General features: G+C 51.8%; 1 protein-coding gene and 1 pseudogene across 1 annotated transcript; one reads left to right on the top strand and one right to left on the bottom strand.

The window, feature by feature from the left end:
- The first annotated feature begins 3,695 nt into the window (after window positions 1–3,695).
- On the top strand, window positions 3,696–3,787 carry LOC116271767 (annotated as a pseudogene).
- A 15,168-nt stretch (window positions 3,788–18,955) lies between these two features.
- NOTCH3 (notch receptor 3) lies at window positions 18,956–60,910 on the bottom strand. The gene is given in 37 exon segments (XM_031659050.1): window positions 18,956–21,633; window positions 22,386–22,483; window positions 25,599–25,746; window positions 26,017–26,321; window positions 27,467–27,629; window positions 30,653–30,737; window positions 30,899–31,121; window positions 31,240–31,394; window positions 33,547–33,640; window positions 33,643–33,826; window positions 33,828–33,861; window positions 37,311–37,876; window positions 38,619–38,737; window positions 38,821–39,078; window positions 39,159–39,291; window positions 39,869–40,053; window positions 40,480–40,627; window positions 40,777–40,978; window positions 41,411–41,487; window positions 41,490–41,562; window positions 41,564–41,636; window positions 44,713–44,868; window positions 45,321–45,434; window positions 45,665–45,816; window positions 45,895–46,087; window positions 47,244–47,354; window positions 47,471–47,704; window positions 48,223–48,336; window positions 48,575–48,688; window positions 49,335–49,520; window positions 49,619–49,774; window positions 50,919–51,152; window positions 51,240–51,362; window positions 51,455–51,793; window positions 51,872–52,014; window positions 57,325–57,403; window positions 60,778–60,910. Coding segments are annotated over 37 exon segments (6,942 nt in total). The 5' UTR covers window positions 60,896–60,910; the 3' UTR covers window positions 18,956–20,580.
- Window positions 60,911–70,898: the final 9,988 nt, after the last annotated feature.

Here is a 70,898-nt window from a genome sequence, read left to right as displayed (position 1 = left end):
GCGCAGCTGAGCTTCAGCACCGGGGCAATGTCGCAGAAGAAGTGCTCCACGCGGTCTCCGCGGCAAAAGGGGGATGAGAAGATCATGCTGGTCTCGATCAAGGCCACCAAGAACCCAGAGCAGAAAACCAGGGTTCCCAGGCAGAGGCAAACGGTGGGTCTCATGATCATAGAGTAGCACAGTGGGTGGCAGATGGCCACATAGCGATCATAACCCATCAGGGTAAGGAGGAAGCATTGACTGCATCCCAGACCCAGGAAGAAAAACATCTGAGCCGACAGCCAGGGATGGAGATGGCCTGGCTCTCCATCAGCAGATGAGCCAGCATGTTGGGGATGGTGACCAGCGTGTAGCAGGTCTCTGAGAGGGACAGCACCGCCAGGAAGCGGTACATGGGAGTGTGGAGCAACCTGTCCGTATGGATGATGGTGACAATGGTGACGTTGCCACCGAGGGTGACCAGGTAGGTGAGGAAGAACAGGGTGAAGAGTGTGGTCTTCAGGTGTGGGAGGCTGGAGAATCCCACCAGCAGGAATTCTGTCACCAGCCGGGTCCCATTTTCCTGCTGCTTGTAAAGAGACAGAGAGGAGACAACAGAATGGGTAAAACAGAGTGATTCATAAGGGTCTGCGATGCATCAGGTAGCAGTGGGGAAAGAAAATCATTCCTGGCCAGGCACAGTGGCTCACGCCTGCAATCCCAGCACTTTGGGAGGTCCAGGTGGGTGGATCACCCAAGGTCAGGAGTTCAAGACCAGCCTGGCCAACACGGTGGAATCCCATCTCTACTACAAATACAAAAAACTTAGCTGGGTGTGGTGGTGGGCACCTGTAATCCCAGCTACTTGGGAGGTTGAAGCAGGAGAATCGCTTGAACCCAGGAGGCGGAGGTTGCAGTGAGCTGAGATCATGCCACTGCACTCCAGCCTGGGTGACTGAGTAAAACTCCATCTCAGAAAAATAATAATAGTAGTAATTCCTGTTTTGCAAAAACTGAAAGGGACACTCAGAAACAATAAGTCCTTTGTTTTCCTAAGAGTCACACAACTAGCAAGTGACTCTTCCACAGATAAGAAAATCAGAGGAATGTATGAGAAAATGATATTTGGTATGTGGAAGGAAAATGGTAAGTTTGAATTTCCCAAGAAACAGATGCTTGATAAGGATTCAAGAGAAAACATTTTATGTAGAAGATGATTTCAAATGACATGCGTAGGGAAGTGGGAAGCGAAACAAGCAAGGTAAACAGCCAATTCAATGCACATCACCAAGGAAGGTACTGCCGTGGGCCACTGGAATTTAATCTTATGTGCAGAACTCTGGGACGTGTCCAGGAATATACACTTCTGTGTTTTTCTACCTGAGGTATGAGGGAGCTTGGGAATATATCCACTCAGTCCCATTAGCCACTGGTTGAAGGTTTCTCTCAGGAGGCATTAAAGTGCCAGCACATGCCGCTTGCCAGGTCTACAGAAAATTCAAAGTCTGGCTGCTGAGCAAGAAAACTAAGAGCCATGGGGATGTAGGTGAGAATTTTACAGGGTCTGCTATAGTTCCATGTGAAAAAGAATATCTGTCCAGGCACAGTGGCTCATGCCTGTAATCCTAACACTTTGGGAAGCCAAGGCAGTTGGATCACTTGAGGCCAGGAGTTCAAGACCAGCCAGACAAACATGGTAAAACCCCATCTCTACTAAAAATACAAAAATTAGTCAGGTGTAGTTGTGTGTGCCTGTAATCCCAGCTACTCAGGAGGCTGAGGCAAGAGAATTGCTTGAACCCAGGAGGTGGAGGTTGCAGTGAGCTAGGATCATGCTACTATACTGCAGCTTGGACAACAAAGCAAGACTCTGTCTCAAAAAAATGAAAAACCTTAGGAAGGCAAATCTGAAATGAACCAAATAACACTTCCAGGAGAGTGAGGTCGGCAAGATTGTGGAATAGAAGTTTTCTGTCTTTACTTACTTCACCTACCAGAAATCCGCTGGCAACTCTTCAAAGTCAAGAATTCTATCATTAATATCAAGACCTTGGGAGTGAGGCTGAGATGCCCCCTCATACTGAAGAGCCAAAAAAAAAAAAAAAACAGTCATGGTGAAACAGTAAGAGGAATGGTTCTCTCTGACTACACTGCCCCTCCCTGGGGCCAGCAGGACACCATATGCTGAGAGTTCTCCTGGACCCATGGTTTTTGCAGTAGAAGGGATGAGTTGGAAGTGAGCATTCAGCTTCTCCACCATTCTGGGATGCTTCACAGGTAGCTTGCTCCTATCTCGTCCCACTTGAGATGTTGGGAATGCCGGCATGGCTGGACACCAGGGGTCAGTTGGGTCAAAGAACAGTGGAGAAGGGGCTCACAGGAACCAGTTCATGGGTTTTGGTGCTTGCTCTGCATCCCCACCAACAGAGGTGCCGATATGGTTAGGATATTTGTCCCCACCCAAATCTCACGTTGAATTATAATCCCTAATGTTGGAGGTGGGGCTTACTGAGAGGTGTTTGGGTCATGGAGGCAGATCCCTCATGGCTTGCTGCTGTCCTCACAATAGTGAGTGAGTTCTTGCAAGATCTGGTCATTTAAAAGTGTGGAGCAATCCCACCCCACTCTCTCTCTTGCTTCTGCTTTTGTGATGTGAATTGCCTGCTTTCATTCTGCCTTTCACCATGAGTAATGCTTCCTGAGGCCTCCCCAGAAGCAAAGCAGATGACGCCATGAAGCATGCTGGCACCATGCTTCCTGTACAGCCTGCAGCACTCTCAGCCAATTTAACCTCTTTTCCTCATGAATTACTCAGTCTCAGGTATTTCTTGATAGCAATGCCAAGAATGGCTTACTACACTTGACACACCATAGAAACTAGCAAACAGCATCATGTGCAAGAAACATGGTGCATGTTGTTGTTCCTAATAACATTACCACCCAGCCAGGGAAAACAACATCCAACCATGCCTGATCAGAGACAACTGAAGAGCCCAGCCAGCAGCCACACGTGATGGCAGAGTCCAGCCAGTGCCCTTACAAGACTGTGGAGCACATTCAGAAAAAATCACTCAACCTCAGAGAACAGGAAGCAACTCAGCCCAGTTAGAGAACCCCACAGCAAAGTCTGCCTGTCCAGAGTTTCAACCAGCCAGCCCATCCAAAATTCCTAAACTAAATAATAAAGGTCTACCACAACCAAATTACACCTGCAAAGGCTGGAAAGGATGGCTATCTCCTCAAATATAAAAGCGACTACATAGGACACAGGTTTATGTTTTTTAAAAAAATGACACTACTAGAAAAAAATAATAAAGCTTCAGTAACAGACCCAGAAGAAAAGGAAATCTATAAAATGCCTGAAAATGAATTCACAATGATTCTCTAAAAGTTCAGGAGTCTAAAAGAAAATACAGATAGAAAATTAAATGAAATTTGAAAAAACTCTATAAACAAAATTAGAAGTTTGGCAAAGAAGTACAAACAATTAGAACCACAAATAGAAATCCTAGAAAGAAAAAACCATAATAACCTAAATGAAAAGTTTGATACAAAGTAGGAGTAAGAGTGTAGAGATATTTTATTTCTGTGATCAAAGTTAAGTGGTTATCATCTTAAAATAATCTTTTAACACTATAAGATGTATTTTGCAAGCCTCATGGCAAGCAAAGGCCTATAACATACACAACAAATAAAAAGGAAGAAGTCAGAAATCAGTGTTCGCTTTGGCAGCACATAAACTAGAACCGGAATGATACAGGGATGATCGTGGCCCCTGCACAAAGATGACATGCACATTCTTTTTTTTGCCGGGCGTGGGGGGCGGGGGGCGGAGTCTCGCTCTGTTGCCCAGGCTAGAGTGCAGTGGTGCGATCTCGGCTCACTGCAAGCTCTGCCTCCTGGGTTCACGCCATTCTCCTGTCTCAGCCTCCCGAATAGCTGGGACTACAGGCACCCACCACCACGCCTGGCTAATTTTTTTGTATTTTTAATAGAGACGGGGTTTCACCGTGTTAGCCAGGATGGTCTCGATCTCCTGACCTCGTGATCCACCTGCCTCGGCCTCCCAAAGTGCTGGGATTACAGGCATGAGCCACCGCGCCCAGCTGACATGCACATTCTTGAAGCATCCCAACATAAAGCTTGTTTTAAAAGGAAGAAATCAAAACATACTACTAGAAGAAATCATTTAAGCACTAAGAAAAACAGTAAAAGAGGGAGAAACAAAAAGAATACATAAAATAACTGGAAAATAATCAGGAAAATGGCAATAGTAAGTCCTCACCTGTCAACAATTACCTTGAATGGACATGAATGACATTCTCCAATCAAAAAACATGGGGTGAAGGAATAGATAGAAAGGAGCACCCAATCATGTGCTGCCTACAAGAGACCTAATTCACCTGTAAGAAACTCAGAATGAAAGAGATGGGATGGAAAAAGATATTTTAGGGCTGAGCATGGTGGCTCACACCTGTAATCCAATGCTTTGGGAGGCCAAGGTGAGCAGATCACTTGAGGTAGGCATTCGAGACCAGCCTGGCCAGCATGGTGGAACCCCATCTCTACTAACAGTACAAAAATTAGCCGGGCATGGTGGCATGTGCCTGTAATTTCAGCTACCAGGGAGGCTGAGGCAGGAGAATCACTTGAACCCAGAGGCAGAGGTTGCAGTGAGTTGAGATCACACCACTGCACTTCAGCCTGAGCGACAAAGCAAGACTCCGTCTCAAAAAAAAAGAAAAGAAAGAAAAATATATTCTACCCAAAGGGAAGCCAAAAAACAGCAGGGATTATAATCCTTATGTCAGGGGGGGGAAAAAAAAAACTTTAAATAAAAAACTATAAAGAAACAAAGAAAAACATTATATAATGATAAAGGGATCAATTCAGCAACAGGATACAACAATCATAAATATATATGCACCCAACAATGGAAAACATAAATGTATAAAACACACTCCCTGAGGGATTCGTGTCATGAAAAAGTACGAAGGTTTACTTCAAATCTTCAGAAACTGAAGTAAAATGAAACCCCAAGCCAAGAAACTCAGACTCCACTTAAGAAATCCAGATCTAGGCCCAGCGTAATGGCTCATGCCTGTAACCCCAGTACTTTGGGAGGCCAAGGCGGGCAGATCACAAGGTCAGGAGTTTGAGGCCATTAATATGGTGAACTCATCTCACTAAAAAATAGTCAGTGGTACATGCCTGTAGTCCCAGCTATCGAGGAGGCTGAGACAGAAGCAACGTTTGAACCCGGAGCGGTTTGGTGAGCTGAGATCAAGCCACTGCACTCCAGCCTGGGCAACATAGCAAGACTCTGTCTCAAAAAAAAAAGAATCCAGATCTAATAAAAGCATACTGGCAGACATCCCCTAAATATGTCTGAAACAGGCCTTTTCATGGTGAAGTAAACAACACCAAAGAGAAGAACAGAACCCTTTATAGAGACTGTGATAGAAAGTCAATCACATGGAAGACTGCACAGTGAAAAATAATGAGATATGACTATTTAAGAAGTATAATTACTTAACATGACAAAACATTGTTAAATTGAAACAAATTTATAGGCAAATCACAAACTAGAACAAAGTTGGATAGCCGTTTAACTCTAGCAATTAACAAAAACATGAGCCAGGCTCAGTGGCTTATGCCTACAATGCTAACACTTTTGAGAAGCCAAGACAGGCAGATTGCTTGAGCCCAACAGTTTGAGATCAGCCTGAGCAACATGCAGGAAACCCAGTCTTGGGCAAAAAAAAAAAAAAATATATATATATATATATAGAATATATATATATATTTTATATATATATATAGAATATACATATATATAATTTATATATATATATATAAATTCACAAGTCATGATGGCATCGCTTGTAGTCCCAGCTACTCTGCAGGCTGAGGTGGGAGGATCACTTGAGCCCAGGAGATCAAACTCAGGTAGCCATGGATTGCATCCACTGCATCCAGCCTAGGCAGACAGAGAGAGACCTGGGAGAGAGAAAAGAAGAAAGAAAAAGAGAAAGAGGAGTAGTGCATGGAAGAAGGAAGGAAGGAAGGAAGGAAGGAAGGAAGGAAGGAAGGAAGAAAGGAAGGAAGAGCTGGGCTGCTGGTGGCTCACGCCCATGTAAACCCAGAACACTTCGGGAGGCTGAGGGCATGATCACAAGGTCAAGAGATCAAGACTGTCGCAACATGAAACCCTGGGTTCTCTACTAAAACACAAAATTAGCCAGGCATGGTGGCGGGTTTGTAATCTCAGTTGCTCAGGAGGCCAGTGCAGGAGAATCGCTGGAACCTTGAGGGAGGCCGAGTCAACATGGCTTTACCTGGGTAATCTAACCTGGCAAACAAAATTGACCAAAAATAAATAAAATAAATAACAAATATAAATAAATAAATAAGAAAGAAAGAAAGGGAGAGAGGGAGGAAGGAAGGAAGGAAGGAAGGAAAGGAAGGAAGGAAGGAAGGAAGGAAGGGAAGGAAGGAAGGAAGGAAGGAAGGAAGGAAGGAAACGAAAGGAAGAAAGAGAAAGAAAGGAAGGAAGGGAAAGAAAATGTATGGGACTCAACATTCATGGAAACAAATAAAGACCTATGGAAATATGGACTGGAATATTTAAAGCTAATAAACAGTTAAGTAAAATATGCTCTAACTCATCACAATGACAGACAACCTTCATAATGACATGAACAAACAGACTTCAGTTTAGGATTTCTGCACTCTTTAGAGTTCCACTCCAGAATGTGATGCTGTGGAGAGCACTGTGTGCTCATTTCTAGCCCATGTCCTATCCCCTTCTCTTCCCACCCCAGGTGTCACTTAGCACTGCAAGGGGCCTTGTGTGTATGTGTACAGCTATCCCAACCATGTATGTTCAAGATGCAGTTACACCCTCCATCAGCAACCACTGCTTAACCACACCTAAGGAAATACACGCCAGCAGTGTGGTTCACATTAGAAGAAAGAAGTCCCACCTTTTGGCCCTGCTAGTGGCTTGGAGCCACCCGGGCAGGGACTTCTAGGGTCTTGTAGAGCATCCTCTATAATGGAGTGAAAGCTCAAGGTAAACACATACTCTTGACTTTGTAAACTCTTCACCCTTTGGGATGGGGTAGGACAGAACAGGGTCAGAGTAGTCCTCAGATGCAGCAGTGCCAGGGTAGGGTCCCTCTTGTCCAAGGCTAACAGTGGTCCTCTAATACCCCAGTATAAAATCAGCAGATGACCCTGATTTCATTATGAAATAATATATACATGGATGGAAACATCAAACTCTACTCCATAAATACATAGAATTATTATGTGTCTGTCTAGATAATTTCACCTCTAGATTTTTCTCATTGAAAAATAACCACACTTAGATGTATAGGAATGTTCATAATTGCATTATTTAAATTTTTAAAGAGGACATGACCTAAGTGTTCTACAGGCGAATGCCCTTAACAAACAAGGGTAAAACAAAATACCGACACTCTCATTGAAAAATATATAAAGCATAAAAATAATAAGACATTATTAAAGTCATATATTTGAGAATAGATAATAATATGGAAAGAATTCTCATCTATGGGTTGTGTGAGAATGGGATAAGAAACAGTACCGGGCGCGGTGGCTCATGCCTGTAATCCCAGCACTTTGGGAGGCCGAGGCGGGTGGATCACGAGGTCAGGAGATCGAGACCATCCTGGCTAACATGGTGAAACCCCGTCTCTACTAAAAATACAAAAAAATTAGCCAGGCCTGGTGGCGGGCGCCTGTAGTCCCAGCTACTCGGGAGGCTGAGGCAGGAGAATGGCGTGAACCCGGGAGGCAGAGCTTGCAGTGAGCCGAGATCGTGCCACTGTACTCCAGCCTGAGCAACAGAGCGAGACTCCGTCTCAAAAAAAAAAAAAAAGAAAAGAAACAGTAAAAATTCTGTGATGACATTCACATACATTCTTTATACTTTTTTGAATTTCCCAAATTTCCTACATCAATTGCTAGTTTGTGTCAATAGAAGAAATAACATTTCTTAGAGGAATTTTTTTCTCTTGATAAACTCTTCCTGGTTAATCAATCTAGTTTGACAGAGGAAAACAAAGGTTGAGGTACAGAATGCAAAAAATGCTAAAACCATTTGTAACTAAAGTGTTTTGTTTTGTTTTGTTTTGTTTGAAATCGAGTCTCACTCTGTCACCCAGGCTGGACTGGAGTGCAGTGGCACAATCTCAACTCACTGCAACCTCTGCCTCCTGGATTCAAACGATTCTCCTGCCTCAGCCTCCCGAGTAACTAGGATTACAGGCATCTACCTGCCATCAAGCCTGGCTATAATTTGTAATTAGAGTTTTAAGAAATAATCTGAAGAGGAAGTGCCTGTGGAAGAAACCCTTTAAGGTATTATCACAGGCTCCCTTCAGGTATAAGCCAGCCCCTTCTTGAGCATCATATGGAAGGGAATTGGAAAGGAAACCCCCCTCGATATTTGCTCAGTGTAGGAGTGTCCTCTACCACAATTAACCTGCCTCCACTTGCTTGCCTCCAGTGATGAGAAGATCACTACCTATTAAAAAAAATGCCCATTACCTAGAGCAGAAATCTCATGCTCAAGGACAGCCCCTCAGTGGCCAGCAGAAATACCAAGTAGAGCTCGGTAATTTTGCAAGCCTGGATTTGAATGCTGGTGCCTTACCAGGAACAGGGTGACCTTGGTCAGCTAATTTTGCTCCTCTGAGCTTCATCTATGAAAGTGGAGATTGATCTTGTGAAGTCACGGGTAATAGGAAGATGCCCTGACAGTGTTAGGAATCTTTTGGTCTCTAACTTTTTTTTTTTTTTTGAAACCGAGTCTCGCTCTGTCTCCCAGGCTGGAGTGCAGTAGTGCAATCTCGGCTCACTGCAACCTCTGCCTCTGGGTTCAAGCAATTCTCCTGCCTCAGCCTCCCAAGCAACTGGGATTACAGGTGCCCACCACCACGCCCGGCTAATTTTTGGTATTTTTAGTACAGTCGGGGTTTCACCATGTTGGCCATGGTTGGCCAGGCAGGTCTCGAACTCCTGACCTCAGGTGATCTGCCTGCCTTGGCCTCCAAAAGTGCTAGGATTACAGGCGTGAGCCACCACACCTGGCCAGTCTCTAACTTCTTGTGAGGACACCTGGGATTCTTATTCTGTGCTCTGCACTGCTTGAGAGGCAGAGTGTAGCAGGATTAATTTGCTCACATTCTCAGTCCTGGCGTCAGGATTGGAACCCAGGAGCCTGTCTCTGGAGGCTGTGCTTTTGGGACTGTGAGTTTCAGCGGCTCACCTTTCATTCCACACATCTTCATGAACAGCTCCTCTGTGCCAGGTGCTGCCGAGGGCATGAGAACACAGCAGGGAACTAAATGGGCACAGATCCCTGCCCTGGAGGAACAGAAGGTATTAGGGGAGGCAGCTGGGCAATAAGCCACAAGCAGGATAACTCAACAAGTGAGTTACATCAGAGCTAAGTGCTAGAAACAGAAAAGAGGACCTAAAGGGAGAATTGGGAAATCAGGAGAGAGTAGCCATTTTTAATGGGATGGTCAGGAAAGGCCTTGTTGATGTTTAATCACAGTCAGCTCAGAATTTTTCCTTCCTTGACTACCCCAATTTTCTGATCTCAGCTCTAGGCTAGAGATGGATCAGGGTGGCTTCTCCAGCCAGGCAAAGACCCCGAATTCACAATTGAAAAAGAGTGAGGGAATGAGTCAAGAGGGAGGAGAGCATTCCAGGTAGAGGCAACAGCATGTGCAAATGCCCTGTGGCTGCACCATGCCTGGTACAGGAGCAGCAAGGAGGAATGGTGAGGGAGAGAAAATGAGGGAGAGGGAGCAGGTGAGGACAGGGAGGTGACAGGGAGGTGTTGTCTAGGCCTTGTAGGTCAAGGGGAGGATTAATCACTTACTCCTAGTGAGGTGGGAGCCGTGGAGGGCTCTAAGCAGAGGCAGGACATCCCCAGGCTCAGGTGTTCCCAGGCGCCCTCTGGTGGCTGTGGGAAAACAGTGGGCGTGAGACATTGGACACCAGGTTAAGAGGTGACTAAGCTGGTCCAGAACGATGATAATGGGACCAGTGTGGACCATGTGGGCCCATGGAGGTGGGCTGGCCATGGTGGGCACATGGAGGTGGTGAGGAGTTGCCCATCTGGATGGGTTCTGAAGGTGAAGCCCAATGGATTTCTTTCTTTCTTTCTTTTTTTTTTTTTTGAGACGGAGTCTAGCTCTGTCGCCCACGCTGGAGTGCAGTGGCGTGATCTCGGTTCACTGCCAGCCCCACCTGCTGGGTTCACGCCATTCTCCTGCCTCAGCCTCCTGAGTAGCTGGGACTACAGGCACCCGCCACCATGCCCAGCTAATTTTGTTTTTGTATTTTTAGTAGAGACGGGGTTTTATCATGTTAGCCAGGATGGTCTCGATCTCCTGACCTCGTGATCCGCCCTCCTCGGCCTCCCAAAGTGCTGAGATTACAGGCATGAGCCACCGTGCCCGGCCGACCAGTGAATTTCTTGATGGGTTAGTGAACTTAGAGACAGGCTGTGGATGGTGGCTCATGCCTGTAATCCCAGCATTTTAGGAGGTCAAGGTGCACAGATCACTTGAGATCAGGAGTTCAAGCCCAGCCTGGCCAACATGGTGAAACCCTGTCTGTACAAAAAATGCAAAAATTAGCTGGGTGTGGTGGCACATGCCTGTAATCCCAGCTACTTGGGAGGCTGAGGCAGGAGAATGGCTTCAACCCAGGGGGCAGAGGTTGCAGTGAGCTAAGATTGTGGCACTGCAGTCCAATCTGGGCAAGAAAGTGAGACTCCATCTCAAAAAAAATTTAAATAAATAAATAAATAAGTCAGGCACAGTGGTGTGCTCCTGTGGTCCCAGTTACTTTGGAGGCTGAGGTGGAAGAATTGCTTGAGCCTAGGAGGTTGAGGCTGCAGTGAGCTGTGATCATGCCACTGCACTCAGCCTGGGCAACCAAGCAAGATCCTCTCGAAAACAAAAACAAACAAACAAACAAAGCACATTTCCATTCATTCATGTATTCATTGAACAAATATTTAAATATTTTTTATTAAAAAAATTTTTTGGCTGGGCACAGTGGCTCATGCCTGTAATCCTAGCACTTTGGGAAGCCGAGGTGGGTGGGTCACCTGAGGTCAGGAGTTCAAGACCAGCCTGGCCAACATAGTGAAACCCCGTCTCTACCAAAAATACAAAAATTAGCCAGGTGTGGTGGCACACGCCTGTAATCCCAGCTACTCAGGAGGTTGAGGCGGGAGAATCACTTGAACCCAGGAGGCGGAGGTTGTAGTGAGCTGAGATCGCACCATTGCACTCCAGCCTGGGCAACAAGAGTGAGACTCTGTCTCAAAAAATATTTTTATTTTTTTGAAAACAGAAGTAGGCTGGGCGCAGTGGCTCATGGCTGTAATCCCAGCACTTTGGGAGGCCGAGATGGGCGGATCATGAGGTCAGGAGATCGAGACCATCTTGGCTAACACAGTGAAACCCCATCTCTACTAAAAATACAAAAAGTTAGCCAGGCGTGGTGGCGGGCGCCTGTAGTCCCAGCTACTCGGGAGGCTGAGGCAGGAGAATGGTGTGAACCCGGGAGGCGGAGCTTGCAGTGAGCCAAGATCACGCCACTGCACTCCAGCCTGGGCGACAGAGCGAGACTCTGTCTCAAAAAAAAAACAAAAAACAAAAAACAAAAAAAAAAACAGGAGTAGGTTCAAAGAAAGGTGGTGGAGGAGCTGGCAGCGTCACACTGGGGGATAGGAGCAGGACCAGCCCACCTGGAGTTCAGCGAGGACCCTGTCCATCTCAGTATTGCTGGGGGTGGGGATGCGCAGCGCCTAGAGCTCTCAAACCAAAAACCTGGCCCCTCTCCGCTCTCATCTTGGAGGTGGCATCTGCCCCAACCCCCTGCACCCACCCCGGACAGAAGGAAAAAGAAAGGAGGAAACCCCAAATGTGGCTGAACATTAACCCTGAAACAGCTGAGGAGCTGTGACTGAGTTTGCCGCAATATGTCCAGATTGCAGGCCTGATCCAAAAGGAGGTCAATTTACAGGAGTAGAATATTCCTTATTTGCCCACCTGGAGCCCATGAAAATTGCACCCATTGAGAGCGCCCAGGCTGGTTTCTAGCTTAGTGAGTTACAGGGAACCAGTAGGTGCTGAGCTCAGGGACCAAGCCAATGCCACCTCCACAGTGCAGGGGAGAGGGGACCACGTAACACTCCTGAGAGCTGTCTGGAGCCGAAGGCGAGCAATGCAAGGGATTGGGGTCTGGAGTCTTTCCCTTTCCTCTTTCTTCTCATCAGGGAGACCCCCAAAGGCCCTTCTCCTCCCCTTTCAGCCCCACCCTAAATGACTCTGTGTGTGTGTGTGCGCATGCTCATGTACTCATGAGACTCTAGGGCACATGCGTGTCCACACCCTACATCTTCCCTGTCTGCTTGCACACCTGTTCACACCATAACGCTGTGTCTGCGTGTGTGTGACTTTTCAGGGGTCTCCCTTTGGTTCCCCCAGATGCGCCTCCTTTCCTTTCTGGGAAAATCTCATATTTTCCTCCAGCCCATGCTTTGCAGTCGGCAAAAAATGGATCAAACGCCTTTCTGGGAAACTCCATCCAAGAGTGCCACTGCTCAGCCTTTGCTGGGTTAGCTCAGTCCCTCTACAGTTTCTCCCTCTCCCCATTTGTTTGTAGATCTGAACCTTAAGGCCAGGGATGGGCCGGGGTGGCTCCTTCAGCCAGGAAAAGCCTCTGAATTCACACTCACCATTGCCAAGGGAGGCTCCTGCAGTGCCTGCTGGCATCACTCTGTTCACCACCTAAAAAGGGAGGGGCTGAGGATACAGCCCCTATTATGCTGAGGGTCCCCAGAGCTGCCATCCCAGGGGCTCCCTGAACACTAACAAGTCCCACGGAGATCAGGCAGGTGCACCCTGAGGGGCTTTTCCCTCCAGGAAACTCAAGACCCCTGGGTCAGCTTCCTCAGCCCGCAGGTCCTGAATGCACAGAGCGGGAAAAGAACTAATTACCATTTCTCTTTGTGGATGACAGTCAGAAATACTCTCCTCACTGCATTCATGAATGCTCCTACTACCCACCCACGCTAGGCAAGGCTGCTTTCTTAGGAAATGCACCCCCAGGCCCTGCCCTCGAAAGAGGGAGGAAGCAGTGGATCATTTGATGTTGTTCTACCAATGTTGCCCGGGCTTAACGTATCTGGGTGATCTCAGCCTTCTCCATCCCTCTTTCCCTAGACCATTAATTACCAAATCAGCATTCTTCCTCTCCAAATTCTCTCTGTCCCTTCACCTCCACCCCAACTCAGGACTGCATTATTCTTACCTGTTGCAAAAACCTGCAGTGTCAACTTCCTCCAGTTTGACCTCTGCACTGACCACCAGGACAGAAAACTCAGGCTGTGCTCCTCCTCTACTCATGCATCTTACATGGCTCCCCATTGTCCTCAAAGTTTAAAATTCCTCCATCTTCACACCCAAGACCCTTGTGATATGACCCCTGCCACCTTTTCTACCTCTAAATCCAATCATTGCTCCACTTATAACAACATTCACACATTTATTAAATTACAACAAGGAAGGAAATTCCTCCTCTGGAACTCCTACTTTAGGCAAACTCCTACTTTCCCTAAAAACTCACCTCCAGCATCACCTTCTCCAGGAAGCCTTCCATAAGAACCCCCAAGCTAGTCATATGCAGTATCTGGGCTACCAGAGGTCCTGGGTTTTCTCTTCATATTGTCTGTGTTCCCCTGTGTCTCCTGTTAGCTTGTGAGGTGTCTTGGACCTGGCCTCATCTTATTCCTTTCTCCAGGAGCATTAAACTTAGATGATAAATCCCCTCCTTGCAATGCTCCTTTCTCTTTCTTTTCATGGTATATGTTTCTTCTCTGGCCACTCTTCCTTAGCCTCCTCCTCTTCTGACCCCTAATATGATAATTCCCCAGGGCTCAGTCCTAGACCTCTTTTCTCTCCCTAGCTGGTAAGTACAGACTCATGATTCTGTGTACCCACTCTATGCCAAAAAGCCTGCATAGTTTGGGTTTCCCCCAGACACAGACTCTGAGACAAGGATTCTAGTGGAAGTAAGTTTATCTGGGAGGTGATCCCAGATCTGAAGAAGTGAAAGTAGGAACAGAAAGAAGTTTATAAAGCATGTCCTATCAAGTAAGTTATCCCTGTAAGCAACTGGGGTCAATCCCACTGGGGACCTCTGGGTGGCAGCATAGAACATTCACCACAGAAGGGCAAGGGAGGTGAGGTATGTATACACCCACTCCAGCTGGTCATTGTTGAGGGTTGCTCCTGAGTGCATTAATTATCCAATAATCCTGCCCTGCTGTATGTGTGGATGGAGTAAGCTTTGATGTCCAGAGAAAGCCCTCAGACAAATAGATGCAAGCACTGGGTGTTGGAAATCAGGACAATATGCAGTGAAGTGGTCAGAGAAAGTGGATGTGGGCAGGGGACCAACACCATCTGCTGCATGTGGTTTGTCCACTTCATTTCTGACCATTCTTTGTCACTCTCTTTCTGTACTTTTGCTGTTCTGATATTGAAGGAGCTCATGGCTTCAACCTTGACTCTCTTCTCTCTAACTGATTAGTACAATCATATGGTTTTAAATATCACTTCTATACCAATATTCCCCAAATCTACATCTTAGATCAGCCATCCACTCTGAGCTCCAGATGCATAAATCTAACAATCCGTCATCAACCAATGTGAGGTGGGATGTCAGAAAAAATGTCAGAGTATGGACCTCCATAAAGTATGTCCTCCATAAAGAAATGAAAAAGCTAGAAAAAATTGTTAGACTCAATTTTTGAGAATTCTAGAAATTAAAGTCTTGCAGCAACTCTGAGAGCATGTATTCAAAAAATTACTGAATATCAGTGAGAACAGCATACTAGTTAGCATTTTAATATATCTGGTCCTATCCCCCACTCTCCAGCTCCATGGTCATCTTGAAAAATAGCATCCCAAACTCTGGTGCAGCCTGACATCCACCAGAGAAAGCAAAATAGAGCCAGAACCCTTTCAAGCCTCATTCCCAAAGAATTGTCTTTTTTATTTTTGTTTTTGTTTTAATATTTTTTTGAGATGGAACCTCTGGAGCCTCTCTCTGTTGCCCAGGCTGGAGTACAGTGGTGCGATCTTGGCTCACTGCAACCTCCACCTCCCGGGGTTCAAGCGATTCTCCTGCCTCAGCCTCCCAGGAAGCTGGGATTACAGGCACGTACCACCACGCCTGGCTAATTTTTGTATTTTTAGTAGAGACAGGGTTTCACCATGTTGGCCAGGCTGGTCTCGAACTCCTGACCTCAATGATCCGCCCACCTCAGCCTCCCAGAGTGCTGGGATTACAGGTGTGAGCCACTACACCAGGCCAAGAATTGTTATTATTTATCATGCTAGTGATTCCCTGCAAGATCCCACTTGCAAAGCTCTCTGTATTTGACCTGGTTCTGAGGTAAACCCATGCAAAAAGACTTCTCTTTGGGGGTCCTTTGTTGACAACAGCTACAGGAAAGTATTTTAGCTTCATGGATGCCTGAGGCAGTGAGTAACAGTTGAGACAAATAGATTAAACCAAAAGCTAGGGAATGAGCTGTCTGTAGAGGCTTTGAAAAGCTCAGATAAGGCTGGGCACAGTGGCTCCTGCCTGTAATCCCAGCACATTGGGAGACCAAGGCAGGTGGATCACAAGGTCAGTAGTTCAAGACCAGCCTGGTCAACACGGTGACCCCGTCTCTACTTAAAAATACAAAAATTAGGCCAGGCGCGGTGGCTCGCACCTGTAATCTTAGCACTTTGGGAGGCCAAGATGGGTAGATCACCTGAGGTTGGGGTTCGAGATCAGCCTGACCAACATGGAGAAACCCTGTCTCTACTAAAAATACAAAAAATTAGCCAGGCATGGTGGTGCATGCCTGTAATTCCAGCTACTCAGGATGCTGAGTCAGGAGAATTGCTTGAACTCAGGAGGTGGAGGTTGTAGTGAGCCGAGATTGTGCCATTGCACTCTAGCCTGGGCAACAAGAGCAAAACTTCATCTCAAAAAAAAGAAAAAAAAATTAGCTGGGCATGGTGGTGCGTGCCTGTAATCCCAGCTCTGGGGAGACTGAGGCAGGAGAATGGCTTGAACCCAGGAGGCAGAGGTTGCAGTGAGCCGAGATCATGCCACTGCACTCCAACCTGAGCAATAAAAGTGAAACTCCATCTCAAAAAAAAAAAAAAAAAAAAGGGAAAGAAAGATTGGTAGATAGATAGAGAGATAGATAAATGAAAGATGATAGAAAAATAGAAAGATTCATAGATATAAATAGACAACAGAGGACAGAGAAGCATAAGATAGATATAGATGGATGAAAGATAAACGATAGATGATAGATCTAGATAGATAATAGGTAAACGATTGACATGCTAGACAGATGAGCATGCACAGAATGTAGGCAAGGAATGTTACTATACCTTGGGGCTCACAATGGTGGACAGACTTTATTGCTTCTAGGCCAAAAGGGCCAACCAGAAGAAACAATAACCCAGACCCACAGAGGGTAGGTAGCTGGAGGGAGAGCACTGCAGGTACCCTGCAGGCAGGTAGCCAGGGAGATAAATACATTCCACCCTCTAATCCCTCACCTGTGTCTCTCATTGGCCAAACCCAAGTGGAAGGCAGAGAGTAAGGAAACCCATTAATGCCATCCACCTGGGTCATTCTCCCAGGGCACAGAAAAGAGTGGAGGAAGATGAGTGCAGATCTGGAGGCAAAAAGCACTCAGCTGTTTATCATTGTCCTCTCAGTCAAGAAACTAACTAGGATGTCAATTCCAAAGTCCCCAACCCTTCCCAACTTCAGCATGCCAATGAAATCACATAAATACGAATCTTCAAATCTCATTAGTTAATTTTCCCCAATCACCAATGCAGGCTTCCTAGTCCTCAACCTAATATCCTTCCTGCAGTCATTCCAGGGAGCTCCCAGTACAGATGAGTCTCACATGTGCTTACAAATAAGTCAGCTCCACGAGGTACGAAAGTAGGTTCCTCCTGTGGGACACTCTTCTTCAATATTCTGTTGACATAAAGCCAAGGTTGCATGATAGAGTGGACAAAGTGGGTAGGGAGAATGATTTTCTCCGCATTTGTACAGCACTTGGGAAGAAGAATACCCAAACTTGCTTAAGCTCCAACAGATATTTTATTTTTTATTCCCAATAATCTACTTATGCATAAAGCTAGATGGACTCCTCTTGGACCAATGATTCCAGTGCAAGGAATTTATTCACAAGATCATTCCAGAAAGCTCTAGTAGGATTGAGGAAAAGTAGGTTGCTGCTGTGGGCAACTGGGGCTTAATGCCAAAGAACATCCGTTGGAAGACTCTGTGCATCATATCCATGAATTCCCCCAGAGAGTGGTGACGAAGCTGGGGTATTTATCCACCATCTCTCATTCATCCCTCATATGTTGAGGGTTGCTCCTGCCCCACACAAGAGGAAGTCCCCAGGTGGAGAGTCTCAGGTGTTCGCAGTCAGATGCTGTAAGCAAGCACTAGAATGGTAAGTTCCAAGGGGATACAGGGGTGCGCCCCCCATATATCCCCCAACTAGCCTGAAATTCCATAAAAGCAGAGACTGGGCCTATATAATTCACCATGTTATTCTCAACAACTTGTCCGGGAGTTGGCACACAGTAGGTGCCCAATAAAGTTTAGAGGGTAAGGGAATAAACATAAAATAAAGTTGAGACAAACATAAAAGAGACTGTTTCATCTTCAAAGACTTAGTCTAAAGGGGGTGGGGAGGAGTAAACATTTATTAGAAGCTTCCACAAAATTCATGCTTCTGCAAACCTGATTGCCCCTAAATGTAGCACACCAGTAGTTCCAAAGAAAAGACTTTAAGACATGCTTTAAGAAAACAACAGGTGTGATTCTGCCTCCTATGTGACAATTGGCAGTATCTGGAGACATGTTATATTGGTTGTCACAACTGGGAAAGGGGTACTGCTGGTAGCTAATGGGTAGGGACCAGAGATGCTGTTAAATATCCTACATTGCACAGGACAGCTCCCCACAGCAAAGAATGATTTGTCCCCAAATGTCAATAATGCTGAAATTAAGAAACCTTAGGTTACAGAGTGGATACATGAACCAATTGGAGTAAACAGAAAAATCAACCACAAGGTCGAGTGCAGTGACTCATGCCTGTAATCTCGGCACTTTGGGAGGCCAAGGTGGACGGATCATCTGAGGTCAGGAGTTTGAGACCAGCCTGGCCAACATGGTGATATCCTGTCTCTACTAAAAATACAAACATTAGCCAGACATGGAAGCGGGCACCTGTAATCCCAGCTACTCAGGAGGCTGAGGCAGGAGAATTGCTTGAACCCAGGAGGCGGGGGTTGCAGTGAGCCGAGATTGTGCCATTGCACTCCAGCCTGGGTGATAAGAACAAGACTCTATCTCAAAAAAACAGGAAGAAAGTAAATAAAAGTAAAATACTAGAAGTTTCTCTCTCCCCTGGAAAGAGCAATATGGCACCTATTTTGATAACACAGAGAGAGGGCTGGAGCTGTGTGATGTAAGGAAGAGAGGTTGTACTGGGTGCCATGTGGAGGATGTAGATGAAACTGATGCCCAGAGAAAGTTGTAGAGATGAAGAGAAACTGAGCCATTGTTGACTACATTTGAACCACTAGATCAAATCTTCCCTGAAGTTGGTCCTTTTAATTTATATGAGCTAATAAACCCCTTTCTTGTTTAAGCCAGGAGGCTTTTGTGTCATTTGCAACCAGGAGCACTCCAACTGACAGAATCAACGAACACTAAATCCTATCCTCCTTTCCTGAAGACACCAGTGTAAACCGAACCTTGTCTTGGAGCATGATTGGTTGTGAGAAACAGAAACCCACCGAAGCTGGCACAAGTAAAGAAGTATTTCTTACATGGGTCCAAGGTTATCTCCAAAACCCAAAGGAGCATGAAGTAAAAGTGAAATTCATGTAGAACCATCATCAGACACTTAGCAAGCAATTAACAAATACCTGTTGATCTCAATGGAATGAACACTCATTTAACTGGAATTGAGACTGCATTGGGAGCTGAGAGAAACCTCCCAGCCCTCAAAGAGTCATTTGAGCTCTCATTTCTGATTCTCCCTGAATATTAGCTTCATTCTTCTGCCCTCTTTGCTCATCTGTTTGCCCACCACCTCGAATTGGCCACTGATATTTCTAAATCTAATTGTGACCTTAAGAGCTCCACCAACCGACCAGTTTCTTAGCCTCTCCATTAAAGAAGTTTCTTGAGCAAAAGAATCTGATTGGCTCAACTTAAGTCAGGTGACCACCACTGATCCAGTCGGTAGTCATCTGCCAAAAGAGGAAGCATAAGTAGACTGGCAAGTCAAATGTATTTACCCCAAGATGGGAGCTCAAGTTAGCGCTGGGTGGGGGAGATAGAAGTCCCACTGCCACCACTCCCCACCTTACCTAGACACAGACCAACAACACTGAGTGTTAACTATTCCTTTATTAGGTGGTGAGGGGAGTGGGGGCTGTACAATGCAGGGTTTGGGAATTCAGCTACACAGGGATCGTGACCAGAAGCCATATTACAAAAATAGCCTAAAAATACTTATATTCTGCCATGAGGCTGGGCCAGGGGATTACCAGGAAGAGGAAGTACCACTCAGGCAGCTCCTCCTCTTCTTGTAGTCCCACATTTACAGGGAGACAAAGGAATGCACACATCTCCCCTGGCTCCCATTTCCCACCAGCAGCCCCCTAGTTCCCAAAGGGAGGTGGCCAAGGGTGGGGCTGGGGCAGAGGGAGTTGGCAGTGGGCCCTTCCCCAGCAAGGCTATGGAACACGTCCCATCTGGAATGCAGTGAAGTGAGGGAGGTGGGGTGGGGAGGAGGCTCCCAACTCTCCCCCAACCCCTGGCCCCAGTGGGTGTGCCCAAGGGTGCCTCCTTGGTACATACCTGGGTCGTGTACTCGGTACATGGATCCCAGTCATGCCTGTATACTAGGTACACAGAATCCAGCTTGGCCGAAATGGGCCCACAGACTCAGCCCCACGGGGGCACTGGGGGGTTCCCAGGGGGAGGGAGCATCTCCATATATATATTTTGTAAAAAATAATAATAATAAGTTTGTTTAAATGAATTTGTTTCTATACAAAATGTAAAAAAAAAAAAAAAGAAAAAGAAAAATAATAATAATTCATTCATGTCAGAATGTAAGGAAATGAGAGGCCAGAAGGAGAGAGAAAAGAATGAAGGAAGAGAGAAGTGGGGAGGAAGGAGATCCCAGACTCTTCACAAGACTGAGAGGGCGGGTGGTAGCCCCTACCCATTATAAATAAAGGAAGACTGAAGCCCTGGGCTGATGACCTATCTTGGTCACACTGCAAGGCAAGGATGCAGGAGGGCTGGTGAAGAGAGAAGAAGTTGAAAAAGACTAAAAGGAAGGAAGAGACAGAGAAAGAAAGGAGGCAGGACAGGGGTCTCTTTAGCACCCCCAAGATCTAAGAACTGACGAGCATCTCAGGCCAACACTTGCCTCTTGGGAGTGACTTCCGGCTGGGGCCCCAGCTGGGTCTGGGCCTGAGCAAGGGAGCTGGGAACAGACAAGGGAAGTGGCTGGGCAGGCAGTGCCCCAGTGGCGGTGGCCATGGCCCCGGTGGCAGTGGCTGGGCTGGGCGTGGATTCGGACCAGTCTGAGAGGGAGGGTGGTGAGGGGCTGGCCCAGTGCTCAGGGGATTCAGGGGATGGGGTCAGGTAAGGGTGCTCACTGGGAACCCGCAGGAAGCGGGCCTTTGGGGGGCTGCTGTGTGCCCCAGCCGCCGGGTACTCCTCGCCATGTCCTGGGACTGCCAGGTAAGGCGGGGGCCGCTCCTGTGGGGAGACGGGGGTCCCTGGGTTGAGCAGCTGGGGTCCCGGAGCCAGTGGCAGCAGGAATGAGGGGCCTGGCGGGGCAGGTGGGGGCAGCCGGGCCCAGTCGAGGGGGACAGCCACAGGGTTCAGCAGGCCCAGGCTGAGTACACATCCTCCAGGGGGCTGGCGACCTAGACCCGCCCGGCCTGGGCCACCAAGCTGTGCCAGAGACACTGCAGTGGCAGTGGCAGCTGCATAGGGCCCCTCAAGGGGGAAGCCACCAGGGGAAGCAGGGGGCCCACCGAAAGGCCGCGGGGAGTCCAGCGAGTCCACGGGCGACAGTGTGACCGAGCTGTCAGCCAGGGGGCCCGGGCAGGCCAGCGTCAGCTTCTTGCCCCGCCCCCGGGGCCCCTGCGGCCCCAGCCCCGCCTTCCCAGGGGGCCTCCTGCTCTTCTTGGACCCCGACTGTGTCGCTTTGAGGCCGGGGAGGAAGGCCCCTGGAGGACAGAGCAGAGGCCCCAGGCCGTGGGTACCAGGGGGGCTGCGGGGCCCACTGGGTTGATCCAGCAAGCGCACGATGTCCTGGTGCAGTCTCTCCTGGGCTACATCCCTCGGCAGCCTGTCCAAGTGGTCGGTGATCTCACGGTTGGCAAAGTGGTCCAACAGCAGCTTGGCAGCCTCGTAGCTGCCCTCGCGGGCGGCCAGGAACAGAGGGGTCTCTTCCTGGGGGGCCAGAACCCACAGAGGTCAGCAAAACCCCGGCTAAGAGTAGCAAAGTCTTCCAGCCTCTTGGGGGAGCCCGAGAGCTATGAGTTTGCACACTGGAGCTTGACAGACCTGGCTGGGTTAAATCCCGGCTGCGCTGGGGGAGCCTGGACAAAGTTCTTTCCTCTAAACCACATTCATCCATCACCTACTAAGTGCCAGGGGTCAAGGCCAGGACTGGGTGAGTTAAGCGAGGTACTCACCTTAGGCATAACCTTTTTTTTTTTTTTTTTTTTTTTTTGACAGAGTCTCGCTGTGTCGCCCAGGCTGGAGGGCAGTGGTGCCATCTCGGTTCACTGCAACCTCAGCCTTCCGGGTTCAAGCGATTCTCCTCCGTCAGCCTCCTGAGCAGCCGGGATTACAGGTGTGCACCACCACGCCCAGCTAATTTTTGTATTTTTAGTAGAGACAGGGGTTTACTACGTTGGCCAGGCTGTCTCGAACTCCTGACCTCAAGTATTCCACCCATCTCGACCTCCCAAAGTGCTGGGATTATAGGCGTGAACCACCACACCCAGCCATTAGGCACAAAATTTAAGGGACCACCAAAAACTTTAGTTACTAAAGTAAATTATATTTTAATGCAATGTTTGGGGTTTTGTTTTGTTTTATTTTGTTTTTTGAGACAGAGTCTCACTCTGATGCCCAGGCTGCAGTGCAGTGGCGCTGTGCCAGTGCTGACCCCTGGTGGACCAAGGGCTGGGGCTCACCTTGCTATCCTGCATGTCCTTATTGGCTCCATTTTTGAGCAGGGCCAAAGTGGCTTCCACGTTGTTCACAGCTGCAGCCCAGTGTAAGGCTGATTTCCCTGGAGGAAGAAGGGGAGAGAGGTCAGGACCAGGCTCCTCTCCCGGGGCCCCCATGTCAGGAAAGCAGAAATTGTCTAGAATGTGGCCTAGGGGTAGAGGAGGCAGGCTCGCCATGAATATCCAAGTACTTGTGTCTGGATCCATGTATGTGCAAATCTGCAAAATGACTCTTTCTGTGCAATGGGGAAGTACTCTGTGTGTGTGTGTGTGTGTGTGCGCGCGCACGTGTGCGCACGTGTATGACTGTCTATACACAGGGGGTGCTGTGTGGACCTCCTTCAGTTGAACCTAGGGTTGTGATGTCCAGTACAGTAGCCAGTCACATATGGTTCTTATTTATCCATTTATTTATTTTTGAAGCAGTGTCTTGTTCTGTCACCCAGGCTGGAGTCCATTGGCACAATCTTAGTTCACTGCAACCTCCACCTTCTGGGCTCAAGCAATTTTCCCTCCTCAGCCTCCCTACTACAGGCATGTACCACTATGCCCAGCTAATTTTTTGTATTTTTGATAGAGATAGAGTTCCACTATGTGGAACCATATTTGAGCCCAAACTGGTCTCAAACTCCTAACCTCAAGTGATCCACCAGCCTTGGCCTCCCAAAGTGCTGGGATTACAGGCATGAGCCACTGTGCCCAACCTACATGTGGTTCTTTAGATTTAAATCTAATAAAATAGGTGCCAGGACCATTCGATGGGGAAAGAATGGTCTTCTCAACTAATGGTGCTGGAACAACTGAATATTCACATCCAAAGAATGAAGTTGGACCCCTACCTCACACTTTATACAAAAATTCACTCAAAATGGATCAGAAACCTAAATATAAGAGCTCCAACTATATAACTAAACATCTAGAAGAAAACATAAAGAGTAAATCTTCATGACCTTGAATTAGGCCAAGATTCTTAGATGTGACACCAAAACCACAAATAACAACTACAAAATAGATAAATTGGACATGATCAAAATTGAAACTTCTGGCCAGGCACAGTGGCTCACGCCTGTAATCTCAACACTTTGGGAGGCCAAGGTGGGAGTATTGCTTAAGGCCAGGAGTTTGAGATCAGCCTGGGCAACAAAGTAAGACCCCATCTCCACAAAAAATTTGAGAATTACCCAGGTGTGCTGGCACACACCTGTAATACCAGCTACTCAGGAGGGTGGGATGGGAGGATCACTTGAGCCTGGGAGTTTGAGGCTGCAGTGAGCCATAATCACACCACTGAACTCCAGCCTGAGTGACAGAGTGATACCCTATCTCTAAAAATTAAAAAAAAAAAAAAAAAAAGGTCCATCAGTACAATGGAGTACTATTCAGCTGAACTATGCTTCAACATGGGTGAACCTGGAGAACATAATGCTAACTGAAAAAAAGGCAGACAAAAATGACCACATATCATATGATTACATTTATATGAAATGTCCGGAACAGGCAAATCCATGGAGACAAAAAGCAAATCACTGGTTGCACAGGGTTGGACAGATGAGGGGCTTGGAAGATGATGGCCAAGTGGTGAGAATTTCTTTTTCAGGTGATGAAATGTTCTAAAATTGATTGTGGTAATAGTTGTATGACTCTGATTATACTAAGAGCCATTGAATTGTACACTTTAAATGGGTGAATTGTATGGCATGTGAATCATATCTCAATAAAGCTGTTTTTTTTTTTTGTTTTTTTTTTGTTTTTTTTGAGATGGAGTCTCGCTCTGTTGCCCAGGCTGGAGTGCAGTGGCTGGATCTCAGCTCACTGCAAGCTCCGCCTCCCGGGTTTACAACATTCTCCTGCCTCAGCCTCCCGAGTAGCTGGGACTACAGGCGCCCACCACCTCGCCCGGCTAGTTTTTTGTATATTTTAGTAGAGACGGGGTTTCACCGGGTTAGCCAGGATGGTCTCGATCTCCTGACCTGGTGATCCGCCCGTCTCGGCCTCCCAAAGTGCTGGGATTATAGGCTTGAGCCACCGCGCCCGGCTGGTTTTTGTTTTTTTTTTTAAAGGCTGGGCACGGTGGCTTATGCCTGTAACCCCAGCACTTTGGGAGGCCAAGGCAGGCGGATCACCTGAGGTCAGGAGTTTGAGGCCAGCCTGGCCAACATTGCGAAACCCCGTCTCTACTAAAAATACAAAAAAAATAGCCAGGCATGGTGGCGGGCGCCTCTAGTCCCAGACACTTGGGAGTCTGAGACAGGAGAATCACTGGAACCCAGGTAGTGGAGGTGGCTGTGAGCCAAGATCACACCATTGCACTCCAGCCTAGGCAATAAGAGCGAGAATCTTATCCCCAAAAAAAAAAAAAAAAAAAAAGAGCAACACAAGGAGAAAAAGAATTAAATGAACTAAAACATTTAGTTCTTCATTTGCCCCAGCAACATTTCAAGTCACCACATGTGGCCAGTGGCTACCATATCGGACAGTGCAGAGAATAATTCCATCATCACAGAAAGTCCTATTGGCCAGCCCTGCCCTGAAGCCATGGTTCTCAACCAGGAGAAACTCCCCGACCCCGGCCCCCAGGGCATTTGGCAATGTCTGGAGACTTTTTTTTTTTTTTTTTTTTTAGACAGAGTCTGTCCCCCAAGCTGGAGTGCAGTGGCACAATCATGGCTCACAGCCTCAACCTCCTGGGCTCAAATGACCTTCCCACCTCAGTGTTCCGAGTAGTTAGGGCCACAGGTATGCACCACCGCACGTGGCTAATCTTTTAAAAACTTTTTGTAGAACCCACTATGTTGCCCAGTCTGGTCTCAAACTCCTGGCCTCAAGCCATCCTCCTGCCTCTGCCTCCCAGTGTTGGGATCACGGGCATGAGCCACCACACATGGCCAGATGTGCACGTTTATTATAATAACTTCCAGCAGGTGGAAGTAGAGTGTGTCTGTCTAACAAAGCAGGTGAAAATGAAGTGTCCAGGGGAAAGGCACCTTTTCCTAATCCCTGAGGCACCCTAAGGACTAGTGGTGACCCTGCATGACCCTGCAGGCTTCATGAAGCCTGGTTATGTGTGCATCAGCTTCAGTGATTGGGTCTCAACATGGGTATGAGTTTGCACCAACATGACCCTCGGGGCCCAGGTGACACTAACCCAGCCTAGACTTGATTCCTCTGCCAACCTACCAAGCTCATCCACAGCATTGACGTCGGCATGGCTGGCGATAAGCTCTTCCACCATGCCCTCTACTGCCAGGCGGGCCGCCAGGATCAGTGCCGTTGAGCCATCCGCCATGCGGGCATCCAAGTCGGTAGAGCGGTTTCGGATGAGAATCTAGGACAGAGTGGATGCAGCAGGAGGAGTCATGGCAGGAACAGAGGAATCAAGAACACTCCTAAGTCCCATGAAGTCTCCAACCCCCACACCCCAACCCCTGAAATTGGTGAGGTTCAGAGAGCAGCTGCTTGACAGCTACTGTACTCCCATATATCCCCATTTTCCAAATGAGAAAAAATGAGCTCTGAAAGGCAGAACTGGGGCTCAAATCCAGGTAAGTCTAAAGCCTGCCCCAGCTCCGAAGTCCAGAGGGTGTGCCTGTCTCACCTGGAAGACACCCTGGGCATCGGCTGTGACAGCTGTGTGCAGGGGAGTGCGGCCTGAGTGGTCCTGGGCATTGGTGTCTGCCCCAGCATCCAGCAGCCGCTTGGCCGCGTCAGCACGGGCATAACGGGCAGCCAGGTGCAAAGCAGTCTCGCCAGTACGGTCAGTCCGTGCCCCGAGCTGAGCCCCCTGGCAGATTAGGTCGGAGATGATGCTAGCTGATGTGTCATCTGCCTCATCCTCTTCAGTTGGCATCGGCTCCAGGGTCCCCCCACAGAAGGAAGCCAGCATTAGTGGGGTGAAGCCATCTGCGGGGACAGGAGTGTGTCGGCAGGAAGGTAAACACAGGGCCTTTTCCAGGAAATGTTATCAAGGGCACCCCATTAGGAGCTAATAGGACACATGGAAGAATGTGGATTGGCAGATCCTCCTGTCTGCACACCCACACCCAGGATGAGGATTCGTGGGCATGTGATTTATCACAGAATGACTCGTAGGGTGCGGAACACAGGACAAGGGACTCTTGGAGTCAAGCAAGTGTGCAACCTCCAGTAAATTCCCAAAGGGTTATTCCACCCTGATCCTGCACAGGCACTCTGGAACATGCATTGTACTCCAGAGTTCTAATCCAGTTCAAGGTAAAGAAACTATCCCCCTCATACCATGCATCCACTGGTTAGGAGCTGCCCCTTTCTGCCAATTCATTTCAGTATTTTAAAAGGAAAAAAAAAAAAGAGCTGCCCCCAGGGACATAAAATCCCAGGCACTTCAGGCCCCAGTAGCCAGAGGGACTTCAAAAGAGAGCCACAAGTACAGGCCATTTGGAGCAAAAGTGAAATGAAGCTAAGGCAGGAATGCCCTGAAACATAGCAAAGATGGATCTGAGAGGATCAAACAACATAGACTGCTACACTGCACACACTGTACACAAGCACTTGTCCTCGTTTTTCTTAGGGAGCCACTTGCATCCAGTTCTCCATTCTCAAGTCCTGGGTAGAGACACACCTCCCCACTGCCCCTCCTACCCTCGACCGCTCAAGGGCAGGTAAGGGAATCAGGCTTGGTCAATTTGCATATTCCAGCCCCCTGGTCATACTGATTGGCTCAAGGATGAGCATGTGACCCTAGTCTGTCCAATCAGAATGCATCCTGAGACTTCTGCTGGCACATTAGGAAGATTTCATAAGATTGGAGTCAAAGGGTAGAGAGGGGAAAAATGAGTCCTGGATCCAAATGTGCCACTTTTAGTTACCTGAGTCAATAAATCCCTTGTTTTACTTAAGCTAGCTTGAGTTGGACCTTTGTCACTTCCAACCAAGAGTGTTGCTGAACACACACCCTTCACAGAAGCTTACAGACTCCACCAGTTCTTCCCAAAACACAGACTCAGAAATAACCTCTTCCAGGTAGGATGGGTGAGGGGCATCCCTTTGGGAGGGGCACTGTCACTGACCTGGGCCACGCACATTGACATCCATGCCATCGGCATCTGCGTCGCCCTGTGGTGGTGTCAGCGCCATGGCTGGTGCCACGCGGATGTCAGCAGCAACCAGATGGTGTTGAGTCCACTGACGGCAATCCACAGCCTCCTCAGCCCCCATGCCCAGCTCCTCTACCTGGAGGGGCAGGCACCCGGAATCTCAGATCTCACCCTTTGGTGCTGGGGAGAGCCGCTGCTAGGGATGGGGCTGAGCATTCCTACAGGTTTCTCTTTAGGAGATACACACAGAGCCCTGGGAAATCATTTACCATCTGCTTGGTTTTTTGTTTGTTTGTTTGTTTTTGAGGCAGAGTCTCTCTCTGTCTCCCAGGCTGGAGTGCAGTGGCATGATCTCGGCTCACTGCAACCTCCGCCTCCAGGGTTCAAGTGATTCTCCTGCCTCAGCCTCTGGAGTAGCTGGGATTACAGGCACATGCCACCGTGTCCGGCTAATTTTTTGTATTTTTAGTAGAGACGGGGTTTCACCATGTTGGCCAGACTGGTCTCGAACTCCTGACCTCAAGTGATCCGCCCCTCTTGGCCTCCCAAAGTGCTGGGATTAACAGGAAATCAATGTGTGCCACAGCCCAGGATGCTAATAAAAGGAAGACACAAGATTTCTTTTTTTTTTTTTTTGTCTTTTTAAGTAATAAATGGCTTTAGTTATTTATGTATATATATTTTTAGAGACTGAGTCTCACTGTGTCACTCAGGCTGGAGTGCAGTGGTGCAATCATACCTCACTGCAGCCTCAACTTCCCGGTCTCAAATGATCCTCCCACCTCAGCAGCCCAAGTAGCCGGCACTATAAGCACACAGTATAAGCAGCTTGGGATAGTATCTGATCTAGGTTCAAGTTCCAACCCCGCCCCTTAGTAGATGGAAGTCTCTGGGCAAATCACATTAAAGCTCTGAGCTTCTCATTAGCAAAATCAGGATGACGCAGTCATTCCACCATGCTAAGATACCACCACAATTACATTGGGCCACCCTTTTAATACCTCTGATACCTGCTTTGGGATGGGAAAGCAGAAAGAAAAGTCTGGGCTGGGCGCAGTGGCTCACGCCTGTAATCTCAGCACTTTGGGAGGCCGAGGCGGGCGGATCACAAGGTCAGGAGATCGAGACTATCCTGGCTAATACGGTGAAACCCCATCTCTACTAAAAATACAAAAAAAAATTTGCTGGGTGTGGTGGCAGGTGCCTGTAGTCCCAGCTACTTGGGAGGCTGAGGCAGGAGAACGGCATGAACCCGGGAGGCGGAACTTGCAGTGAGCCGAGATCGCGCCACTGCACTCCAGCCAGAGCGACAGAGCAAGATTCCGTCTGAAAGAAAGAAAAGAAAGAAAGAAAGAACGAAAAGAAAGAAAGAGAGAAAGAGAGAAAAGTCTGGGTTGAGCAATTTTTTTTATCTGTCCACTGTAATAGATGCCTCCATTTCACAACATTAAAATATGGACAGAAGAAGGGAGTTTGTAAATTGAAGTATATGTCAATAGCTACTTTATAGGGTCCTCAAAGAGATGAAATAAGATGTTTCATGTGCATTAGAGACATTCAGTCGGTGCCTCAGTAATGCTAGCAAGGGTCTGTATGGACTGAATTGTGCCCCTTCTAAAAATCATACACTGGCCAGGCACGGTGGTTCACGCCTGTAATCCCAACACTTTGGGAGGCCGAGGCGGGCAGATCACTTGAGGTCAGGAGTTTGAGACCAACCTGGCCAACATGGTGAAACCCCGTCTCTACTAAAAATACTAAAATTAGCCGGGCATGGTAGAACATGCCTATAATCCCAGCTACTCGGGAGGCTGAGGCAGGAGAATCGCTTGAATCTGGAAGGTGGAGGCTGCAGTGAGCCAAGATCACGCCACTGCACTCCAGCCTCAGCAACAGAGTGAGACCTGGTCTCAAAAAAATAAAAATAAAAATAAAAATCATACTCTAAAACCCTAAATCATATATAAAACTTCCATGTGCCTGCATTTGGAGATACGACTTTTTTTTTTAGACAGAGTCTTGCTCTGTTACCCAGGCTGGAGTGCAGTGGTGCAATCACAGCTCACTGCAGCCTCCAACTCCTGGACTCAAGCAATCCTTCTGCCTCAGCCTCCCAAGTAGCTGAAATTACAGGTGCAAGCCACCAAGCCTGGTGAGACAGGGCCTTTGAGGGGGTAATTAAGGTTATATGAGGTTATAAATGTGGGACCCTAATCCAATAGGGCAGGTATCCTTACAAGAAGAGGATGGGGTGCCAGATCTCTCTCTCTCTCTCTCTCTCTCTTTCCTCTGTGTACACAGAGGAAAGGCCATGTGAGGCTACAGTGAGAAGGCAGCCATCTGCAAGCCAGGAAGAGAGCCCTCATCAGGAACCAACCCTGATGGCACCTTTTGGGCTTAGACTTCCAACCTCCAGAACCGTGAAAAAACAAATTTCTATAGTTTGAGTCACCCATGCTGCAGTTTTTTTTGTTTTTTTTTTTTTGAGACGGAGTTTTGCTCTTGTCGCCCAGTCTGGAGTGCCGGGTTCAAGGGACTCTCCTGCCTCAGCCTCCCAAGTAGCTGGGATTACAGGCACCCACCACCATGCCCAGCTAATCTTTTGTATTTTTAGTAGAGATGGGGTTTCACCATTTTGGTCAGGCTGGTCTCGAACTCCTGACCTCAGGTGATCCACCTCTGTGGGATTTTTTAATGGCAGCCACAGCTGACTCATACTGAACCGAGGGGCATGACTGCATGAAATGGTGCTTAGAACTGGCTCAGAGCACTTCCAGGCTAATCCCATGCTGGACAAAATAGGAACTGACAGAGATAAGGCAGACTCACTCTCTGGGATTGGGGGACACCTCCAAAAAGACTGCAGGCTGGCCAGGATGCAGGATCCTGGCTGGGGAGGGGCAGGACGGAGTGAAAGATTTTCCACCTGCCCAGAGGGACCCTTGGGGCCCCAGTGGCAAATCTCCTCCTCCCTCTGAGGTCACAGAACCACACTAAGAAGAAAACAGCATTGCAAAGCTGTGACTATTCTCTGGAGCTAGGGAGGTGGGGACAGCGGTGACATCCCCTGATTACACCCATCATCCATTGGGGACCCCACCCAGCACCCTGAGGGGAGGGGCCAGAGGAGGGGGCAAAGCTCAGAAGAGGGGGCAGTACCTTCAGCCGCTTGGCCTCTGGGCACTCTGTGTCCATCCAGTCTGTGGCCACCTCCCCCATCAGGCTCTCACCCTTGGCCATGTTCCTGGCAGACAATGGGAAGAGGGGATGTGAGAGGGGACACTAGAGGTGTCCAGCTGGGAAGGAGGATTTGAGGTGGGGTCAGAGGTATGAGTCAGGTCAAGGCGGGGTCCAGGGCTCACAAGGTCCCCGTAGTCAGGGACAGGGAGTGAGCAGGGTTCTCACTTCATGCCCAGCGCATCTTGGCCCACAGGTTCCCGCCGGCCCTTGTGACCAGCGGCCACGTCCTTGTGCAGTGAGAAGCCCTCGGGGAACCAGAGGGTGCTGTGCTCGCGCTTGCGCCGAGCCACCATGACGCCCAGGACGAGGATGACCAGCAGCAAGACGGCACCCGCCACTAGCAGAGGCAGCAGCGGGACGCTGGGTTCTGGAGGCTCCAGCGGCTCCCCTAAGAGTAGGAAGCAAGGGGCGGGGCTTCAGTCGAGGGCGGGGCTTTGGCATCAGGGCGGGGCTTCGGCTGCCCCCAGCTTGGTCCCTGCCACCCCCTCCCCAAGACCGGGTCGCACCCCGCACGTCCCGCAGTGGGTACGGGAAGTCCAGGCGCTCCACTGCTGACAGCGCTCCCAGGTAGTCAGCAGCGCTCTGGGCATCGGGGAAGCAGTGATCATTCTCAGGCGACTGCAGGCAGAGCCGGTTGTCAATCTCCAGCATCACTACCGACCTGCGGGGACAGCAGGGAGGGACCAGAGGGTTCAAGAATTGCCTGATGCACCCCCTGGCACCAAGTCCCACCTTCCCTCCCCAGCGCCTGGCTCTTCATCCACAGGTTTCCATGACCCACCTGCAACCACCTGGCATCCAACCCCACTGCACCCCCAAAACGTGTCTTGCTGTGGTCAGCAGTCCCCCCCAGAGCCGTGAATCCAGTGGATATTGTTTTTTGGTGTTGCACCCAGGCTGGAGTGCAGTGGCGCTATCTGGGCTCACTGCAACTTCCCCTCCTGGATTCAAGCGATTCCCCTGCCTCAGCCTCCTGAGAAGCTGGGATTACAGGCATGCGCCACCACGCCCAGCTAATTTTTTTGTATTTTTAGAAGAGATGGGGTTTTACCATGTTGGCAAGGCTGGTGTTGAACTCCTGACCTCAGGTGATCCTCCTGCCTTGGCCTCCCAAACTGCTGGGATTACAGGTGTGAGCCGCCATGCCCAGCCTGTTTTTTTTGTTCATTTGTTCTGTTTTGTTTTGTTTTTTGAGACAGTCTCACTCTGTCGCCCAGATTGGAGCACAGTGGTAAAATCACAGCTCACTGTAGCCTTGACCTCCCGGCCTCAAGCAATCTTTCCACCTCATTCTCCCAAAGAGCTGGGATCACAGGCATGTGCCACCATACCTGGTTAATTTTTTTTTTTTTTTTTTGGTGTGGGGCGTGGGGGGATACAGACTGGATCTCACTATGTTGCCCAGGCTAGTCTTGAACTCCTAGGCTCAAGCAATCCTCCCACCTCAGCCTCCCCAAAGTGCTGGGTTTACAGGCCTGGGCCACTACGCCCAGCTAATGGACATTGTTTGTTTTTTGTTTTTTGTTTTTGAGACGAAGTCTTGCTCTGTCGCCAGGCTGGAGTGCAGTGGCGCAATCTCAGCTCACTGCAACCTCCGACTCCCTGGTTCAAGTGATTCTCTGCCTCAGCCTCCCAAGTAGCTGGAATTACAGGCAGGTGCTACCATGCCCAGCTAATTTTTGTATTTTTAGTAGAGATGGGGTTTCACCGTGTTGGCCAGGGCATTGTTGTTTGTTTGTTAGTTTGTGTGTTTTTTGTTTTTTGAGACAGAGTTTCACTCTTCTTGCCCAGGCTGGAGTGCAATAATGCGATCTCGGCTCACCACAACCTCTGCCTCCCGGGTTCAGGCGATTCTCCTGCCTCAGTCTCTTGAGTAGCTGGGATTACAGGCATGCGCCACCACGCCCCAGTAATTTTGTATTTTTAGTATACACAGGGTTTCTCCATGTTGGTCAGGCTGGTCTCTGCGAGCCCGGCGAGTGGGAGGATGCGAGGTCAGGAGATGAGACATCCACAGCTAACAAGGTGAAACCCGTCTCTACTAAAAATACAAACAAAAAACTAACTTGAGGCGTGGTGGGGCCTCTTGGTCCCAACAAAGGAGGAAACTTCAAAAGGAGGCAGAAAATAATGAACTCCAGGAGAAGCAGCTACAAATGTGAGCTGAGATCCAGCCACTGCCTCCAGCCCCAGCAACTGGAAACAACACTCTGTCTCAAAAAAAAAAGAGATAGGTGTCTTGCTATGTTGCTTGAACTAGATTTTGAATTCCTGAATGCTTGTTGATCCTCAAGTAGCTGGGACTACAGATAAACACCATTGTGCCCGGCTTTATCTTCCATGTCTTTAAGAAGAAGAAAATTAGCCCAGCGTGGTGGCGGGTGCCAGTAATCCCAGTTACTCTGGAGGCTAAGGCAGAGGATTGCTTGAACGCGGGAGGCAGAGGTTGCAGTGGGCAGACAGCCTGGGAAGTGACAGAGAGAGACTCCGTCTCAAAAAAAAAAAAAAAAAGAAAAGAAAAAAGAAAAAAAAAAAACGAAGAGAAAAACCCTACACATGTCTTTAGCCAGTCTGCCAAGCCATTTAGCAACCTGCCTCCCCAGGAGCCAGCGCTAGACCTGGGCAGGCAATTCTACCCCAAAAGCACTAGCTCCATCTGGAGGCATTTTTTGCTGGTCACAGCCAGGAGGCGGTGCTCCTGACATCTGGTGGTAAAGGCATTAAGTGAAATGAAACACACAAGACCTGGATCAACCGCATCTCTCCTCTCCCAGGCCACGGCCACGGCGGCTCTTCCAGGTGGGATCACTCACCCGATCACCTCGGGGGCCAGCTCCTGGGCCGGGTTGGGCGGGACTGGGCGGTGATAGGGGAAGACCATAGCCTGGCCGTCACCAGCGTCCAGGCAGAGCGCCTTAGTCTTGCCAGGATGGCTGGAAGTCGCTGCAGAAAGTCGGCGCTGGAACGCAGTAGCTCCTCCGGTGGCAGCAGCACTGTGAGCACCAGCACGCCGCGGGCCAGCAGGGCCGGCACCTCGCTGGCGCAATCCAGCCCATCCCAGCCGCACTCCTCCGTGTTGCAGCCCTGAGTGCATGTGGCCGTCAGCAAAGTGAGTCCTGCGCCCAGTACTTCATTACACCCGGGCTGGTGGGAAGGTGGGAGCAGAGGCAGCGGGATCAGGGGTCAGAAGAGAGGATCCACCTCCATGCATTCACACCATAGAGCACAAAGACTCCAGACAAGGCTTGTACAGGGGACTGGAATGTACGGACCCATGTCAGGCTTTCTGCAAATCTTGTCTTTCACTGGACAAAGTTTTTACATTTTGTTTGTTTTTGTTTTTGTTTATTTGTTTTTGGGGCTGAGTCTTGCTCTGTCATGAGCGTATGCAGTTAACATGATCTCTCGGCTCACTGCAGCCTCCACCTCCCTGGTTCCAGCAATTCTCCCACCTCAGCCTCCCAAGTAACTGGGATTACCGGCATGCACCACCACACCCGTCTAATTTTTGTATTTTTAGCAGAGACAGGGTTTTACCATGCTGGTCAGGCTGCTGTTGAACTCCTGACCTCAGGTAATCCACCTGCCTCGGCCTCCCAAAGTGCTGGGATTACAGGCATAAGCCACCGTGCCTGGCCCTTGATAATTTTTTTTTAATTGATTGATTGAAATGAGGTCTTGCTCTGTTGCCCAGGCTGGAGTGCAGTGGTGTGATCATAGCTCTCTGGAGTCTCAAACTCCTGGACCCAAATGATCCTTCCTCCTCAGTCTCCCAAGTGGCTGGGACTACAAGCCCACACCACACTCTGGGCCTCACTGGCTAACTATTAATTAATCAGTAAATACTGGCCAGGTGCAGTGGCTCACGCCTGTAATCCCAAGCACTTTGGGAGGCCGAGATGGGCGGATCACGAGGTCAGGAGATCGAGACCATCCTGACTAACACGGTGAAACCCCGTCTCTACTAAAAATACAAAACTTAGCCGGGCATGGTGGCGGGCGCCTGTAGTCCCAGCTACACGGGAGGCTGAGGCAGGAGAATGGCGTGAACCCGGGAGGCGGAGCTTACAGTGAGCTGAGATCCGGCCACTGCACCCCAGCCTGGGCAACTAAGCGAGACTCCGTCTCAAAAAAAAAAAAAAAAATCAGTAGATACTAACTGACTGACTGCCATGTGTTGAGCACTGCTGCGGGCACAAGAATAAGGTCCAGCCACAATTCCTGGCCCACGTGCAGCTAGCATTTCACTGGGTGAAGACAGACAGTAAGGGAGATACATGAGCCAAATATACAGCATCTCTATTACTCATCAATAAAATAAAAATACAGGCTGGGTGCGGTGGCTCATGCCTGTAATTCCAGCACTTTGGGAGGCCGAGGTGTACGGATCACCTGAGGTCACAAGTTCTAGGTCAGCCTGGCCAACATGGTGAAACCCCATCTCTACTACAAATACAAAAATTAGTCGGGCGTGGTGGCTGGTGCCTGTAATCCCAGCTACTCAGGAAGCTGAGGCAGGAGAATAGCTTGAACCCAGGAGGTGGAGGTTGCAGTGAGCCAAGATCACACCACTGTACTCCAGCCTGGGCAATGGGAGAGAAATCCTGTCTCAAAAAAAAAAAAAAAAAAATATATATATATATATATATATATATATATACACACACACACACACACACACATGAGAACATGCACACACATAGTGCTGGATGGAATTAAATGCTAAGAAGGAAAATAAAGCAGAGGAAGGGCTGGGGGTGATCAGGGAGGTGCTCACTGAGAAGGTACCACCATTTCAGCAAAGACTTGAAGGAGGTGAGAGAGGAACCATGTGGGGGAAGGGAACAGCCAGGCAGTAGGAACAGCTTGTGCAAAGGCCCTGATGTGGGATCAAGCCTGGGGTATCTGCGGAACAGCTGAGAGGCCAGGGTGGCTGGAGCAGAGTGACTGGGGGGGAAGCAGAGAAGTTGGGGATATAGAGATTAATGAGGTGGAGGGTTCCAAGCGGACAGAGAGGTACACAGAGGAACAGAAGGGGCAGGGTGTAGGAATGGACAGATGGACTGCCTAGGACAGACAGAGAGAGGGGCAGAAGAGGGGCAGAGACAGTCAGGGGCAGGCACAAAACAGATAGACAGCCATATAGAGGAGCAAAAAGATTGCATGGATGGACAGATTCAGCCCAAGGATGGACAAGCAGGGGTGCAGCATACACAGAGGAATAAAAGGAATTTTCTTTTATTTTTTATTTATTTATTTATTTATTTATTTATTTATTTATTTATTTATTTTTTGGTGAGACGGAGATTTACTCTTGTTGCCCAGGCTGGAGTGCAATGGCATGATCTCAGTGATTCTCTTGCCTCGGCCTCCCAAGTAGCTGGGATTACAGGCATGTGCCATCACGCCCGGCTAATTTTGTATTTTTAGTAGAGATGGGGTTTCACCGTGTTGCCCAGGCTGATCTCGAACTCCTGACCTCAGGTGATTTGCCCACCTCTGCCTCCCAAATGCTGGGATTACAGGCGTAAGCCACTGTGCTCGGCTGATAAAAATTCTTAAGTCCAGGTCACGTGGCTCAGGCCCCTTAATCCCAACGCCGAGGCTATTTCCGGGTGGATGGCTTTGAGCTCCAGGTGTTAAAAGATAACCCTATGACAACTCCTGATGAAACCTAAAAGCACAGGTGATTACCCGGTGCTGTAAGCTCCACCTGTGGTCCAGCTCCTCGGGGAGGCTGAGGTGTGAGTTACCCAGGCCAGGAGGTAGAGGTTGCAGTGAGGCTGGGGTTCCGCGTCCTGCACTCCAGCCTGGGCCACAGAGCAAGACTCTGTCAAAAAAAAAAAAAAAAAAAAAGTGCCAGAGTCACGGTGGCTCCACGCCTGTAATTCCAGCACTTTGGGAGGCAGTAGTGGATCACGAGGTTAGGAGTTAAGAACCAACCTGGCCAATATGGTGAAACCCTGTCTCTAAGCCAAAATGCAAAAAGCAACCAGGTGGTGGGCACCTGTAGTCCCAGCTGCCCGGGCTGGGAGCCTAGAGTCAGCAGACAGGAGGCCGGAGCTTGCCAGAGTGGCGGAGGTGGGTCCCTAACACTCCAAGCCACAGAGCAAAAGGCAGGACTCAGTCTCAAAAAAAAAAAAAAAAGGAATTGACTGCCAGGCGGGCAAACCAGCCTGTAATCTCAGCTATTTCAGAGGCTGAGGCAAGAGAATCACTTGAACCTGGGAGGCAGAGGTTGCAGTGAACCGAGATCGCGAAACTGCACTCCAGCCTGGGCCACAGAGCAAGACTCCGTCTTGCGGGGGGGAAAAAAAAGAAATTCTTGGATGGAGAAAAGGGCAGACAAACGGGGCAGAGAAGTGCATACGCAGATAGAAACAAGAACAAGATAGGCAGGACACATGGATGAACAGACAGACGGACAGACACATGGGACACAATGATGGGCAGATAGGGTGCACAGAGAAACAGACGGGGCAAGTGGGTGGGCAGGTAGAAAGAGAGGCAGGGCCCATGGACAGACAGACTGGGATGGATGCATAGACAGATGGATCGATCGGGTGGATGGGCTCACTTGCAAGTGCGCTCGCGGCCACCGGCGTGGCAGTCGAAGTTGTCGTAGAGGCAGGCGGGCGAGCTGCAGGCGGGGTCGCAGCGGCTGTTGTTGAAGAGGCGCCAGCACTGTAGCGCCTCGCACTGCCGCCAGGGGTCGCCCACGCTCAGCGAGCAGTCGCCGCCGTCCCAGCCGCAGCCCGGGCTGTTGCACTCGCGGTCGCAGCGCTGGTCCCCGCGCTTGGCCTGGCAGGCGGCGCGCGGGCACCGCGGCTCCTCCGAGACCTCGGGTGCCACGGCAGGCGCCTCGCAGCGCGGCCCGGTCCAACCCTGCGCGCAAGCGCAGCGGAAGAAGGGCGCGAGCGGCGCAGGGCGGCAGGAGCCCCCGTGGAGACAGGGGGCGGCCGCGCAGCTGGCGTTGCTGGCCCCCGGCGGCGACCCCGAGAAGCTGCGGCAGGAGGGCCCCGACAACCCTGGGGGGCAGGCGCAGCGCGGTCCGCGGGGCGTCTGCTGGCATGGGACGCCCACCGGGCACTGCAGCTCCCGACAGAAGCGCGCCACCCGCTCGCAACGCGGACCCCAGAACGGCTGGGGGTCAGGTTTGGGGAGGGAGGGAAAAAAGTGAAGGAGGGGAGAGGAAGGAAGGAGGAGAAGAAATAGAGGAGTGGCGAAAAGAAGAGTCAAGGGGAGAGAGGGGGAAGAGAAGAGGTCAAGATTAAGGAAGGTTGAGACCCGCCCCCCACAACCTCCCCATGTCCCACCCAACCTCTCCCCTTTCCACAACGGAGACCCCACCTGGCAGACACGCCCCGCCACCCCGGGAGGCCACGCCCCCTAATTACCAGCCTCACCCCCTTTTCCCTTCAAACCTCCAGGAAATGTCGGGGGCGGGGGTTTATTTCTTTGTTTTTTGAGACACAGTATCACTGTGTCACCAGGCTGGAGTGCAATGGCGTGATCTCGGCTCACTGCAACCTCTGCCTCCCACGTTCAAGCGATTCTCCTGCCTCAGCCTCCCGAGTAGCTGGGATTACAGGCGGTTGCCACTACACCCGGCTAATTTTTGTATTTTTGGTAGAGACAGGGTTTCACCATGTTGCCCAGGCTGGTCTCGAACTCCTGGCCTCAAGTGATCTTCCCGCCTAGGCCTCCCAAAGTGCTGGGATTACAGGTATGAGCTACCACACCCGTTAGAAATGTCAGCATTTTCCAGAAACTCCCTTCCCTTCGAAGTTTCCCCTAAAGCCACATCCTCCTCCTAGATGCCACCCCCCACTACTCCAGAGCCCACGCCCCTGCCCCGCCTCCAAAGGCCGCCACCCACACCTACCTGGGCACAGTGACAGGTGAAGGTCAGCCCACCCCCAGGACCTGGGCTAGGACGGCACTGGCCTCCATGCTGGCATGGCTGAGACTCACAGGGAGACAGGACAGTCTGACAGCGAGGACCTGAGCAAGCAGGAGCATGTAGATCAACCACAGTGGGGGAATAACAGGCCGAGTCCCAGGCCAGCCCCTTCTCCAATGCTTACCTGAGAAGCCAGCATGACAAAGACAACGGAAACCGCCGCCTGGGTCCTGCAGGCAGTCCCGGGTGTGTGCCGCGTGGCAGGCACCTGAGCGACACTCATTGATGTCTGCCTCGCAGCGCAAACCAGTGTATCCTGGGGGACAGGTGCAGCGGAAACCACCCACCAGGTCCACACAGGTGCCATTGTGTAGGCACCGGGGCCCTGAGTCCAAGGGTGGGCCTGGGCCACAGTCATCCTCATTAATCTCGCAGAGCACGCCTGGGGGAAGAAACAGGGGGTGGTCAGGAGGGAATGAAGACAGCCTCCCATCCTGTCCCCCAACTCTGGCCCTGGCATACCCAGCGTTCCCGGGGGACAGGAGCAGAGATAGCGGGCCACGAGGTCAATGCATGAACCCCCATGCTGGCAGGGCTGGGAGGCACATTCGTCCACGTCGTCCTCACAGTTCTCACCATTGTAGCCAGGAAGACACTTCAGTGGGGCAAGAGAGGGACCCACTCATCTTAGCGTGACACAGACACAACTGGACATACCCACGAAGGCACAAAGAATCCCAGCACGAAAGGACACACACGGATGTCCAGCGCACTACCAGTAGGTAATCCCAGAACTTTGGGAGGCCGAGGTGGGCACATCACCTGAGGTCAGGAGTTCAAGACCAGCCTGGCCAACATGGTGAAACCCCGTCTCTATGAAAACTACAAAAATGAGCTGGGCGTGGTGGTGGGTGCCTGTATTCCCAGCTATACGAGAGGCTGAGGCAGGAAAATCACCTGAACCCGGGAGACAGAGGTTGCAGTGAGCCGAGATTGTGCCACTGCATTACGGTCTGGGCCACAGAGTGAGGCCCTGTCTCAAAAAACAAACAAACAAACACCCCAGATCTACCCAGAGTGACACCCACAGATATACCAAGATTCACAAAAGCAAAAACTCAGACACATCTAGAGACATACACACACCAAGTCACAGATGCAGAGAAACGTGTGCCCAGACACACCCAAGCATGCCCACCCTCTCTTCCCTCTCCTGGGGAGCGCCCCCTTACCTCACACATGTAGCCCCCCATATAGCCACGGCACCTCCCCCCATGCTGGCAGGGCTGGGCCAAGCAAGGGTCCACCTCCTGCTCACAGTGGCTACCAGTACGGCCCTCTGGGCACACGCAGTAGTGGGAGCTGTCTTCATCCACACACTGCCCACCCGCCTGACACAGCTGCTCCAGCCGCACCCCTGCAAAGAGGAGAGTGGCACAGGAACAGAGGTAACCCCATACATCCCCCTTCTGCCTCCATCACACACATCTTCCAACATCCTTGCTAGAATGGGTCCACAGGATCGCACCCACACTCCATCAGGTTGTCACACATCCTTCCAGCAGGCAAGGTCTCATCACTGACACACACACACATGCCTTCCACACTCACAGCAGCTCGGTCACACCCTGTAGCACATATACCATCCCTGCTGTCTCACAGTGACAGACACACACACCATCCCAGCCAGTTGTCACATGCTCACACACCCACACCACTCAGTCACACACCCCATCATGCCGCATAAGCTCTGTGGCACCCCCATTCGACTCACACTAGCAGGAAGTACGTGCAAGAGCCCCCTCCTGAGGCCCCACAGCCCCGCCCGCGTGCTCCCACTCACCGATCTGGGCTGCAGCCTCCCTGCAGGGCAGGCTTCGGATGTCACAGAGACGTCCGCTCCATCCCGGGGGACAAAGGCAATAGGCCCCAGTCTGGACGCAGCGACCCCCGTTTTGACAAGGCTGGCGGCTGCACCAATCCACCAGCGTCTGGAGAGGAAGCACTCAGAGTCAGTACTGGGGGGTAGGGGGTAGTCTGGGAGAAACTTGGCTTCTCCAAGTTTCTCCAAGGAGGGATCCTTCTCCCTCCTAGGATCCCAGGCAGGCTCCTCCCCCAGGTCCCCAGTAACTCCACCCACCTGGCACTGCGGGCCCGTGAAGCTCTGGGGGCAGGTGCAGCGGAAGCCAGGGTGGGCGGCGCTGCAGACGCCCCCGTGTAGGCAGGGCCGCGAGAGGCAAGGGTCTGCCTCATGTTGGCAGTGGGCTCCTGTGTAGCCGGGACTGCACAGGCAGCTGAACGAGTTCACACCGTCCACGCAGGTCCCGCCATTGAAACAGGAGCTGGAGCAGAAGGAGTGGGAGGGAGAATCAGGCTCCGCTCCCTCACAGGCCCCGCCCTCCTTCCCGAGTCCCGCTGGAAGCGCTGAGTTCCACCGGTAGCACTGGGGACGTCACACTCCCTGACCCTTATCTCCGAAAGAAGCTGCAGCCCCAGCAGAAGCCAACCAAGTCCCTTAGCCCCAATTCACCAGGGACTTCAGCCCTAAGCTGACAGCCACCTGGAGGCCATGCCCTCTCAGGCACCAGAGACTCCAAGGTGACCTCCAAACAGACGCCCTGCTCCTTCCCTGGCCCTGCCCCATTAGTCATCACAGTCCGCAGTGGGTATCAAGCTGAGGACTCCCCCTAGTCCTTGCTGTCCCCACTTCGTCCCAGGTCCCAGGCCCCATGCCAAGTCAGAGTCCCTGCGCTCCAAACAGAGGCCCCGCCCACCTGGGGCTGCAGTCGGGCAGGTCCTGTTCACAGTGGAAGCCTCCGTAGCCCGGCGGGCAGGTGCAGGTGAAGGGGCTATTGCGTGATGAGTGGTGCAGGTGCCTGGAGGCATGAGGTTGCTCAGGCACTCGTCCGCGTCCAGGCATCGTGGGCAGTGAGCCAGGGAGGCAGGAGCAGGAAAAGGAGCCCACGCCGTCTTGGCACGAGCCAGCGTTCAGGCATGGGTCTGCGGACAGGAGGAAGGCAGTCTGGTCGCCTACTTTGCCCCCATTAGTCCAGTCTGACTGGGATATGCCTTGGATTGAGAAGAATTCAGGAGGAGGCCGGGCGCAGTGGCTCGAGCCTGTAATCCCAGCACTTTAGAGCCAGAGACAGAAGTAGGATCTAAGATCAGAAAAATGAGACCATCCCACAAGCTATACGGTGGAAACCCGTCTCTGCTAAAAATACAAAAAGTCTTGAAGCTGACGTGAAGGCGCCTATGAATCCTTCAGGAGGCTAGAGGCAAGGAGAATAAAGTAAACCGGGCCGGGCTGCAGTGAGCTGAGATCGACCCACACAAAACTCCAACCTGAAGTGACAGGCGAGATCCGTCTCAAAAAGAGCGGGCGTGGCTCAAACCTGTAATCCCAGCACTTTAAGGAGGCCGAGGCGAGAGCGGATCACCCAGTCAGGAGATCCAGAGACATCCCCAGCTAACATGGAGTGAAACCCGTCTCTACTAAAATACAAAAACTAACCCGGGCGTGGTGGCAGGCGCCTGATCCCAGCTACTGGAGGCTAGAGAGCAGAGAATGGCCTGAACCTGGAGCCAGGCTTGCAGTGAGCGAGATGGCACTCACTGCACTCCAGCCTGGGTGACACAATGAGACTCGTCTCAAAAGAGGTCAGGAAACCGGGTTCAGCTGGGATCAGTGCATTTTGATCAGAGGAATCTAAATCAAATCCCCTTCTGTGGCCTCGTCCTCAGCACATCTGAGAGCCTCACCTATGGCAAAGGGCAGGATGTAGGAGAACCAAGTATCGCGCTTTAGGCTGCCCGGGCAAATGCTTGCTGGTGTGCCTGATCTAATTCCTGTGCTTGGGACAGAGCTGGGACAGTGGCCGTCCAGCCACATGTGACTGCGGGTTCTTGAGTTGTGATAAATGGAGATGTGCTATAAATGTAAAGGATACAGGCTGGGGTTTTGGTTTTGAAGACATGGTATGAAAAAAAAAATAGGCTGGGCGTGGTGGCACACACTTGTAATCCCAACACTTTGGGAGGCCAAGGTGGGCAGATCACTTGAGCTCAGGAGTTCGAGACCAACCTGGGCAACATGGCAAGACCTCATTTCTATGAAAAATACAAAAATTAGCTGGGTGTGGTGGTGCACACCTGTAGTCCCAGTTACTGGGGAGGCTGAGATGGGAGGATCACTTGAGCCTGGGAGATCAAGGCTGCAGTGAGTCATGACCACACCACTGCACCCTAGTCCGGGTGACAGAGTGAGACCTTGTCTCCAAAAAATTAAAAAAAGGAAAAAATGTAAAATATCTCATTAACACTTTTTATACTGATTACATGTTGAAATGATATGTTAATATATTGGGTTAAATAAAATAGATTATATACATTTACTTTTATTATTGTGTTTGTTTGTTTTATTTTTGAGATGGAATTTTGCTCTTGTTGCCCAGGCTGGAGCACAATGACACAATCTCAGCTCACCACAACCTCCCGCTTCCTGGGTTCAAGTGATTCTCCTGCCTCAGCCTTCTGAGTAGCTGGGATTACAGGCATGCGCCACCATGCGGGGCCCAATTTTTGTATTTTGGCCAGAGGCGGGGTTTCTCCATGTTGGTCAGGCTGGTCTTGAATTTCCTGACCTCCACAGGTGATCCACCTGTCAACCTCCCCTGCTGGGATTGAAGCGTGAAACCACCACACCCAGCCCGGTCTCCCCATTTAATAGAAATTAAATTTAAATATATTAAATTTGGCCAGGCACAGTGGCAGCAGTTTGAGAGGCCAAGGCAGGAGGGTGGTTTGAGGCCAGGAGTTTGATACCGGCCTAGACAACGTAGCGAGACCCCATATCTACAAAATTAAAATAAAAATATTAGCTAGGCATGGTAGTGAGTGCCTGTAATCCTAGCTACTCAGAAGGTTAAGACAGGAGGATTGCCTCGGCCCAGGAGTTTGAGACTGCACTGAGCCAAAATCGCACCACTGCACTCCAGCCAGGGTGACAGAGCCTCACTCTGAATAAATAAATAAATAAATAAATAAATAAATAAATAAATAAATAATATTAAATTTAATATCTCCAGTTTGTGTTTATTTTTAATGTGACTACTAGAGAATTTAAAATTGCATAAGTGGCTTGTGTTATTTGTCTATTGGGCAGCATCCCTGGGGAATCCTCTGGGGGGCCTTTTTGTTTGTTTGTTTTTTGTTTTTCAGACAGTTTTTCCTTGTTGCCCAGGCTGGAGTGCAATGACACGATCTCACCTCACTGCAACCTCCGCCTCCCAGGTTCAAGTGATTCTCCTGCCTCAGCCTCCCGAGTAGCTGGGATTACAGGCATGCGCCACCACGCCCAGCTAATTTTGTATTTTTAGTAGAGACGGGGTTTCCCCATGTTGGTCAGGCCGGTCTCGAACTCACAACCTCGGGTGATCCACCCGCCTCGGCCTCCCAAAGTGCTGGGATTACAGGCGTGAGCCACCGCACCTGGCCTCTGGGGGGCCTTTTATCTCACACTCTGCACACGATATTAACTCGCTTGCTCTCAAAGACGGTGCACTCAGGCCGGCTGTGGTGGCTCACGCCTGTAATCCCAGCACTTTGGGAGGTGGAGGTGGGTAGATTGCTTGAGCCCAGGAATTGGAGACCACCGTGGGCAACATGGCGAAACACCATCTCTACAAAAAATACAAAAGATTAGCTGGGTGTGGTGGTGCACGTCTATAGTCCCAGCCACTGGGGAGGCTGAGGCACCTGAGCCCAGAGAGCAGAGGTTGCAGTGAGCCATGATCGCACCACTGCACTCCAGTAACAGAGCTAAGACTGTCTCAAAAAAAAAAAAAAAAGAGGCAGTGCACAGACTCCAGGGTTCTAAGCCCAGCTCATTCCCTGACTCGTTCCATAGCCTCGGGCTAGAAGTCACTCAACCTTCTTGGGCCTAGGTTTCCATATGAATAAAACGGGAAAAGTAAGATAACTGAAGATGAAATGACAGCACAGTGCCAGGCACACAGTTCAAGCTTAATGACTGTGTTCCCCAGAGCAGCACCCCCAAGAGCTCCCCTGCACTCACTGGGGTCACAGTCATTGATGTCCTGATCGCAGGAAGGGCCAGTGTACCCTCCATGGCAGGTGCAGCTGAAACTCCCTGCCAGGTTGGTGCAGATACCATGAGGGCCACAGGGTGCGGGGCCAGCACACTCGTCCACATCCTGCTGGCATCGTGGGCCTGAGGGTGGGGAGCAAGGTCACACCTAGGGTTACAGGGTATAGAGCAGGGTCCCAGGGACCTGGGGCTCAGGAAGAACCTGCAGGCTGAGATGGGTGAAGGCAAAATAAGCCATGCTGTCATTCGCGTGGGCATTTTGCATATGCAGTTTCAGAACGGTCGTCTCCCTGTCTCAGTAGGTGGCAAATACCTACTATGAGGTCTGCTCCTCCAGGAAGCTGTACCCCAAACCCCATCCTGAATCCCAGCATCTCTAGCCCCATAGCCCTTCCTCTTCCAAGGGCTGACCCACACAGGCAGCAGATCTGTGTCCAGCTCTGTCTTTCCCAGAAGGAAGCCTCTCTCAAAGGCAGAGCTGGGGATGGTCCCCCTCTGGATCCCCAGCATCAATCCCGACAGGGCAAGGGGCAGAGGAGATGGAGAGGAGGAGGGGAGAGAAGCAGGTGACATACCTTGCCAGCCTTGGGGGCAGGAGCAGACAGGCAGCTGGCCAGGGGTAGACTCGCAGCGGCCCCCATGCTCACAGGGGTTCGGGGTGCAGGGGGAGAGGAGCTCACACTGACGTCCTGTGGGGGGTGGAAGAGAAGGAAGCAGAGACAGCCTTGAGGGATTCCCTGATCCCATCTCCCCCCACCTCCCCCAACCTGTCCCCACTTCGATACCCACCTCCCAAGCTCCTGGAGGGAAATGATTGAAAGCAGAAAAGAAGCCAATATATGGGGAGGAGAGAATAGAGGAGAAGAGAGATGAGGCCAACGGTGTTGGTGGGGCTGCGGAGGGAAGGTGAGGTACACACCCTGGACACCAGGGGGGCAGGTGCAGTGGAAACCCATCCCATCGCTGCTGCACGTCCCGCCGGCCCGGCAGGGCTGAGACTCACAGGCATCTCGAGCCAGGCTCTGGCTGCAGCGGGGGCCACTCCAGCCAGGCTCACACACACAGCGGAACCTGGCAGGGGAAGGTAGTCAGGCCAAGGAGGTAGGCCAGGGAGAGGAGGCGGTGTCTGAGGTTGAGAAGGGCCCTCACCCGCCAGGTGCATCATAGCAGATGCCGTGACTGCAGGGTTCATGGGCACAGGGATGGCTCGGGGGGAGGCAGAGTGGGGGCAAGGAGCCGGGTGGGCAGAGGCAGCGGAAGCCGTTTTCCCCATCCACGCAGGAACCTCCCTCGCCGCACGGGCTGGAAGCACACTCATTGATCTCCACGTTACAAAGGGGCCCTGGGGAGTACACAAGCAATCTCACCTCAGAACAAAGGCAGCAGGGACAACCAGGGAGGGACGATCTGACCCCACTTAGCACACCCACACCCCCGAGCAAGGACAACCTCTTTTTCGTAATGCATCAGCTCTTGTGTAAATTAGGACACCCACCTCCTCAAACAAGAGCTGCCTTGCCCCAGATCATTCTGGTCCCCAAACTTCCATGAAGTCCCTTTCTTTTTCTTTTCTTCTTCTTATTTTTTGAGATAGGGTCGCACTCTGTCTCCCAGGCTGGACTGCAGTGGCGTGATCATAGCTCACCACAGCCTTGACCTCCTGGGCTCCAGCGATCTTCCCATCTCAGCCTCCCGACTGGCTGGGACTACACCAGAACGTCCGACTAATTGTGTGCGTGTGTGTGTGTTTATCTACTTATTGACTAATCTGGCTTGGGGAGTGTGTTTATTTTTTGTAGAGACAGGGTTTCATTATGTTGCCCAGGCTAGTCTCGAATTCCTGGGCTCAAGTGATCCTCACGTCTCAGCCTCCCAAAGTGCTGGGATTACTACAGATATGAGCCAACACACTTAGCAAAGTCTCATTCATTTCCACCAAGAATTACTTTAGTCCCATTCAGAAATAACCTAGTCACTGAGTTTAGACACTTTCATCTGTGTTCCAGAATAATCTTTTCTTGTTTGTGTGTGTGTGTGTGTGTGTGTGTTTAGATGAAGTCTCACTCTGTCGCCCAGTGCAGTGGCACAATCTTGGCTCAATGCCACCTCCACCTCCTGGGTTCAAGCAATTGTCCTGCCTCAGCCTCCCAAGTAGCGGGGACTACAGGCACCCGCCACCACGCCCAGCTAATTTTTGTATTTTTAGTAGAGACGGGGTTTCGCCATTTTGGCCAGGCTGATCTCAAACTCCTGACCTCAAGTGATCCACCTGCCTTGGCCTCCCAAAGCGCTGGGATTACAGGCGTGAGCCACCATGCCTGGCCTCCAGAATAATATCGAAACAACCTTATGCCAATGAGACAGCACAGACTCAGGGCAAAGCATGGACAACCTCGTTGGACAAGAGTCTGCAAAGATATGGGCAAAACAGGCCCACAGAAACGAGCGACTTCACCCTCGATCTAAGGACCCCCTCTCCATGGCAGCCACTTGCCCACCTGTGAAGCCAGGTTGGCAGACACAGTCGTAGCGGTTGATACCATCACGGCAGACTCCAAAGCTGCAGGGGTTGCTGGCACAGTCGTCAATGTTCACTTCGCAGTTCACACCTGGTGGCCAGGAACATGGCATGGAGCAGTCACCACTGTGCCCCCTTAAATGCAACCTTCCCAAACCCTCTGTGCCCCTTCAGGAGTGCTGTTTCTGCCCCAGCCCCCAGTCCCACCTGTAGTCCCAGAAGGGCAGCGGCAGAGGTACTTGTCCACCAGGTCTAGGCATTTGCCGCCATGGCGGCAGGGCTGGCTACGGCATTCGTCCACCTGGCTCTCGCAGCGTGTGCCCGTGTAGCCAGGGGCACAGGCACATGAGAAGCTGGCGATGCCATCCACGCAGCGACCATGGTGGCATGGGTCAGGGGAGCAGTCATCCACGTTGCGCTCACACAGCATGCCCTCAAAGCCTGCGGGGCCAAGAGTGTCAGGCTCCGCCCACTTGCCAGGGGCCTGCCCACAGGTGAGGCCTCGGACCAATCCTGGTTCAGCTCTATCTCAGGCCCTGCCCATCAAGCTGTCAGGAGGCAGGCTCAATACAGGCCCTGCCCCGCCACTTACTTCCACTCCACCCCGCTGCAAGCTCCGGAATTTGTCCCTAGCCAAGACTCTCCCACAGTTAAATCCCACCCCCAGCTCTGTTTCTGCTCCACCCCCTACTGGAGATCTGAGCAGACGGCAGGTGACAGGGGAAGGTACTGGGCCCTCCCCATTCAGTTACATGCACCCTGTGCCCAGCCCAACCCTTTGGCTCCACATGTAGCCTTATGTCAGTCTATATGCATTATTGGCTCCACCCCCCTATTCTGTCACTGGGTCCTGCCTTGCTACAATCCTGCCCCCAAGCTCTCCACAAGTCTGTTATTGGCCCTGTCGCCCACAAGCCCCGCCTCCTGATTCTCGTCGGATTGTCATTGGCCCGCCTCACCCTCTGCACAGCGGCACTCGTAGCCATCAGGCTGGTCCACGCACTTGGCGCCATTCCTGCAGGGTGTGCTGGCGCATTCGTCCACGTCCAGCTGACACGTGGAGCCGCTGAAGCCTGGGGTGGGGAGTGGGATGAGCAGAGGCCCAGAAAGGCTGAGAGCAGTACACCCCACTCCAGCCCCGCCCTGTTTGGGTGGAAAAACCCATTTACTTGGATTTAAATTAACTTCAATGTGCTTCATAACCTGTGATTTCTATTGTAAGTTATCCGCTAATGTGGTTTTATAGGTTCCCACCCTGGAGTTTTCGCCCCTTCCCAGACATGGGAAGGCTCCCTCTCCCAAGGTCCTCACCCGAGGGGCAGGTGCAGCTGAAGCCGTTGACTCGGTCCTTGCAGACCCCACCGTTGACACAGGGGCTACTCTGACACTCGTCAATATCCACCTCGCAATAGGTTCCTGTGAAGCCTGGGGCAGGGCACAGGGCTTAGGAAAGTGGGGGCTGCCCTATGGTGTGAACGGGGTGCAAGGAAGGAAGTACTACCCTTCCCTTCCTACTCATCGACAAATCCCCCGAGCCTTCTTCCCCCCTCCCACACTCCCAGCCCAACCTTAATTTTCAGCCTGGACTGTCACCCAGCTGTGGTCCCAACTGGCCCAAGGCTCATGGGTGTCCGCAGAGGCCTTGCCTTCAAACTCCTCCTTCTCTCCCCAGTCCTCAGACTAAGCCCTTTCTCCAGTCCCCAGTCCCCCGCCCCCAGCCCCAGGGCCCCCATAGCCTTTGCCCAGGCTCACTGCAAGACTGTCTGCAGGCTTCACCTTGACCTCACAGCAGCCCCAACTCTGCCTCTCTAGCCCCAACCCCTTCCCGAGAGGGTCCTAAGGCCAAGAATACTCCCAGCCCACCTGAGGTTCTACTGACTCCATTTGACCAAGCCCCCAGAATCACACAGGATTCCCTTCTGGCCCCGACCCCACCTCCCCCCGGGCTTCAGTCTCTTAAGGGTCCCACTCCAAACCCACTTCCACCCCATTCTGCTCAGCTACCCATCCGCGGGCTTATCTGGCCCTGCCCCCTGCCTCAGGACCCGCCCAGGCCACGCCCACCACCCACCTGCCATACAGATACAGGTGAACTGGCCTATGCGATCAAGGCACGTGGCCTGGTTGCGGCAGGGCCCCGACAGACACTCGTTGACGTCGGTCTCACAGCGAGGTCCAGTGTAGCCACGGCCGCACTGGCACAGGAAGGAGCCCTGCGTGTTCACGCACCTGCCCAAGTGCTCGCAGGGGTTGGCGCCTGCCGGATAGAGTGCGTTCAGTGTGGGCGTGGCTGGACGGGACCCCCTCCTCTCCCCTCTTTCCTGGCCCATTCACAGACGATGGAGCTCCCCTCACCGATAGAGCACTCGTCCACATCCTGGTCACACGCCCCGCCCGTGAAACCGGGCGGACAGGTGCAAATGGCCCGGCCGTTCACTGGATTCGTGTCACAGATAGCATCCTCGTGGCAGGGGTTGCTGACACAGGCGTCATCCAGGTGACACAGGAGGCCTGGGAAGTGGTAGGCAGAAGTCATAGGCAGACCTTCCTGCTCTGCCCAAAAGGCCCACACCCCTTGCATATTGTTTTGTTGTTGTTGTTTTGTTTTTTGAGACGAAGTTTCACTCTTGCTGCCCAAGCTGTATTAAAATGGTGCGATCTCGGCTCACTGCAACCTCCACCTCCCAGGTTCAAGCGATTCTTCTGCTCAGCCTCCGGAGTAGCTGGGATTACAGGCATGCGCCACCACACCCGGCTAATGTTTTTTATTTTTAGTAGAAATGGGGTTTCACCACGTTAGCCAGGCTGGTCTCAAACTCCTGACCTCAGGTGATCTGCCTGCCTCAGCCTCCCAAAGTGCTGGGATTACAGGCATGAGCCACCACGCCTACCTTCCAGTCTTTGCTTCTGTAATACCCTCTGCCATGTTATGCCCTCTTTTTATATCCATGTTCCCCTCCTAAACATGTTCTCTGATCTTTGCCACTTCCAAGGGTAACTCCCAGGAGTTCCCCAATTCCAATGGCTTCTGCATGCATCAGTGCAATGTCAGCCTCCTCCTAAGTCTCTCCCAGGCTTCCTCTCCCGGCAACTTCCCCTCTAAAGCCGCCTCCAGCATAATCTTTTTTTTTTTTTTTTTTTTTTTTTTTTAATATAGGGTCTTACACTGTCTCCCAGGCTGGAGTGCAGTGGCTCAATCTCAGCTTACTGCAACCTCCACCTTCTGGGCTGAAGCCATCCTTCCACCTTAGCATCCAGAGTAGCTGGGACTACAGGCATGCACTACCATGCCCAACTAATTTTTTGTATTTTTGGTAGAGACAGGATTTTGCCATGTTGCCCAGGCTGGTCTCAAACTGCTGAACTCAAGCAATCCACCCACCTGGGCCTCCCAATGTGCTGCGGTTACAGGCCTGAGCTACCACACCCAGCCTACCAAGTTTTTGTAGAGATGAGGTCTCACTATGTTGTCCAGGCTGGTCTCAAAGTCCTGGGCCCAAGCGATCCTCCTATCTTGGCCTCCCAAAGCACTGTGATTACAGGCATGAGCCACTGTGCCCAGCCTAGCATAATCTTTCTAATACTCAAGTCAGACTTCTTATTTGCCCCCCCTAAAAACCATCCATGGCTCCCTGCAGAGAAAACAGCTACTCACCAGTCTTGCCCATGGGGCAGGCACAGTAGAAAGAAGCCACGCGGTCATGGCAGGTGGCCCCGTGGAAGCACACGGCTGTGGCACAGTCATCGATATTCTGACTGCAGCTCTCGCCTGTCCAGCCATTGACACACACGCAGCTGTGGCCACCCAGCGTGTTGAAGCAGGTACCCCCATTGTGGCAGGCGTTGGGTTGCAGCTGACACTCATCCACATCCTCCGTGCAGAACTGGCCTGTGGCAAACAGATGCAGCAGTCCAGCTACCTGGCGCATGTCCACCCGGGGCCTGCCTCCCCACTCCCTCTGGCCCCAGTGCCCACCTGTCCACTCTGGAGGGCACTGGCAGTTATAGGTGTTGACGCCATCCACGCATGTCCCCCCATTGAGACATCGGTGTCCTGGACAGTCGTCCACGTTCACTTCACAATTCTGACCCTCAAACCCTAGCAGGGAAGGGGGCAAGGATGGTCACCGTCGGGCTGGCCTGATGTCCCCACGCCCACCCTTTTGCCTCCCCTGAGTAGGGCTCACTCACCAGGAAGACAGGCGCAGTCGTAAGTGAGGTCGCCACTCTGCCTGCAGGTGCCCCCGTTACGGCATGGTGAGGGTGCACAGGGCACCGCAGGGTTCTCACATAGGGGCCCCGTGTAGCCAGCTGGACACTGGCAGCGGAAAGAGCCAGGCGTGTTGAGGCAGGTGCCACCATGGCGGCAGGGCTCACCCACCCGGCACTCATCCACGTCACTTCGGCAGCTGCGGCCCTGGTAGCCAGGTGGACAGGAGCAGAGGAAGCGTCCATCGGGCCCCACTGAGCAGCGGGCACTGTGGGCACAAGGACTGCTGAGGCAGGGATCTGGCAGGGAGCAGTCAGGGCCTGGAGGGAACGGGACAGGGTTAGTTTGGGACTGACCACACCCCCGCCTGCCTCCCCTCCAGACTCTTCCCCTCTCACCTCGGAAGCCACGGGGGCACCGGCATGAGAATCGGGCGGTGCCAGCCACCACTGAACTCTGGCAAACACCACGGCCAGCACAGGGGCCTGAATGACAGGGGTCCTCCAGCTGACACCACTCACCCACCCAGCCAGGCGGGCACCTGTGGGCAGAGGTGGCTTGGTCGGGCAGCACAGGGCAGGATGGCCCCAGACACAAAGATACACACCAGACAGGCAAGAAACACACAGGGAAACAGCGCAGCAAACACACATTTGCTGGGCGCGGTGGCTCACGCCTGTAATCCCAAAACTTTGGGAGGCTGCGGCAGGCAGATCACTTGGAGTCAGAGTTCAAGACCAGCCTGGCTAAATATGGTGTAACTGGTTCCCCACTAAAGGCTAAAAGTTTGTTGGTGAGATAGGTGTGCTCTTAGTCCTAGGGCATTACAGAGGCTGGCAAGTGGTGAGAATCTACTGAACCCAGAGGTGGAGGCTGGGCAGGAGCCGAGATTGTGCCACCGCACTCCAGCCTGCGGAGCAGAGTAAGACCCGTCCCAAAACAAAACAAAACTAATATGGGCCAAATACAAGTAAAAGGTGAGCTTCAACAGAAACGAAGGATGTAGTCAGTTGGGTGGCAGCCCCTGAAAAGATTATGTCCATGTCCCAGAACCCGTGACTAGACCCTATTTTTAAAATGACTCTGCAGGCCGCCGTGGCTCCAAGCCCAATCCCAGCACTTTGGGGAGGCCGCAGACGCATGATCACGAGGTCAGAGATCGAGACCATCCCACGCAACACGGTGAAACCCCCGTCTCTACTAAAAAAATACAAAACTAGCTGTAAGGAGGTGGCGGGCTCTGTGGTCCCAGCTACTCAGGAGGCTGAGGCAGGAGAACATGGCCTGGAGGCTGGAGCTTGTTGTGAGCCAGGAGATCGCACCACTGCACTCCAGCCTGGGCGACAGAGCTGTGAGACTCCGCCTCAAAAAAAAAAAAAAAAAATGACTCTGTAGATGTAAATTTTTCTTTCTTTTCTTTCTTTCTTTCTTTTCTTTTTTTTTTTTTTAAGAGACGGAGTCTTGTCGTCAGCCTGCGGCTGAGTGCAGTGGCATGATCTTGACTCCACTGTAACTCCATCTCCCGGGTTCAAGCACTTGTCTCAGCCTCCTGAGTAGCTGTAATCATGCACCGGGACACCACACCTAGCTATGTAGATGTAATTAAATGAGAGATGTCAAGATGAGATTATTCTGAAGTATTCACCTGGGCCCTAAATTCAGTAACAAGTGTTCATACAAGGGAAAGGCTCACGACTAATCCCAACACTTTGGGAGGTCAAGACAGGACAATCACTTCAAGACAGAAGTTCGAGAACAGCCTGACCAACATAGGGAGACCTTTTTTCCATTAAAACAAACAAACAAACAAACAAACAAAAAACCTGGCATGGTGGCAGGAGCCTGTAATCCCAGCTACTCAGGAGGCTGAGACAGGAGAATCACTTGAACCCGGGAGGCAGAGGTTGCAGTGAGCCGAAATTGCACAACTGCACTCCGGCCTGGGTGACAAAGGGAGACTCCATCTCAAAAACTCAAGAGTAAAAGAAAATAGGGGCGGGGGAGAGGATCACACCTGTAATCCCAGCACTTTGGGAAGCTGAGGCGGGTAGATCACAAGGTCAGGAGTTCGAGACCAGCCTGGCCAATATGGTGAACCCTCGTCGCTACTAAAAATACAAAAATTAGCTGGGTGTGGTGGTGCACACATGTAGTCCCCGCTACTCAGGAGGCTGAGACAGAAGAAGCGCTTGAACCTGGGAGGCGGAGGTTGCAGTAAGCCAAAATCATGCCATTGCACCCCAGCCTGGGTGACAGAGAGAGACTCCATTTAAAAAATAAAAATAAAAAATCAGCTGGCCGTGGTGGCTCACACTTGTAGTCCCAACTTCTTGGGAGGCTGAGGTGGGAGGATCGCTTCAGCCTGGGAGTTGAAGGCTGCAGTGAACTGAGATTGCGCCACTGCACTCCAGCCTGGGTGACAGAGCAAAATTCTGTCTCAAAAAAATGAGACAGGCAGCCAAAAGGAGATTTGGGTGGGAGAAGGAAGAGAAGGAGACTGAGACAGGGACTGGAGTGAGACAGCCACAAGCTGAGAAACGTCTGGAGCCACCGGAAGCTGCAAGAGTCAGTTCTCCCCTGGGTCCCCATGGAGAGGCTCAGCCCTGCCGAAACCTTGATTTCAGACTTCCAACCTCCAAACTTCATGGCAATGAATTACTATTGTTCAAGCTACCCAGTTTGTGGTAATTTGTTAGAGCAGCAGTAGGAAGCTAAACCACAGGGCTAAGGGATAGAATGATGGGGTTGAGGAGGTAGAATTCTGTTTTCACAGACATTTGAAGGTAAGGAGGGGGCCATGGGGATTTATGGGGAACAGCATTCCAGGCCGAGGGAACAGCAAATCAAAAGTCTCAGACCCTTGTCCAGGCCCAGTGGCTCACGCCTGTAATCCCAGCACTTTGGGAGACCGAGGCAGGTGGATCACCTGAGGTCGGGAGTTTGAGACCAGCCTGACCAACACGAAGAAACCCCGTCTCTACTAAAAACACAAAAAATTAGCTGGGCGTGGTGGCGCATGCCTGTAATCCCAGCTACTCGGGAGGCTGAGGCAGAAAAATCGCTTGAACCCAGGAGGTAGAGGTTGCAGTGAGTGGAGATAGAGCCACCGTACTCCAGCCTGGGCAACAAGAGCAAAACTCAATCTAGAGAGAGACAGAGAGAGACAGAGAGAGAGAAAGGAAGGAAGGAAGGAAGGAAGGAGAGGGAGAAAGAAAGAAAGAAGAAAGAAAGAAAGAAAGAAAGAAAGAAAGAAAGAAAGAAAGAAAGAGAAAGGAAGAGAAACGAAAGAAAGAAAGAAAGAAAGAAAGAAAGAAAGGAAAGAAAGAAAGAAAGAAAGAAGGAAAAGAAAGAAAAGAAAGAAAGAAGGAAAAGAAAGAAAGGAGAAAAGTTTCAGACCCAGGATACAACCACCCAAGCACACATAGGCCCAGAAACCACAGCTACACACATAGAGGGACACACTAATTGGACCCCATGGCCTGGCCAACACTCAAGATACCAACCCACAGCATCCGAGGCGGAAATGAGCAACTCTCACTCACAGAGACAGACAGCAGGGCTCCCACAAACCCTCAAGTCCCTTCCCTGGGACTTATATAGCCTCCTATGAAGGGATGGGAAGGTGGAGGGTTGGGGAACTGACACTACTGTCGGTACCTTCATCTTTGCGGGGGTGGTCCTTTAACCTGCACCCCCCTCCCCAAGCCCACCAAGGAGTGTGAGAAATTGGAACTGGGAGGGGTTGGTCTTAAGACTGGAAATCTCCAAGGGGCTCTAGCGGGGTCAGAGGGAGGGGCTTGGAGAAGCCAGAGAGTCCTAGCTCCGCCCCCCAACGCTGCCAACCCTCACCCCCCTCTACCTCCCCCGTCCCTGGCGCGGTTGTCCTCCCTCCGGCTTGTCCCAGACGCCTGCGACTGAGCTCAACAAGCGGCTGACTCAGTCAGCGTCACCCGCAAGATCCCCCCCACCCCGGCCCCCAGCGAAACAGGTCGGGGCACGGCCGAGCAAGCAGAGGTGCGGGTGGCGTTGGGAGGGGAGGGCACAGCTCCCGCCCCCTCCTCCAAGGCCCGCAGGGCGACCACTGCGGCCGCGACCGCGCGTCGGGAGGGGGCGCGCTGAGCTGGGCGCCGAGGATAGCCGGTCCCACCGCCAGGCAGGGCGCGACCCGCGCGGGCCCCCTCCCAACGCCCCGGGCGGGTTCCCACGCTCTGAGTCCCGCGCCCCCGCCGACCGGTCGGGCCGGTTCCAGCCCCAGCCCGCGCCCCGCCCCACGGCCTAAGCTTTGGGGGAGACGAAGTGGGGAGCGCAGACCTGGTGGGGGGGGGGCACAGCGGGTGAGGCGAGGACTAGGAGATGGGGACGAGGTCTATGGAAACTTCTGCGGTCGGAGGCGGGGAGTCTTGGGGGATCCATGGGTGGGGTGACAGCTTGGGGCATCCTTGAAAGGACTTGAGTATTTGAGACCATGAAAGAGACTCGTGGGGGGTGGGGGGCGTGTAGGCAGTGGTTCCCACAGCCCCGCTCGGAGGATTGAGCCCGCTCCACTCCGGGTGATCCGGGCTCCGGGCGCCGCGCACGCCGGTGATTCACCTGTCGAAGGGCGGGGCAGCCGCGGGCGCATTCACCTGTCGGCAGTATTCCAGGCGCGGAGCTCCACTGCGCAAGCGCCCGGCCCCACCGCTCGCCCTCCCAGGTGTGTGGCTCCAGGTAAGGTCACACTTTTCCCCATCCAGCCCCACCATCGCAGACCCCCCCCAGCCCCACCCAGGAAACCCCCTCAGTCAGGCTCAGCCCTCTACAAAGGTGAGCCCGAGTGGGAGATCCAGCCAAAATAAATGTAGGTGTAACTTCAAAGCGGCTCCTCTGGGTCTAAAATCACCCCAGACCCACCCAGCTTGGGACTGACCCAGTACTTGGCACACATGATGCTGAATAAATGAATACATTAATGAGTCAATTAATGGCTACTGCGTGAACTGCTGTTATTAATGATAGCATGAAAGGAGCCAAGCATTTCCTCATAACCTTGAGAGACTTCTCCTTAGAGCACCTGTTTCCTGCCTCCCTACCATTATTATTTATAATAATGCCTATGTGTTGAGCACATACTGTATTCTGAGCAGTTAATGTATGCTGAGTGCATACAGGAGTTATTATTGCCCCATTTTCCAGCTGCAAAAACTGAGGCTCAAAAAGCTTGAATGCTCAAGGTGTCCCAGACCCCAGAATTCAAACTGAGCTCTTTCTGTCTCTCCTCAGCTTTTTCCCAGCCTCTGCTCTGCTCCCCGCAACCCCCTGCCTTTCCTTGCGATATCTAACAAATTGTTAGAGCCTTCTTAAATTGTTAAGCCCCTTCACAGTCGCCAGGGTGAAGCATACCCTATTTCACAGGTGCAAGTAAGTGACAGTGTGGGACTGTATTATAGGCCTCCTATGTCCCCCACCACTAAATGTTGAGAGACGGGAGGGGCGTGGAGGGTGTGAGCCACTGCCATTGGTCCCTGAGAGTTTGTTGACTGAATAATACCTGCCTCATGGGGGTCTTTACATGTGACCTCAGGTGGCCAAGAACTGTGAAGCTGGGATTACCAGGTCCATTTTGCAGACCATGACACTGAGACATAAAGAGTTTAATTCCTAGCCGGTCAGCAACATGATGTGGGACTTGAACCCAGGCCAAGAAGACTGCAGAGCCCCTGCTCAGTTTCCAATGGGGAAACACGAGAGGTTGCCCAAGCCACACACATGTAGGAAGTGGTAGAGACATCCATGGTGAACACAGAGGCAGAGGGAGAAGACAAATCACACCCCCCACACAGGGCCCACTGGTGGCTCTGAGCCAGGCACTCACAGGCAGGCAGCCTCCCGGGAGGGCAGCTGGGTGCAACGACCTCCATTTGCACACGGGCTTCCGTCCAGGCAAGGGGGGGCTGTGTGGGGGCCAAGGAAGGTGGAGGATCAGCCAGGTGCCCAGGAACCCCAGGCCCAAGTGACAAACCCCCTCCCTCCCTCCACCAGGCAACAGCTGCATGGGGCTGGGGGCGTCTCTGCGGATGCAGGGAGTCCCCCCATCCACAGTTCCCACGGCCCCCCCGCCCCAGCCCCAGCTGTTGAGACTGCAGCTGTCCCTGCCAGCTCGAGCCCTGGGAACCACAAAGCAGGGGCGGGCAGGAGGAGGGGCTGTCTTGTGCCAGATGTGGGGGCTCGGGAAGCTGCCAGAGCCAAGATGTGCAGAATGGGGTGTGCTGAGACAGGAAGTAAGGGTGCTGAGTGTTACAGGGAGGTCTGGGGCTTCAAGTCCAGGTTCAGGGGTAACAGAAGGGGAAGGGGCAGGGGGTCCTAGGGCCACAGGCCTTCCTTTCCCTGATGGGCATCTACTCCAGCCAGGCAGGCCTGCGTTGTGCTCTTGGGAGAGGGACCAAGGCATGTACCCACGAGTGAGCACAGCATCTCCAGGAGCAGCCAGCGCTGGGCGTTGCTGGAATAGGGTGTGTGTTGAAGGGAGGAGCAACTGGCACAAGGCATGTGCTGCCCTGTCCAACATCGCCATCCCTAAGGGCTGTGTCCCTCTAGGGTGTGGCATAGTCTAACTGTCCTGCCAGACAGGTCCAAGGTGTGGCTGGGTCTGAGCTAGTGGAGAACTGTGTGCATTCGATCAGGTGTGGGGACACAGTGTGTATGTCCATGCGTGCTCGTGTCAGAGAGAGGGTGATCAAATGAAAGGAAGATCGATAAAAACAGAAAGACGGACACAAAAGAATGAACTAGAAGCAGATAGACCAGGAGAAGACAGAGAAGGACAGAAAGAAATGGGCCAGGCGCAGAGGCTCACGCCTGTAATCCCAGCACTTTGGGAGGCCGAGGTGGGTGGATCAGAGGTCAGGAGATCGAGACCATCCTGGCTAACAAGGTGAAACCCCATCTCTACTAAAAACACAAAAAATAGCCGGGCGTGGTGGCGGGTGCCTGCAGTCCCAGCAACTCAGGAGGCTGAGGCAGGAGAATGGCATGAACCCAGGAGGTGGAGCTTGCAGTAAGCCAAGATCCCGCCACTGCACTCCAGAAGCTTACAGAGCGTAGACTCTCTCAAAAAAAAATAGTAAAATAAAAAAAAAATAAAGAAAGAAAGAAAATAGAAAAGGCTAGGAAGGGAGCCACGCTTAATTCTAGCACTTTGGGAGGCTGGTTGTTGCATGGATCACCTATAGGACGATTTTACATCAGCCTGGCCAACATGGTGAAACCCAGTCTCTACTAAAAATACAAAAGTTAGCTGGGCGTGGAGGCGGGCGCCTGTAATCCTAGCTACTCAGGAGGCTGAGGAAGGAGAATCTCTTGAACTCGGGAGGCGGAGGTTGCAGTGAGCCGAGATCGCACCACTGCACTCCAGCCTGGGAACACAGTGAGACTCTGCCTCAAAAAAAAAAAAAAGAAAACAAGAGGGTGAGTGACAGAATGAGTTGAACTGATCCTGAGCATGGGCGTACATGATATATGTCGCCTTCCCCACAGAACAAGCCGACTGGACACTACCACCCACACCAGGACCTGTGGGTGTTCGTGAACTCACGCTGTGGGTCTCATAACATGGGCTATGGGTCACGCTGAGCTGTAGGCAATGTGAGCCACATGTGTGTGCGTGCACGGGCTTGTGTGTCAGTCTGTATGTGGATTTGGGCATGCATCTATTGTGTCCCTGTGCAGCTACATGTGAGTCTATCTGTACATTCATGTCAGCGTGGGTGTGCCCATGTGTGTATGAGCTGCACACCCATACAGGAGTGCACAGATGTGTGTGCTGTCTGTATGCAGGCTGTGTCTGTTGTGCGTCTGTGTATGTGAACCGTGTATCTGGGTGTACAGCTGTGTGTTGGTGTGACCTGTGTGTGCACCAGTGTGTCTGTGTATGGGTTGGCTGTGTCTGTCTCTGTCCATCTGCATGTGTGAGCTGGGTGTAAGCATGTCCTTGAGTCTTCATCTGTGTGCTGAGTGTGTGCAGGCAGCGTGGGTACCACACCTTGCACTAGCGATGCACAGTATGTGTGATCATATTTGTGTGTGCATGTATGTCAATGTGTGAGCTGTGTGCGTGAAGCCGGGTGTGTCTTTCCTGGGCCAGGTGTGCATGTCTGCGAGTGTGCTGTGTGTGTGCAGGTTTGCATCTCTGTTACGTGACCTAGAGCTGTGTGTGCCAGCGAGTGTATCACAGGCCATGTGTGTGCGCCGCTGGTCCGGCGGAGGCGGCTGCTCCTGCCCGGTCCTGTCCCGTCCGGGCCCCGGGGCTGGGCTGGGGAGGCCGTTCACTCCCGAAACCCCCATTCCACCCAGCGCCAAGCCGCACAGTGGCGTCTGGGACCCCTGGCCAGAGGCCTTGGCCGGCGCCCCTCCCCCGCCCACCAGGCCTCCCGTAGCGGTGAGGGGGGTGCCCCCGCAGCCCCCTCCCCGGCCCTGCCGCGGGTCCCGCTTTGTCTGGCAAAGAAAGCGCGAGGCCGGCCGGGGGGAGGGGGTGTCTAGACGGCGCGGCCATTGTCCCGAGCGGGGGAGGGGAGGGAAGCGAAGAGGAGGGGCGGGGGGCCCCTGGCCGGCTGGGGAGGGGCTCCGGCCGTGGGGAGGGGGCGCTGGAGCCGGAGGGGAGCACGTGAGTCCTCGCTCCTTCCCCTCCCCGTGCAGGGGCGGGGTCCCAGGGCCTCCGGGTCCCCGCGGCCAGAGGAGGGAGCGGGGCTGCGGGCGGGGGAGGGGGCGCGCGAGCCGCCGAGGCTCCAGCTCCGAATCCGGCTCCGGGTCTTGCTGCGCGCCGGTCTGGGAAGTTTTCTCCGAGTTCAGAGCTCCCAGAACTTCGCGCCCCCTCCCCACCCCCAGCCTGGCCCGGCCCGGCCCGCCCCGGGTGTCGGGGGCGGGGTGGGGGGGCTTTTGTGCGAGAGGTCCCCGGCCTAGGAGTACCTGGGCCCCCAACCATAACCTACCCAGGACTCCAGGCGTGAGTTGGATGGGGACGAGTCCCCGACTCTGTACACCCTCCCCACCTCGAGTCCCTGATCCCCGCACCTCGACCTCCCAGTCTCGGACTCCTGGGTCCCTTCATCTTCTGCTCTGATCGCTCAAGGGTCCCCGTTCCTTGGGCCTCTGGGGTCCTCCCCATTCTGAACCTCTGGGACCTCCAGGACTGGCATGCAGCCCCGGGCTCCTGCGCCCCTTCCCCGACCCTGGTTCCTGCCTCCCATGAACCCCCCCAGCCCCGGCCTTGGGGGTTCTTGCACTCCCCCTCTGCCGCCCTCGTCCCATCCGCCAGGTCCTGGCCCCTCACCTGCAGCCCCAGGCCCCGCTAGCAGCAGCAGCAGGGGCAGCGCCCGCACGGGTGGCGGTGGCGGTGGCGGCGACATCGGGCGACGGCGGCGGCGACGGCCCCGGGCCCCCGGCCCCATGGCGGCCGGCCGCGACCCTCCCCTCCTCCCTCCTTCCCTGGGCTCCGGGCGCGTCCCGGGCCAGCCTCCGCGCCGCCAACTTCGCCGAAGTGAGGCGGCCGGGCCGCCCCGCCCCCAGCCCTCGAAGGCTCGCCCCGCCCCGGGGCCGGCCCAGCGCGCCCCCGCCCCCCGCCCGGCCTCCCGGGGTCCCTGCCCACCCTCCACCCGCACGGCCTGGGACGCGCGGACCCTCGGAAACCCAGGCTGAGCATGCAGTGAGACGCGGGCCGAACCCGGAGTGGCGGGCACACCCAACCTCGTGAACGCCCACGCACCCCATCCCCATCCCCCAATACATACCCAGAGCGGGACACCTCTGGAGCTGGGACAAAAACACAGCCTCCCAGAAACCCTGGAAACTGAGACCAGTCACGTCCTGAGAGGCTCATGGACCCACAGCCACCGACGCACAAATGCAAGCCCATGCACCAAGATTCCCCAAGACTCACTGATCTAAAACACTCACAAACCTAAAAGTCGACCGGGCGCGGTGGCTCACGCCTGTAATCCCAGCACTTTGAGAGGCAGAGGCGGATGGATCACTTGAGGTCAGGAGTTCGAGACCAGCCTGGCCAACATGGTGAAACCTCGACTCTACTGAAAATACAAAAATGAGCTGAGCATGGTGGTGCACGCCTGTAGTCCCAGCTACTCGAGAGCCTGAGGCAGGAAAATCGCTTCAACCCAGGAGGCTGAGGTTGCAGTTAGCCGAAATTGTGCCACTGCAGTCCAGCCTGGGCAACAGAGCAAGACCCTGTCTCAAACAAAACAAACAAACAAAAAAACCGCTAAAACCCACTCAACCAGGCCAGGAGCCTAGGAGTACATTTGCAGCCTCAGACCTCAGACACACATTAGGAGTCACATGCATGCGTGTGTGCTCACACATGCACACACACACACCCTTCTTACTCTCAGCCCTCCCAGAAAGCAACCCACTTCCTCCTCACTACCCTCTGTGACTCTCAAAGGGTCTCCCGAGCCCCCTAGTCCCACCCCCATACGACACACATCTTTGGTCCTCAGCCCATCTGGCTCAATTTGATCAATTTTCTTTTCTTGTTTTTTTTTTTTTGAGACAGGGTCTCGCTGTGTCACCCAGGCTGGAGTGCGGTGGCCCTATATTGGCCCACTGCAACCTCCATCTCCCGGGTTCAAGCGAGTCTCCTGCCTCAGCCCCCATCCCCCCCAACCTGCCAGATAGCTGGGATTAGAGGTGTGTGCCACCACACCTGGCTAATTTTTTCTTTTTCTTTTTTTTGAGACGGAGTCTCGCTCTGTTGCCCAGGCTGGAGTGCAGTGGTGCGATCTCAGCTCACTGCAAGCTCCGCCTCCTGGATTCATGCCATTCTCCTGCCTCAACCTCCTGAGTAGCTGGGACTACAGGTGTCTGCCACCATGCCCGGCTATATTTTTTTGTATTTTTAGTAGAGACTGGGTTTCACCACGTTAGCCAGAATGGTCTCGATCTCGTGACCTTGTAATCCGCCCGCCTCAGCCTCCCAAAGTGCTGGGATTACAGGCGTTAGTCACCGCCCCCAGCTTCTATTTTTTTTGGCAGAGACTGGGTTTTGCCATGTTGGCCAGGCTGGTCTCGAACTCCTGACTTCAAGTGATCCGCCCACCTTGGCCTCCTAAAGTGCTGGGATTACAGGCATGAACCACCACGCCCAGCCTTGATCAATTGCCTTTTCCCAAATCAGTCATGCTGCACAGCCTTCCTGCAGCTCCCTCTGTTCTATAGAAAGAATGGGGACCCTGAGAGGCCTGGAGCCCAGCCCTGAAGGAACTTCCAGTCTGGGGAAGAAAAAGCTAGACGCACACACACGCAATGTGGTGGGCTCAGGGCTGGGCCAGAGAAAGGCATGGAATCTGGGAAGGGCCTGGGGTACACAGGCGATGGGTGAGGACTTTGCCTGGGAGGGTTATTTATTTGTTATTTCATGTATTCAACAAGTATGGCTACGGCTCCAGCCCTATGTCACACTCTGTTCTATGGACAGGGGTGCACTCTGGAGGGCGTCCAAGAGGACATCCAGTGGGGTTTGGCCCTGAAAGGTGAGCTGGAGGGAAGACATCCCAGCAGAGGGACTGGCCCATGCCAAGAGGAAGGGGCAGAGTTGGAAGGGAAATTGTGCAGGCCAGAGGTTAAGAAGAGAAAGGAGCCATGCTTACTCCTTGGTATCTGGCTTGGTGGTGAGGATCCTGGACGAAGGAATGGGTTGGGAGGAGGTGAGGTGCTGGCTTTGAGGGGATCACCTACAAGGCAGGTAGGGCTGAGCATGGGAGAACCATTCTGGTTAGAGATAGTTACATGGGTATCCCAGAAATCTCAGACAATTGTTTTTTTTTTGAGACAAATCTCCCTCTGTCACCCAGACTGGAGTGCAGTGGCGCGCGATCTCCGCTCACTGCAACCTCTGCCTCCAGGGTTCAATTGATTCTCCTGCCTCAGCCTCCCAAGTAGCTGGGATTACAGGCACACACCACAACGCCTGGCTTATTTTGCATTTGTAGTACAGACAGAATTTCACCATGTTGGACTGGCTAGTCTCGAACTCCTGAACTCAGGTGATCTACCCTTCTCTGCCTCCCAAAGTGCTGGGATTATGGGATTACAGGCATGAGCCACCGTGCCCGGCCAATTTTTTTTTTTTTTTTTTTGAGACAGAGTTTCACTCTTGTTGCCCATGCTGGAGTGCAATGGCACAATCTCTGTTTACCACAACCTCCGCCTCCTGGGTTCAAGAGATTCTTCTGCCTAAGCCTCCCGAGTAGCTGGGATTACAGGCATGTGCCACCATGCCCAGGTAATTTTGTATTTTTAGCAGAGACAGTTTCTCCATGTTGGTCAGGCGCGTCTCGAACTCCCGACCTCAGGGGATCTGCCCGCCTCAGCCTCCCAAAGTGCTGGGATTACAGGCATGAGCCACCACACCCGGACTTTTTTTTCAAGACCGAGTCTCGCTCTGTGGCCCAGGCTGGAGTGCAGTGGCGCCATCGGCTCACTACAACCTCCATTCCTGGGTTCAAGCAATTCTCCTGCCTCAGTTCCCTCCCCACAGTAGGTGGAACTACAGGCCCACACCCCCATGTCCAACTAATTTTTGAGTTTTTGGTAGAGACAGGGTTTCACCATGTTGGTCAGGCTGGTCTCGAACTCCTGACCTCAAGTGATCTACCCACCTCGGCCTCCCAAAGTGCTGGAATTACAGGCATGAGCCACCACGCCTGACCAAAATTTTTTAACTTTTTATTTGAAAATAATTAAAAACACACAAAGTTGCATGCCAGGGATGGTGGCTCACGTCTGTAATCCCAGCACTTTGGGAAGCTGAGGTAGGAGGATCGTTTGAGACCAGGAGTTCAAAATCAGTCTGGGCAACATAGCAAGACCTCCATCTCTACAAAAAATTAAAAGAAAATTAAGAGGGTGTAGTGGTGAGCGCCTGTAGTCCCAGCTACTTGGGAGGCTGAAGTGGGAGGATCACTTGAGTCTGGATGTCACTGCACTTCAGCCTGGGCAGCAGAGCAAGACCCCACTTCAAAACAAAAACAAAAACAACTGAGAGTTACAGAATAGCATGAACAACTTGTATAAGCCCTTTGTCCAGATTCACCAACCACCCACATTTTGCCACATTTGCCATATATATGTACATATATGTTATACGCATATGTATATATGCATTTTTTGACTAAATGATTTGAGAGCAAGTTGTAGACAGGATGTTCCTTTGCCTTCAGATACTTTGCTGTGTGTTTCCTAAGAACAGGGACATCCTCTTAAATAAACACACTACAGTTTTTGCCCCAGTCGGTATTCAAAGTTTGCTAGTTGCCCAAATAATAGGCTTTATTGGGCCAGGTACAGTGGCTCACACGTGTAATCCCAACACTTTGAGAGGCCAAGGAGGGAGGATTGGTTGAGGCCAACAGTTCAAGACTAGCCTGGGCAACATAGTAAGACCCCTGACTCTACAAAACTAGAAAAAATTAGCAGCATATGGTGGTGCGTACCTGTAGTCCCAGCTACTCGGGAGGCTGAGGTGAGAGAGTTGCTTGAGCCCAGGAGGTCGAGGCTGCCATGAGCTGTGATCATGCTACTCCATTCCAGTCTGAATAACAGAGCAAGACCCTGTAGGGGGAAAAAAAAAAAAAAAAAAAAACAGTGACCGGGTGTGGTGGCTCACACCTGTAATTCCGGCACTTGGGAGGCTGAGGCTGGCGGATCACCTGAGGTCAGGAGTTCAAGACCAGCCTGGCCAACATGGTGAAACCCCGTCTCTACTAAAAATACAAAAAGTAGCTGGGCATGGTGGCGGGCGCCTGTAATCCCAGCTACTCGGGAGGCTGAGGCACGAGAATAGCTTGAACCGAGGAGGCAGAGGTTGCAGTGAGCTGTGATCGCGACACTGCACTCCAGACCAGGTAAAAGAGCAAGATTCAGTCTCAAAAAAAAAGAAAAAGAAAAGAAAAAAAATTGAATCTTTTATTGCAATGTTTCTTTGCTGGCCCAGGATCTAATGCTGCATTATGAGTTGCATCTAATCCTTTTGTTTGGAGGCAGAGTCTCGCTCTGTCGCCCAGGCTGAAGTGCAGTGGCATGATCTTGGCTCACTGTAACCTCCGCCTCCCAAATTCAACAGATTCTCCTGCCTCAGCCTCCCAAGTAGCTAGCCACCACACCCGGCTAATTCTAATCCTTACATCTCTTCATTTCTTTTAATCTGAATCGGTTCCTCAGCCTTTCTTTGTCTTTCATGACATTGACATTTTTGGAGAGCTGAGGTCAGTTGTGCAGAATGGCCAGCAGCCAGCTGGCCTGCCATTTCCTTGTGACCAGGTTCAGGCTGTGCATCTTCGGCAGAAACCACAGAAGCAATGCTGCCTGGTGCATCATATTAGGAGGTTCCTGACGTCAGTTCCCAGCATCGGCGATGTTCAGCTGTCATCACCAGGGCAAAGTTGGTCAAGTTTCCTTGCTATAAGGGTGCCATTTTCCTCCCTTTCCATCCTCCCCATTTGTAAGGGGGATGAAAGTTGAATGACTGACCAGGGGCTAGCATCACAGAACAGTTATCTTACAAGGAGATACACTGAGACCGTGTGAACAGCCTAGTACCCATTAAGCTTTCCCCCATGGATTTTAGCATCTTTTGATTATTTCTCCGGATCATTTTTTACTTTTTTTTTTTTTTGAGAGAGTGTCTTGCTCTGTTTCCCAGGCGGGGTTCCAGTGGCACAATCATAGCTCACTGCAGCCTCGAACTCCTGGGCCCAAGTGGCCCTCCTGCCTTAGCCTCCCGAGTAGCTGGAACTACAAACACACCCCACAACTCCTGGGCCTTCTCTGATGCTTTTTGTTTTGTTTGAGGTAAAATTAACATAGCATAAAATTAAACATTGACCATTTTAAAGTATGTTCATACTGCGTGACCATCACCTCTAGTTACAGATCGTTTCCATCCCTGCAAACAGAAACCTCCCCATTCTCTCTCCTCCAGGCCCTCGAACCCACTAATCCACTTTCAGTCTCTATGAATTTATCCATTCTGGGCACTTCATATCAATGGAATCATACACTATGTGGCCTTTTGTGTCTGGCTTCTGTCACTCAACATCATGTTTGTGGGGTTCTTCTGTGTCGTAGCATGGATCCAAGCTTCCTTTCTTTTAATTTTATTATTTATTATTATTATTATTAATTTTGAGACAGGGTCTCACTCTGTTGCACCCAGGCTGGAGTGCAGTGGCACGAATCTTGGGCTGACTGCAACCACCGCCTCCCAGGTTCAAGCAATTCTCCTGCCTCAGCCTCCTGAGTAGCTGTGACTACAGGTACCTGCCACAACACCCAGCTAATTTTTGTATTTTTAATAGTTAATAATTCTAGTTATTTTGTAAAAATACAAACATTTTGTAATTTTAATAGAGCCTCACCATGTTGGCCAGGCTGGTCTTGGTCTCCCAAAGTGCTAGGATTATAGGCATGAGCCACTGTGCCCGGCCTTTCTTCCTTTTTATGGCTAAGTAATATTTCATTGAATGGCTATACCCCACATTACTTATCCAGTCGTCCATTGATACTTAGGATGGATTTTTTTTTTTTTTTTTTTGAGACGGAACCTCACTCTGTCACCCAGGGAGTGGAGTGGTTTCAGCTCACTGCAACCTCCGCCTCCTGGATTCAAGCAATTCTCTGCCTCAGCTCTCAAGTAGCTGGGATTACAGGCGCTCACCAAAATTAGCTTGCCTGGCTAATTTTTGTATTTTTAGTAGAAACGAGGGTTTCACCATCTTGGCCAGGCTGGTCTCGAACTCCTGACCCTGTGATCCACCCGTCTCGTCCTCCCAAAATGCTGGGATTACAGGCATGAACCACCGTGCCCGGCTGGATGGATTTTTTTTTTTTTAGACGGACTTTCACTCTGCCACCTAAGCCAGAGTGCAGTGGCGCAATCTCGGCTCACTGCAACCTCTGCCTCCCGGGTTCAAGAGATCATCCTGCCTTAGCCTCCTGACTAGCTGGGGCTACAGGCGCGCACCACCATGCCCAGATAACTTTTTGTATTTTTAGTAGGGACAGGATTTCACCATACTGGCCAAGCTGGTCTCAAACTCCTGACCTTGTGATCCGTCTGCCTCAGCCTCCCAAAGCGCTGGTTTACAGGCGTAAGCCACCACGCCCGGCCAGACGGATGATTTTTAAAGGCTGAAAGAGGAGGCAAAGGAGACAGAGAAGGCTTGTCAAAGAGAGGAGACAGCCGGGCACAGTGGCTCACGCCCATAATCACACTTTAGGAGGCAGACATGGGAGGATTGCTTGAGCTCAGGAGTTTCAGATAAGCCTGAGCAACATAGTGAAATCTCATCTCTATAAAAAATTTTAAAATTGCTGGGTGTGGTGGCTCACCCATGTAATCCCACCATTTGAGAGGCCGAGGCAGGAGGATCACAAGGTCAGGAGATTGAGACCATCCTGACTAACACAGTGAAACCCTGTCCCTACTAAAAATACAAAAAATTAGTCAGGCATGGTGGCACGTGCCTGTAGTCCCAGTTACTCAGAGGCTGAGGCAGGAGAATCGCTTGAACCTGGGAGGCGGAGGTTGCAGTGAGCTGAGATTGTACCACTGCACTCCAGCCTGGGCAACAGAGTGAGACTCTGTCTCAAAAAAAAAAAAAAAAGAGGCTGAGGTGGAAGGATTGCTTGAGCCCAGGAGTTCCGGGCTGCAGTGAGCTATGATCACACCACTGCACTCCAACCTGGGTGACAGAGCTGTCTCATAAAGAGAGAGCGAGAGAGAGTGCTAAGGATAAAAGCTGAGCTTGGGCACAGTGGCTCACGCCTGTAATCCCAGCACTTTGGGAGGCCGAGGCGGTCGGATCATAAGGTCAGGAGTTCAAAACCAGCCTGACCAACATGGTGAAACCCTGTCTCTACTAAAATTACAAAAATTAGCCAGGTTTAGTGGCATGTTCCTGTAATCCCAGCTACTCAGGAGGCTGAGGCAGGAGAATCGCTTGAACTCAGGAGGTGGAGGTTGCAGTGAGCCAAGATCGTACCACTGCACACCAGCCCAGAGTGCAATGAAGCCCATTGCACTTTAGCCCGTGACAAAGTGAGACTGTGTCTCAAAACAACAACAACAACAAAGAAAGTTGAATGACTGACCAGCAGCTAGCATCACTGACAACCCCTGGTCTTGCCCTGGCTTCTGAGAGGGCAGGAGGTGAAGATATTTGACCATTTCCATCTTACAGGTGCAGCCGTATAACTTAGAGAAGACAGGCCGGCCACGGTGGCACACGCCTGGAATCCCAGCACTTTGGGAGGCTGAGGTGGGTGGATCACCTGAGGTCAGGAGTTCCAGACCAGCCTGGCTAACGTGGTGAAGCCCCATCTCTACTAAAAATACCAAAATTTCCTGGGCATGGCGGCAGATGACTGTAATCCCAGCTACTCAGGAGGCTGATGTAGGAGAATCGTTTGAACCTGGAAGGAGGAGGTTGCGGTAAGCTGAGATCGCACCACTGCACTCCAGCCTGGGCAACAAGCGTGAAACTCTGTCTCAAAAAAGAAAAAAAAAAAAAAAAAGACAGTGACTCACTGCAGCCTTTCTGGGAAAAAAGTTGAGGTTTGAAGCTAAGTCTCAAGCCAGGCGTTGCGGTGCACGCCTATAGTCCCAGCTACTCGGAAGACTGAGGCAGGAGGATCACTTGAGCCCGGGAGTTCCAGGCTGCAGTGAACTATGATCATGACACTGCACTCCAGCCTTGGAGCAAGACTGTCTCCAAAAAAAAGGCCTGGCTGGGCACAGTGTAGCACACCTGTAATCTCAGAACTTTGGGAGGCTGAGGCAGGAGGATCACTTGAGTTCAGAGTTTGAGACCAGGCTGGGCCATAGTGAGACTCTGTCTCTACAAAAACAAAAAAGAAACAATTAGCTGGGTGTGGTGGTGTACACCTGTAGTCCCAGCTACTCAGGAGGCTGAGGCAGGAGAATCACCTGAGCCCAGGAGTTCCAGACTGCAGGGAGCCATGGTCACACCACTGCACTGCAGCCTGGGCAACAGAGTGACCTTGTTTCAGAAAAAAAAAAAAAAAACAGGAAGAAAAAGAAAAAAAAATGAACCTAGGTCTCAGTGACTCCCGGCCACATGGAGTACAGGGGCAGGGTAGGGGTTGGGCAGAGGAATAGACAAAAGTTGCCTAAGAAGGGGTACACGCTGACGCACGGCGACTGTGCTGAGTCAACAGGCCCGTGGGGGCAGGCACAGATCTAGTCCTGTGTCATGCTCACCACCCAGGAAGGAAATCTAAGACCCTCAGTCCTGCTTTCGGGCCCCTTGGGCCGGGACTGACCCTCTCCTTCCTAACCCTCCCCACCAACCCCCCAGCAAAAAAAAAAAAAAAATCATCACACCATGTCAAACCTCATCTGCACCCAGCAGGCCTTGCGCTCCCATGGTCTTTGCCTGGGCGCTTCCCTCTGCCTGAGACACCCAACTGCACAGAAACACCCTTTTGCTTCCTCCCCAAGCAGGAACTCACAGCCACTGTGACCTCTTCAAAAATTCATTTTTTTCCAGCTAGAGGGAATGTTCTGCTGTTTCTCACACAGTCTCTGTGGATAGGCCACCCCTGTGCCCAAGCTACTCTTTTTCTTTTTTTTTTTTTTGAGATGGAGTTTTGCTCTGTCACCCAGGCTGGCTTTTTGCAGTGCACCCTCAGCTCACTGCAGCCTCCACCTCCGGGAATTTGGCGATTCTCCCGCCCCCACCTCCCATGGAATTACAGGGTGGGCCACCACCCACACTTTTGTATTTTTAGTAGAGATGGGGTTTCTGCCATGCTGGCCAGGCGGGTCTCGAACTCCTGACCTCAAGTGATCTGCCCGCCTCAGCCTCCCAAAGTGCTGGGATTACAGGCGTGAGCCACCACGCCCAGCCTGCTTGCTCTCTTTCTTTCTATTTATTTATTTATTTTATTTACTTATTTTTAATAGAGACAGAGTCTCGTTCTATAGTCCAGGCTGGAGTGCAGTGGTGCGATCACAGCTCACTGCAGCCTTGACCTTCCAGGCTTAAGTGATCCTCCCACTTCGGTCTCCCGAGTAGTTGGAATTACAGGTGCTCCCCACCAAACCCTGCTAATTTTTGTATTTTTTGTAGCGATGGGGGTCTCGCTATGTTGCCCAGGCTGGTCTCAAACTCCTGAGCTTGAGCGATCCTCCCACTCTTGGCCTCCCAAAGTGCTGGGATTCCAGGCCTGACTCACTGTGCCTGGCCCCTTATTTCTGTTTCTGGTTACCTCCTATCCATTCTTCAAGGATACCTTTCCGGGAAGTCCTCCCTGCTCCTCAGTCTGCACCCCTCTCTCCCCGACACCCCTGCTCTTCCGGTGCCCTTTTTCTCCACGGCTCAGCCTTGTTCACAAGGGGTTTGGGGTGTCTGTACC

This window comes from Papio anubis, chromosome 20 (genome assembly GCF_008728515.1).
Source record: "Papio anubis isolate 15944 chromosome 20, Panubis1.0, whole genome shotgun sequence".
In the NCBI taxonomy this organism is placed as follows: Eukaryota; Metazoa; Chordata; class Mammalia; order Primates; family Cercopithecidae; genus Papio; species Papio anubis.
The sequence above is the reverse complement of the archived record's forward strand: the minus strand, read 5'-3'. Positions and strand labels throughout refer to the sequence as shown.